The following is a 72,089-nucleotide window of genomic DNA, read 5'->3' as shown; positions in this document are numbered from 1 at the left end:
TAAAAAAATTGTCACTTTTTACGGAGGAATGATAGCACATTATGAGGATACAAAAAGAAATACCTTCTTTAGCCAATTGATAAATATCAATGAAAATGGTTCAATGGTGGAGCATATTGAGGACTTCCAAAAATCGAATATAAGGGTAAAAGATATTCTAGAGGATCATAGGATTGATGTGTTCATAGGGATTTTGGAGGATAACATCCAACATGAGGTTTGCCTTTGGGAACTTGATTCATTGGAGAAGGCATTCAGGTTGGCAAGAAAAATTGAAAGCAACATTATGGCAACAAGGAAGCTTACCACTCACAACTATAAAGATGGAAGTTTTGCTTCCCCTGACCTTCCACAACCTACAAAGTTGACACCAAAACAATTGGAAGAAAAAGGAGAAAAAGGGCTTTGTTACAGTTGTGATAGAAAATACACTAAAGGTCCTAAGCGTGTTGAGAAGAAATTATTTTACATAGATTGTGAAGAGGAGGAAGAAAAGGAACAAGAAACGTCAAAAGAAGAGGATATACACCAAGAACCAACCCTAGAGAAAGAAGAAATGAATCTGACCATATCTTGTAATGCATTGGCAGGAATCACCACTCCTCAAACCCTCAAGATATAAGGACATATCAAGAATAAAAAGGTAACAATGTTGATTGATTCGGGTAGTACCCATAATTTTATTCATTGTAAGATAGCCAAGGAATTGAATTTCTTCCTATATCCAACACCAGAGTGTCAAGTGATGGTTGCAAATGGAGGAACCATAAATTTCTTTGGAAAGTGCCATATTATCAAGCTATCCATGGGAGAATATGTATTGAATAGTTCAATTATTTCCATTCCAATGGGTAGTGTTGATGTTGTAATAGGAGTCCAATGGATACAATCTTTGGGTACGATAGATTTTAATTTTCAAGAACGTTTCTTGAATTTTTTTGGGAAGGAAAGGAAGTTGAATTAAGGGGTATCACAGGGAAACATGGAAAGATAATCAGCTTTAACATCATGAAAAAGCTTCTAAAGAAAGAACAACGTGGTGTAAATGCACAATTATGTTCACTAGAGGTTCCCACATCAAAATCATATATTTCTCCAGATCTTCAAAATGTTTTGGACAATTATTCCAAAGTATTTGAGACTCCCAAAGGCCTTCCACTTATTCGTGGTCATGATCATGTTATTCATTTGATTCTAGGAAGTTTTCCTCAAAAGATCAAGCCCTTCAGATATCTATATGCCCAAAAGAATGAAATTGAATGTATGGTTGAATAAATTCTAGAGGCTGATATAATTCAACCTAGTCAAAGTTCTTTCTATGCTCCAGTAGTATTCGTGCACAATAAGGATGGATCATGGTGCATGTGTCTGGATTATAGGGAGCTCAACAAGATCACTATTAAAGATAAATTTCCCATTCTTTTCATTGATGAATTATTGGATGAATTACATGGAGAAATTTACTTCACCAAGTTGGATCTTGATTCAAGATATCATCAAAGCAGAATGAAGATTGAAGAAATTCATAAAACAACATTTAGAACTCATGAGGGTCATTATGAATTTTTGGTCATGCCTTTTGGCCTTACGAATGCACCTTCTACATTTCAAGGTTTGATGAATTCCATTTTCAAACCCTTCCTTAGAAAACTTATGTTAGTATTTTTTCATGATATACTAATCTACTGTAAGTCTTGGAAGGATCATGTTCATCATGTTGACAGGGTGCTACAATTATATGAAAAAACCTCCAAATATTTCTTGGAGTACAAGAGGTGGAATATCTGGGTCATACTGTATCTCATGAAGGTGTTAAGGTAGACCCTAGAAAAATTAAATCGATTAAGGAGTGGAAAATCCCCACATCCATAAAGAATATGCGAGGATTTTTCGGGTTGACAGGGTGTTATCGCAAGTTTGTTAAGAATTATGGGAGAATAGCAGCACCTCTAACAACATTACTGAAGAAAGATGCATTTTGTTGGACTCCAAAAGCAATGAAGGCCTTTGAAAATATTAAAGAGGCAATGTGCCAAGCACCGGTCTTAGCTATGCCAAACTTCACAAAAACCTTTATTGTGGAATGTGATGCCTCAGGAAATGGAACTGGTATTGTTTAATGCAAGAAGGAAGACCCATTTCTTTCGAATTTTATCCAATCAAAGGAAAGTATTTACACAAAGCTATTTATGAGAATGAAATGTTGCCAATACTACATGCACTTAAGAAATGACGACCTTACCTAATGGGAAGACACTTCAAGGTAAAAACGGATCATGATAGTCTTAAATACCTTTTAGAAAAAATATTATATTCAAAAGAGAAGCAAAAATGGGTCACAAATATGTTCGGTTATAACTTTGAAATCATCTACAAAAAAGCGAAGAAAAATGTTGTTCTAGATGCACTCTCAAGAAAGGATGAAGATGTGAAAGCATTTTTTTGTTGCATTTATATTATCCAACAAGATTGGATAAATGAAGCAAGGGATGAATGGAAGAATGACGAATAAATGTGGGCACTCATTGAAAAGTTGTAGCAAGATCCCAGTACATTTGATACATTTAGCTAGAAAAATGATTCGTTATGATACAAATATTGCTTATACCTCTGTAAGAATTTCCAACTCAAACAAAACATTCTTCTGGAATTGCAAACCTCCCCCTTAAGAGGGCACTCAAGATTTTTAAAAACTTACCACATGGTCAAGAAGGAATTTTTTTGGGATGGTCTTAAATCTAATATTCAAAAGTTTGTGCAGAATGTTTGGTTTGCCAACAAGATAAAGTTGAGACAATTAAGACCCTGGGTCTGTTACAACCTTTATCCATTCCAAGTCAACAATGGGAGGAGGTTTCAATGGATTTTATCACAGGCTTACCCAAGTCCAAAGGAAAGAGTTTCATCATGGTGGTAGTTGATAAACTTACCAAGTATGCACACTTTTATGCATTATCTCATCCATTTAAATCCAGTACAATTGCTACTACATTTATGGAAACAATTCAAAAGCTACATGGAAACCAAAAGATTATTGTAAGAGACAAAGATCCCATTTTCACTTGAATTTTTTGGACAAAATTATTTTCTTATTTGGGTACTCAGTTAGCTCATAGCTCATCTTATCATCCCCAATATGATGGGAAAACTGAGATAGTGAACAAATGTTTGGAAGGATATCTTCATTGCTTTGTATCTGATAAACAAACACAATGGATCAAGTGGTTGCCTCTGGATGGATGGTGGTATAACACTTCATTCCATACTGTAGCAAAAATGATCCCATTTATGGCACTTTATGGATATCATCCACCGTCCGTCACATCATCTTTAAGAGAAAATTTTAGGTTCAAGCAATGGAAGATCACGTCGAGCATCAACAACAAGTTCTTCAACTCTTAAAGGATAAACTCTTAGTTTGTATGGGAATTTCTACACTACAACCATACAAAAAAATTTCCCTCAAGCAAACTAAGAATGATAATAAATTATCACTAAAGTATTATGGTTTGTACAAGGTGTTACAAAATATTGGTACTATGGCATACAAATTGGAGCTTCTTGCATCTTCTTGAGTGCACCCAGCTTTCCATGTGCCATGCTTAAACAATGTTATATGTGACAAGCTCCCAGTTCAAACAATATTACCAAAACTTGATGAGGAAGGAAAAATCATATTGGAACCTAAAGTAGTCACAGAAATAAGAAATCAACAACTACGAAATCGATCAATTTCAGAGTATCTTATCAAGTGGAAGAACTTGTCGACTGAGGATTCCACATGGGAGGATGATAATTTTATACAGAAGCATCCAAAACTACTCAATCTTTGAGGACAACACTTTTTTGAAGGAGAGGGGCATTCTAGGTCCCTATAATATTAGTGTATTCCCTTATTATTATTGTCATTGTAGCCCCTTATTATTATTATTGTGCCCCATAGAAGCCCGCTATTGTTATTGTTGTGCCCTTGCATTATTATTGTTATGTTGGCTCTGATTATATTGTGACCCCTTAGACTCCTATATATAGAAAGGAGGCTTTGTCATTTGAATCATCCAAGAATTGGTCATTTGTGTAATGTAAAGGAGGTTTCGCCCTCGAAGAGGCTGATTTTGAAGTCGTTGACCAATATTTTCTTCTATTTTCTGAGTTTGTTGCATAACAATAACCATGACATAAGAGATGATAGAAGAAGAAGAGACTCCTCAAGAAACCATGACGAATATCATCCTCCTTAAAAGAAGTCAAGGGCTCCCAAGTATGAAAGTAATGTTGTAAATAAATCTGAATACCTTCTTATTTCTTCTCTTACTATTTATTCTCCATTGGATTTGTGGGATAGTTGGTTGATTGATAGTGGGGCCAATCATCATTTATCTAGTTACAACGAATCCCTCTCTAATTTGGTAGAGAGGGAGACTAAGATAAAGATCATTCTTGGAGAAAACTCCACCCATCCTGTGAAAGGATTTGGGTCCATCAAATTTCAGTTGAATTTTGGGGAATTAGTTTTGTTGCATGATGTTATGTATGTACCTGGATTAATGAAGAATCTGGTATCTATATCTGCATTGGAAGATAAAGGGATGATGGTTGTCTTCATCAAAGGTAAAGTTTTAACTTGGCCTACCAATTCACCTATGAGATACGCCTTCACACTAGGATAGAGATTTGAAGGACTCTATAGGGTCACTGGAAGACCTCTCCTAGCATTGGTTCATAAAACTAATCATTTGAGCGAATTATGGAACTGCAGACTGGCTCATCTTAACTATGATGCACTTCTAAAATTGAAGAAATTTGTATATGGTATTCCCGATGTTCAAGCTCATCATGATGGAGTTTGTCTAGGTTGTGCAAGTGGAAAGAAAACAAGGGGACCATTTCCCTCTAGTAAGAACAAGACAATTGACATCCTCCATCTCATTGATTTTGATATATGTGGTTCAATGCCTATACATTATGTTGATGGTCATCTCTACTACATCACCTTTATTGATGAATTCTCAAGAAATACATGGATATATTATCTTAAGCAAAAGGATGAAGCCTTTGAAACATTCAAGGATTTCAAATCCTTGATAAAAAATCAATCAGGAAAGAGAATCAAAGTCTTCAGGCCTGGAAATGGAGGAGAATACATATCAAAATAATTCATATCATTTTGCAAGAAAGATGAAATCAAGAAGGAAACAATTGTGCCATATACTCCTGAACATAATGCTCTAGTTGAAAGGAAGAACATGTCTATATTATAATTTTCACGGGCTATGCTCCATGATCAAAAGGTTCCAAAGTTCCTTTGGTCCAAAGCTACATCTACTACAGTATATGTTCAAAACAAGGTGCCTCATCCAACATTAGAAAACAAGACTCCTAAAGAAATATTCACAGGTATTAAGCCTGATATCAAACATCTTCATGTATTTATATTCTTGGCCAGAGGAAGGTCGAAATTAGTAGGGATGTAACATTTGATGAAGATGCACCTCTTGGAAAATCAAGAGATATTCCTCCACCTCCTCCTCCCAAGGAAGAGAATGATGACTGGGGTATCTGGATGGTTCGTCCATACCTTAGTCCAGATTGGTCGATGATCCCATAGAGCCTATGGATTCGTTAGATCCTCCTCCAAGTGATCCTCCCTCTAAGAATATACCACTTTGGCTTCGAGATACTTTATAGGATACTGAAAGAAATGTCCCCATTCGTAGATCATTCGGAGAAAGGAAGAAACCATGCAGGTATCAGGGATATGTTGTTGCTATGAGGACTATGAATCAAGTCGAACTTTCCTCATTTGAAGAAGCTGTAAAAGAACAAGTTTGGAAGGATGCTATGGTTGAAGAATATGAATAAAATATGTAAAATTATTTATGGGATGTGGTAACTTGACTAAAAGGAAAATATTTTGTGACTTCAAAATGGTTATTCAAAATAAAACATGGAATTGATGGCAGCATTAAGAAATATAAAGTAAGATTCGTAGCTTGAGGCTTTTCTCAGAAAGAGGAAGAATATTATGATGACATGTTTTCTCCCATGGCTCGATATACAACCATCTGTTCTATAGTTTCTCTTTCTACGAGTCAGGGATGGACTCTTCATCAGATGGATGTAAAGAAAACATTCCTTCATGGAATGTTACAGGAAGAGGTATATGTCGAACAACCACATGGATTGGAACTGGAAGATCAAAGAACACATGTTTGCAGGTTAAAGAAGGCATTGTATGGTTTGAAGCAAGCTCCCCGAGCTTGGTATGCACATATTGACAATTACTTAGTGAAGTTGGGATTCACAAGAAGCAATGTTGATCCCAACCTCTACTTCAAGGTAGTCCAAGGTATGCCATTGATTTTGGTTTTATATGTTGACAATCTATTTTTGATAGGTAGTGAGCCTCTGATGATTGAATGTAAGAGGAAGCTAGCCTCTGAATTTGAGATGAAATACCTTCGTCTCATGCACTACTTTTTGGGTCTTGAGGTGTGGAAAAAGGCTAGTGAGATTTTCCTTTCACAAGGAAAATACATTGTAAAGTTGCTAGAAACATTTGGAATGAATGAATGTAAATCCATGGTTACACCGGGAAATGAACTTCAAGAAGTTATGTGGATATGTTGCAGGACCAGACTAAGAAAATCCATCCCAGTATAGCCAAATGATTGGGGCTATGATGTTTCTTGTGGAAACTCATCCAGACATATCCTATGCAGTAAACACATTGATTCAATTCATGATCGAGCCCTGACACACACATTGGATAGATGTCAGACACATATTGAGATATTTGCATGGGTCAATCACACTTGGCCTGAGATATTCTGCAGGAAATGTTTAACTTCATGGATACACTGATTTTGATTGGGCTGAAAACGTTATCGACAAGAAAATTAAATCTAGATGTTGTTTTAGCCTTAAATCTACCATGATATCCTTGATGCGTAGGAAACAAAATTTTGTAGCATTGCACATAGCCGAAGAAAAATACATTGCCACTAAATTCGCTAGCTGCTAAGCAGTATGGTTAAGAAATATATTTGGAGAGATATTTGAGCAGGTCCTGGATACTAAAGTGATATAATGTGCCAACAAGTCCAAGCATATTGATATTCAATATCACTTCATTCGAGACATGGTGTAGAGAGGAGATGTCAAGCTCCATCACATATTGACAGGTAAACAAATTGCATATATTCTCACGAAGGCATTATCAAAGAGAAAGCTTTTGGTTTTTAGAGAACAACTTGGAATGATGAATGTAGCCCCTCCGGATAAGGGGAAAGTCTGATCGAGGACACTGAGAAAACTATTCCTACCCTGATAGATCTCCCAGGTTGAGGAATTGAGATAGATGGATCCTGGGGTTGAGGGAACCCTAGACAATAGGGTGTTACCCCTATCTGTTACCCATAGGGTTGAAGAATGTTTCTCCCCTATCTTCATAGGGTCAGAGAATGCAGTTCCCTTACTTGGTATTTGTAGAGTATACCTTAGTTGGCATCGTACCCACAAGCAAGACAATTGGTTGGCAATATCGCTTCTTGTTTGGCCAACGAGTTGAGAGCGTACTTGGGGCGTACAACCTAAGTCGATTATGACAGAGGTGTTCTGCCACATTACTAGTGAGGGTCATTGTTGGGAAGATCAACAAACAATAAGATTGAGTTGAGGATAAGCTCCTTGATGAGATTCTAGGGTTGAGGATGTGCTCCCCTATATGATATGTTATCTTATTGCTCGGTATGGGTGAAAGCTATTGCTCTTCGATTCTTCTTCTTCTAGATCTGAGAAAGTTTTAGCAGATAGAGTTGAGTAGAGACAATCAAATTATTGCAACTAGGGTCAAATTCCACATTGGACAACTCAGATGACCAAGATGATGCTTGCATTAAATTCATCTTTTTGAAAGGACAAAAATCGATCTAAAGATCACCTAATTTGGTTAATCAGAAGTTAAATTTTGAATTATTTGATTCATACATTCATTATGGAATGGGTTGGCCCTAACCACGTAGGTAACTTCTTGGGTCAATATTCGTTCACTAGGTAAACTACCAAGAAAGCCTATAAATACAAGTGACCTAAATTTCATTTCAACACATGGATCAAGTTATTTTCTATTCTTCTATTTTGTCTTGGTTCACACAGGTTCGATGGAAAGAGTTCACACAGGGTCCAAAATCACAGGTGAAAGGTTCACTCTAAGTTAGGGTTTTATGGATCTTGGGTGCTGGCACAAAAGAGGGAATTTTGGTCCTTGGTTAGTGTTATAGAGTGGGAAAGATAGTGATTAAGGCTCTTTGGATGCTAGGAGATAGTCTTGTGAGAGCGACTCTAGGTTTAGAAGCAGATCGGAAGGTTGAGGTCCCCAGATGCTTGCACATAGTAGTCCTGAGAGAGTCCAGGACATCTTGGTCACTCGCACAACAACTGTAAGGGAGTGACCCTAGGTTTTTGGTGTATTACACCTCAGTCTCATGCATGAAGACTTTCTGAGAGTGACTGTGTGATCACACTCACCCTCCTAAAATGTCTAAGAGAGCGACCAGGGAGTTTCGGTCGCACACAAACAATTTTGATGAGGGAAACCATAGTTCAGATCTAGGGTTTGACATCTTGGCTTCAGTCAACTTCAGTGATTTGGTAGATCTAGTTTTCTCTCTTCTATTATACATATTTGTAGATCTAATTTATTATTATCCTCTGCAATCATATGTATTGGGCTCATTGTACTCTCTGTTGAAATATTTTTATGATGATCTACTAAAGAAGAAGATTTGAAAGGGTTTCCCCATAGTAGGGTTTTTCCTTGGTCTTGGAAAAATATGTTGTCTCTTATGGTTGTGTTGTTGTCTTCTTTGTCAATACATATATTATTATTTCTTCAGTTACATTTATGATTAATTATATTGCTAATAATTAGATGCATTATTACTGAAAAGATAAATTGGGCTAAAGTAACTGATACAACATAGAAGAATAATAAAATTTAACATTAACTATATGGTTTCATATAATTTCCCGCAGGGTATGTTCATCTTACCATAATCCCTATTAATTGTTATTTAATCGCGAACTTGATCATAGTTTCGAGGCACCTCGAATGTTCCCTCCCTGACGTGTACTGACTCCCATCTGGTTAACATGTGGTGATTTCTCCGTCGTGAATTTCCCACCTATTCATCCAATGGTAAGTATTGTTTGAGGTTGGTTAGAGTAATCAATTGACTATGACTCGCAGCACTCGTCCTCCATTCTGTCGCTCCCTCGATGACTCTTTGGTTGGAACTACGTTTCACAGGTTCTAGGTCATGAGGGTTGAGTTATAGGTATATTTCTGTCTACCCACTAAGATTACTAGCTACGTTCTCTTTAGCGTGGTTATAGTTAGGTATTTGGCTCACCCACATATGTATTTTGTACACGATTGGGTTACCCATCAATTCTATATCTTGGCAGTTTTTTGTAATTGCGAGAATCACTGTAGTTGTTACTTATAACTAGTATTTCACATTTGATTGTGGTTCTCTAAGACCTCCTTTGACAAGGAAGTATTGTATCATCTTAGCTTTTCTCTGAGCAAGCTTGCATGTTGGCTTCTCTAAAGGTACAAATTTTACCATTTGTTTTTTTGTTTTGTTTTAAATATCGTTCGTGTTACAAGGTTTTCTTGCTTTCACTGGATATGAGTAAATACTGATTATGTTCTATTGCTCCAAGGTTGTGCAGGTGAGTTTGGAATTGCTCATACTTTGCATTGTTTTGGTTTTTTTCAGAAGATTCTACCGTCAGACTATAGAATAATACCCTTTTTACGAGTTGTTATGTTCCAGGTGTCAGCTCCTTCTGTCCTTGATCTTAGCATGGTTTTTTTCCAGGTAAATCTTGTTGTGTATTAAGTGAGTTAGTGTTACTGTACCTATATAATACTTTGAGGGTTTCCTACCTATTTAGGAACTCTGTACATGGTCTTTATCAATCATATTTAGTTATTACTATTATGTAAACTATTAAATTATGTGTATTAAACGATCTTAATATGTTGGGGACAAATTAAAATAGCCCTTACCCATAATAACCCTATAGTTATTTTTTTCTTTTATTTCTATTCTAGATTTGTAATTAAGGGTTTCTATTTTCAGTTGCAGTAATGGAAGGATTATACTTATTTACTTGCAATCTCTATAAAATATGTTCAGTTGTATTTCATGTGTTTTAATTACTCTCTTGTCCAATACAAAGTATTTTATTTATTAAATGGTAGTTACAAGTGAAATTGATAAAAAAAATGATTCAACACTTTGTGATGTGTTAGAATACTTCCAGTTGTTATGCTGTGCAACTCAACATTTTTGTGTTGATTTTTTTATATGGTACCCAACAGAGGTCTAGTCCTGTACTATGGACCTTCCTTGGCCCATGCAGTACCTCTCATGAACAAATATCAAGCCTTGAAATGGTTCAATGCCCAGTCCTCATGATGGGATAACCAGAACTCAACCAGAGGCTTCAACTACTTGAACCCTTAAAGAAATAACTATATCTAGTGTCGACTAATGCGACATTGTTTTCCATTATTCTGTTATACTCCCCCCTTAAAGTATCAGACAAATTAGGTTTATTTGCTATAAAGAGAGTTTTTCTTATCATAATTTCCACATGCATAGATTATGGTTAAGGGTCTATGTGTTGGTATTTTCCAAGTCACATCTTAATCGATAATCCCATTCACTTGTTCAATATTTACAATACAATAATCTACCACATACCTGTATTCCTCTTTCACTTGTCCTAACTAACAAATTCAGAGTCATAACTACATATTCTTTTTAACATTACCAACATCATTCTTACTTATAGTGTTAACTTCTTTTAACAATAGCAACATCATTCTTACTTACAATGTTAACTCACACAAAAACCTTTATTCTAAGAAAAAAAGGGTCTAGGCACTTATTTGTAGCAGCTAAAATGTGTTTGGAAAACTCATCTAGGAAAAGACCACACCTCCCTTCCAATGAGAATAGTTATTACGTCCAATTCTCCCCTCGAGCTCTTAACCTTCCATACAATATTTTCACAGTTTCTGTTCATATGCATCAATGTCTAGCCCAACCTAGAACACGTAGACTTCAATATGTTATTAGAGTTTCCACTGGCTCAATTCCAGCTGAAGAATACTCCTTAGGTAGTGTCATGCCTTACCTTCCAACATCCTGGACATGTAATTCACATCCCTCTCCCTGTTTATTGCTCATGCTCCAAAATAACCCCCTTGTCTTTTGCCATGAGATCTTTTATTTTCTAGAAGAGATGAGAGGGTGGTAACTGTCATAAATGTCTAGAGGTTTTGAATTCGTTTAGGTATTTTCCTAGGAATTTTCAAGACTTTTCTTAGTTCCTATTAAATAAAAAATAATAATAATTAATCTTTATCATTTAGTGACGATAGGAATCAAAACACTTACCTCATAATACATCTAACATTCTCAATAATAAAAATCAATTAAATTATAAATTTATTTTAAATTATAATTATAAAAGAATTAATATATGAGTTATATATAGGCATCAAAACACTTACCTCATAATACATCTAACATTGTCAATAATAAAAATTAATTAAATTACACATTTATTTTAAATTATAACTATAAAATAATTAATATATGAGTTAAATACATATACGTTTAAAATAAAATTTAATGATATTTTTATCCATGAAGATTTACACCTAATTTATCATGTAGATTATTATGATGTAAATAAGATTTCTTACCATATCATGACTTACTAATACCACATGCCAAAAAAACCATAATCATGTTCATATGTTTATATAACTTTTTTTTAATTAATCTATTTAATTACAAAGGTAGAAATAGCATAACTACTTTTGAGATAAATTTCAACCTTTGATTTGTAATTACTATTAAGAATATTCTTTGAAGGTTAAATCTTTACCATTCATCTAATAATTATTGATAACTAAATTTTGAAAATCTTATTTCTTAATACACACTTTTTTACCTAATTAGAATAAAATGATAACCATAATTCATTTTCACTACTTTCTTTTTAAAATGATGAATAACTAACACCATTTCAAAGAGAAGTAGAGAGGAGAGTTTGATGAAATGCACGTTACTCATTAATTCTGGTAAAGGTTGGAAGTTTAGATTGATTAAAATGCTCAAGCTTAAAACTCTACGACTTTTGAGGGTTATACCAAAATCGTTTTGATTTGGAACCTTACTCTTAATAAAATTAAATATAATTTTAAGTGACAAGACCAAAAATATTTTTTTCTTTAATGCAACAATTCAGGGTGTATATAAGTTTAAAGTTCTTAGGATTAATATATGAAATAAATGTAAAGTTTATTTATAATATTAATTTTTTCAGTAAATTCTACAAATGTATATGTTCTTCATCATGAGGGTGAAGTCAAAATACAGAGGGATACAATAGAGATGATTTAATAGTTGATAAGTTGATGTGACTTTTGGTGTCTATCTTATGGCATGTTGACTATGTGTCTGACTTTGAAAAGTATATATTTCATAAATTGTTTATGGGCCATATCTTAATCCATAAATATAATCAACAAATATAACATCCCAAGCAAAGTGCATAAATAGAAAGTGTAAAGTGCATAAAGTGATAAAATGAGAGGCATCAACCTCTTGTCAACTTTGGGGATTTGTCAATAGAAGGTAGAGGTTCCTTGCATATCCTCCCAAGTATATTGAAACCTCTATATTACATATCCTCTTGAATATATTACAACCACTACGTACAAAAATCAATTTAAATTATCTGTATTTCTTATGTTGTATCAATTATGTGTGTCATGTAAGATTACTAATTATGTGTCACTTATGGTTCAACACTTATGTGCATCAATGGATATGTCATTTTTGTCATGGTTAATTTCTTATGTGCATCGCTTATTCCTTGCTATTTTAGGTGCATCACTTATATGTGACACCTAATATGGTGTATCGTGGCGTCTATGCATTATGTTAGTGCATTTATGCTTATCTATGTCACTTATCATTAGTATCTTGTGGAATGTTGACTATGTGTCTCATTTTCAAGAGTATCACTTATGTACATTGCTTATGTGGCATCACTTTATTATGTCACTTACAAGAATCTTTTATGGTGTGTTGGGTATAAATTAGTGGTATAAACAACAATTCCATTACATCAAATTCCATATTACTGTGGCTTTCAAATTCCACAAAAATACGATTTTCAATTTTCACAAAACTAGAGCTTTCAAATTGCACTTCAATATACATTGATGGGCATTGTCAACTTGCAATGAAATTTCAATATGGTGTGTTTAACTACATTTTCTAATTGTGCACTCAAATTTAAACTCACTATATTTGAGTTTCCACATTCTACATCACTAGGGTTTTCAAATTCCACAAAACTAGGCTTTTCAAATTGTTAAAAACTAGGCGAAAATAATAAGGTTTTCAAATCTCACAATGAGTTTTCCACCTTTATGAAAAATCCCCACACTTATTTTATCATTGATCTTCAAAACGAGCTTGAGAAATCATGGGTAGTGTACTTTGCATGGGATTCAGCCAAACACAAGTTATGGATCTCGCAAAAGCCATTTATGTTGTTGGGTTTTATTTTTGTGACCCCACAAAAAATTCACAATGACCCTAAATGGCTCTTGGAAGCGAGTTGCAACTCATCATAAAATTCAAAATAGGACTCAAATGGGAAAAACATTAATTCCATGAGACTCATGACACTAGGTTATAGCTAGGGACAACCCCCCTAGGAATCCATAGGTAAAAGGTTGATTTATTTGAGGATAATTAGTGTTAGGGTTTTGTTCAGTAAAGATCAGTGCAAAATTTGCACAAGGGTTGAATTTAAAAAAAATTTTGCTTGAGCAATTGTGGGTAGATTGCTCACATGAGCCTTGTCCAAACACCTTGAGCTTACAAAACTCATTTCTACAATTCAATTTTATTTTTATATCCATAGAAAACACTCACAATATGTCGATAAATGGCTCCTAGATGTGAGTTGCAACTCACCATAAAATTAAAACTAGGACTTGGATGGGAAAATCGTTAATTTCATTGGACACCTAGCACTGCGTTACAACTATAGTCACCCCCCCCCCCTCCATGACTCCATAGAGAGAAAATTAATTTATTTAGGATATTAATAGCTAGGTTTTTTTTCAATAATTATTAATGTAAAATTTTCACAAGGAGATGGATTTTGAAAAATACTTGCTTGATTGATCGTGGGTAGTGCGCCCACATGGTCCTTGCTGAAACTCAAATGCTTGAGCTTGAGAAACCCATTTCTGTTGCTTATTTTATTTTTTGTACCCCTAGTAAAAATTCACAATATGTCCCTAAATGGCTCTTTGATGTGAGTTGCAAATCACCATAAAATTCAAACCAAGGCTCATATGGGAAAAATGTCAATTATGTTGAACTCTTGCAACCATGTTACAACTAGGGACACACCCCTCCTTAGAATTCATAGGTCAACTATTGATTTATTTGAGGATATTTGGAGATAGGATTTTGTTTAGTAAATCTCAATGCAAATTTTGCACAAGGGGTTGGATTTTGCAGAATGATCACCCACACAATTTTGGGTAGTTACTTGCATGGAACTTTACTAAACACAATTTCCAAATCTTACGAAACTCATTGTTACAGCTCAGTTTTTTTTTGATACCCATGAACAAAATTCATAATATGTCCCTAAGTAGGTCTAGTAAGAGATATGAAACTAGCGATAAAATACAACTAGGGCTCGCATGGGAGAAATATTGATTTCGTTGGACTCCTGAGATGGGGTTACAACTAGGGGAACCCCCTTCTTAGGATTCCATTAGCTAGAAAATGTTTTATTGAGGATATTTAATGATAGGGTTTTGTGGAATAAAAGCCAATGTAATTTTTTCACTAGGAGTGGATTTTGCAAAGCACTCACTCGAGAAATCATGAATAGTATGCTTTTATGGGCCTTTGTTAAACACACGTTCCAAAGCTTATGGAACTATTTTTTTTATACTTGGTTTGTTTTTTATACCCACTGATAAAATTCAAAATATGTCCCTAAATGGCTCGAGCAGGTGAGATGTAACTTTCCATAAATAGAAATTGGGACTTGGAAGGAAATTGTCAATTCAATTGGGCTCTTGACACTGAGATACATCATTGGGTACCCCCATCATATGATTTCATAGGCAAAAAAATGAGTTATTAAGGATGTTTTGAGCTATGGTTTTGTTTAGTAAAGGCCAATGCACATTTTTCAAAGGGGGGTCGATTTTGCAAAACACTTTCTTGAGTGATTATGTGTACTATGCTTGCATGGACCTTGGCCCAATGCCATTTACAAAGCTTACAAAACTCAATTTCACTACTTGTTTCGTTTTGTATACATGTGAGAAAAAGGTGACAAGGATTAGAGACCAATGAGAGAGGGTGCTTAAGGAACCCATCCAAGTACTAGACATGCTAGTGAGGTCCAACATTTAGGTTAGGTGAAAGTGGTTCAAGGGAGATGTTGCATGACATTACAATAGTAGTATTGTGGTATGATATCATCATTAGATGGGTCATGCATAGATTTCACATATGGGTTGACTGTATAAGACACCTTGCATGGGTAGGCATATGTGAGTACCCAAGTGTAAATTATATATGGTATAAATACCACTAAGAAAAAGTGGGAAATTTATTACACACATAAGACAAAAACAATAAGATCCTTCTTTAAAATGCACAAAATTGTGTAGTATTTTCTAACTTCTTATTGAGTGATTTAAGGAAGTAAATTAATTATCTTATTTGATAATAATAATGAATCCAATATTAGAGAGGAGGGATGACAAATGTAACACTATGCATCTCCAACTCCAAGGATTTCTCTTACATGTATTTGGATAGTTGTTGACAAATATAGTTATTGCATGACAGTATATTTTTATGATGTGAACGGAAATGCAATGTGAAAAGATAAGCATATAATAAAATAATTTAATTTCCCAAACAATGGTGGGCTTCATAATGTGGTCAAGTGTTGTTATAAATCTATCAATCAAATGAAAATAGCATTGTGGACAAGTGACACATATTTAGAGTAGAATCATTTTGCATGAATACACTTGGATAATAAACCATGAAAGAGGAAGATTTGGACTAAAACTTGTTAGAGAGTGCACCATCTTAAAGGAGGGGTGTTGAGACCAAGGAGGATCAGGGTTGAAGGGTGTTTCACTTGTATGTAATTATGTTCTTATTATGTTAGCCTCCCTTACCTATTCCATATATAAGCAACGAGAGAGTTGTTTTATATTTTGTCAGCATTGTACTCTATTTGTTTTATTTTTTGAGGGAAATATTGTAGGGAGAAAGAATTTAGGTTCATGAATAAACACTAGTAGTATGACATCAGGTTACATGAGAAAATCATAGAAATAAGAAAAGGGGAGAAATACATGTCTTGTATGTTTCATTGAGAGATTTATTTTGTGTGAATTTTTTGTTTTCTCATGTAATTCTAGGGTTTATGCTATGCATGTGGACCCTAGACAAGAGAATGGAGTTTTTGTGATCCATGATTATGACTATGATGGATATTGTTGTGCTACTACATTTTCCAACCTAGTAGAAGGCATGGAAAATGGATCTAATACCTTTAATGATTTTAAAAACTTATTCTTATGGGATGTGAGGCTACGGAAAGATCACAGAGATGAAATTGATGAGTCTTGAGCATGGTGTGATGGACTTATTATAAGACAAGTTGGTTATTATATCTTTCACGATGTTTCATGGTGGTGGTGTTGTTTATGTTGATAAAAGAGTTGAAAGCTAAGGAGTTGAGTACACAATCCATACAATGGAAGAGTATGTATGGAGGCTAGGACTTGTGTGATGCATCATGGTTAGGGTTCATAAACCCTATGGAAGAACAAAATGCTAGTGTGAAGAGCATATGTGTAAACGCTTGTTGAAGTCAAGGGAATAATTCTTTTTGTTGATGCTAGATTGTTGTGGATCTTTGATCATGGCTAGGGTTTTCATTATTTTACCTTACTAGAGTTCAGAGAGCTAGATATTGTACTAATTTTGTGATAAATTTATTAACGTGTATTTCATTTATTCTATATATGTATAAAGCGTCTTTCGATCCAAAATTGTGTGATTGCAAACTTTGATATTTTGTGTTGCATTATCTTCATGATTAAGTAATTTCCAAGATTTATCATTCATGTTGATTTGATATAACATAGGGTTGAAATTATTAAGTTATTTAATATAAAACTTGAAAATAAAAAACATATTTCTATTACATAAATTATTGTAATAAAGTGATTTTCAGATTTGGTATACTCTTGGAGAAGTGTGCCCTAATGGATAAAAAATGTTGCATTTTGTTTGGTATCATCAACTACATGTATCACCAGGATGCCTAATGACATGTTTTTAAAAACTAAATCCAAACACCTTCAACAATACAATATGTTAGAATGTTCACTTCACCATAGATGATATTGCATAATCACCACATAGATGCAAATTCACTCTATAAACCTAACACTTTAACATGAAAAAAAAAAAACTTAAATTCATAGAACACGTGCCATGAAATACACACACACATACATGTGTGTGTGTGTGTACAGACACACATACATGTGTGTGCGTGTACATACACACACACTCAAAATTTTCTCATTTAATGTTCATTTTTAACCAAATGAGATAACTTGCTCAATATACAAATTGAAACCTCATTTGTAAACATCGAAGTATTGCATATGTTGATCTATATATAAGAAAAATCTAATATACAAATGACATCTCATGCCTAAACATGATAGTATCACATATGATATATATATATATATATATATATATATATATATAATGAGTACCATTGGTCACTCGTTAACCACTTCCACTCCGACCACCATCATTTGCATCTTGGAAGCTGATCTTTCTCCTCTTACTAGAAGAAGGAGCTTGACTTTTTTATTTTGGTGTGCAGTTCATCTCTTTAGGGACTAAAAAAAGAAACAACATTCTCATTGTATTTTTTTTCCACTGTAAATTACACACTTACAAACTAATAATTTATAATTTAAGACTTGAAAAGTCACCAAAAATGATATATATAGTCATAAGGGTGTCATACTCCTTTATGCTCCCAACGTCTTTTCTATATTGGTCATCAATAGTTACAAGAGTCATAACATATAATTTAAAAAATAAATACCTAGAATCAATTCAATTCGTCATAAATAAAAAAAACCATAAATGAATGATGTCATCGCGAAGCCTCACCCAATGATGGATATTCACTAGTAGGTGGAACAATAGGCTGGAAAACCTACGTAGGGAAACATCTACCATTGTTTCTACTAACATTTTATCATAGGTTGATGGAAAAGGGACTACATGAAGGTTATCTAGAGAAACCATTGGGGATGGAACAATGGTATTGATAATGGTTGGTGAGGGTGTCAGATGGTCTATAGATGTAGCCTCTATGGGTGGATGGGATGGCGAAGGTGGCAGAGGTGATTGGTGATCAACACCCATGGGTCGAAGTAATGATAAAAGTTCCCTAGTTAAGGTAACATGGATACTAAACATCGGGGAAATGTAGAAATAATTATTGATAAGTGATGAGTGAACAATGGATGGTGATGAATGATATGTAGGGGTAAGAGTGTAAAACTAATGTTGTAGGGAAAAGTATCCAATACGGAATGACCCTATCCCACTCTAAGGGTGATAGTACCTCAGCAACAATCAAAGCAAAGCTATCTAAGATTTCTTCTTTATGAAAGTAAAATAGGGGAGAAAGGGATCCACTAACCGATGTCTTTCGCTAATGGTTGATCCAATCTTCTCTCCTTGCTGCTTGCTCCCAGCTCCTTGCTCTTTCACTGGCCCAGCAACACCAAGATCCTGCAAAATGTCAAGAGAGGGAAACTACAAGAAGCATACATTCATAATTGATTCAAGGATTAGAATAAATCAAATATACAAGTATAACAATACACCATTGAGACACATGCATATAGAAGAACCTCAAATGCTTTATTAATGGAAGAAGTAAAGTTCAGGAAGTGATACAACCATAAAAGGCCCAATCCAGCATCACCTCCCAGCAGAAAGAAATCTCCTCTTCACCTCCTTCAAAGCAAATCACCCAATAGCTCTAAACTCAAACCAACAGCACTTCCTTACATTCACAAGATTCCAGCCTCCCTAGACCTCATGAGAGAGCTCTGTATATAGGATTTTTGGAGAAAGGATGAGTCAGCTTGAGAGTTGACTAGTGTCCTCTCTCACTTCAGTTATTCTTCAGTTCTTGAGTCCACTTGGAGGTTCTTGCTTCCACTTGGAGATCTAGACCCTCTTACTCATCACAAGTCGAATTCCCTGATCCAAGTGTCATTTTGGAAGCTTCCTGGGCATTGACACCTTGAGGAATGATTGTGCCACATGTCCCAACTCGCCCAGCGCAGGTAGCCTTCTTTGCAGTTGACATTCAGCGCAGGTAGACAGTGGAGCAGTTGACATTCAGCGCAGATGCTCAGTGGAGCAGTTGACATGATCCAAAATTGCCTTGTTTTTGAGTGTTTTCAGGTGGAGAACTGATATTCAGTGCTGTGGTTTGCTGACCTTGTTCCTCTAGGGGTAGGAACAACATGTTTAGGGACTTTGGATCCCTTAGATTATGGACATTTCATGCTTCATGCTGTAAGGCACAAAAATGTCTATAACAGTTGCCCCCTAAAGTATGAGGTCGTTTATCGGGTGAAATGCTTTATCAGGAGGATCCGATGTTCATTCAATCGCTAATTGGTGACATGTAATAAAATACAATATAATACATTATGATTCATTCTGCTTTCATGATCTAGCTGAGGCGGGCATTCCCATGCTCAGCTTTATAAATTCATTTTGGTACATAGAACAGACGATCGTCTGATGGTAGACTGATAATTCTCTGCTGAAATTATCATCCTTTGAGTAGGATGATCATCTGCTGCAATGATGTACATGCCAAATGTCTTTATATTTCCTGAATGTATATCGCAGCCCGGATGGATGAAACTAGATTCGGGGTCTTCAAACTCGTTCGATCTTCACTCTAAGTACAAGTCGATCCATGTGAGAATTGCGTTGAAGTCGAACATGGAAAGACATCGCTTGATTACCGGTCAATGATGTAAACCGTTAACAAGCGCGAGAGGAATCACCGATAATGATAATGACCCTCAAGGTACTGCAGTACGATTCACGTGGTGTGAATAAAGGACTTGGCGTCGAACACCACGCAAAATCTTCTGGTCGAAGGTCATTGATGTATACCTGTCGCCGAAAGTGAGAAACTTGCCATTGAGGCATGCAAGCTTCAAAGTACTGAGGGGGTTGTTCCTAGATCAACTTCTTGGATAATGAGCTGAAGTCGACAAGAAGCGATCCGTCAAAAGAGGGCCTTAATGAATCCCACATCAGTGACACGGAATGGAGCTAATGATTTTAATGGAGGTGAAAACAATCTGTGACATATGATCCAGGGTGGCGATCATGGATGGATGAAGGATAATGTATGGCAGTGGATGGGACACGGTTGACTCTTTCTGAACAACATCTCTTGAACATATAACGACACTGATGCGATGGATTGGTAGCATTACCCCAAATGTGGATGGTTTGGCGAGACCATGGTGGTGAGACCGGTGAATGAAACAACCCAACCCGATGTGATACGGAGGAAAAGTGTCATGTTCAAGAGCGACTTGCTACCATTAAAGCTTTGAGGTTCTCCCAATTTTTCCCCAGTAATTTCTGACCAGTACCTCTTTTATTTTTGTCAAGCTTGAGGAGGATAACATATGCTTGTTCTATAACCTGCCCTTCGGGCAAGCCCATCGCTATGTTTTAACGAGCCTAGCGATAGGGAAACTCGTTCTCGTCTAAAGACAAGTTTGTCGCTATTTAATCATTTTAACGAGTCTAACGACAAGGAAAACTCGGTCCTTTTCATTTTTAGAGAGTCTGAAAAGGTACAGAAAGTTAACTCCAAAATTCCTTTTTCGTCATCTAATCCCTTAAGTCCAAAAAAGTATAAAACAATACAGAAGGGATGAGTTTTCGATAACTTTAACGAGCCGAATAAAACAAGCGCTCGACCTTTTTGTGTAATAATCCCTCAGGTCCAAAAAGATTAAAATCTAGAGGCGGGATAGCTCTTCCGGTCACTTTAACGAGATGGAAGGCCAAAACTCGGCAATCTTTTCATATTTTACGAGTCAGTTGAAAAGAGCTCAAAGAAGACTCGTCTTTTGAGGAACGAGTGATAAACAGGGATAGCAGCAGATTCCAGGTATAGGTTGGAATTTTCCAATCACGGCAGTGTCACAAGGATGGCTAGGTGAAATCACTCTTCACAGCTGTTCCTCAAAATGGGTAAACAATCATATGGAGGTGAACGATCGGCCAAATGACGGTGGAGGTGGCAGGTGCAAACACGACCAAGGCTTTTATGGCTGATCAATTTACGATCACAACGGTTATTTACCGGGATAGGTTCATTTTTTGTTTAAAAATGAGCTTAAACTCTGGAAGAAACATTGCTCACTACTTTTAATTATTTTTTAACGAGCATGAAGACCGCGTTAAAACTGCTCGGATCTTGCGTTTATTTTTTAACGAGCATGAACTTTATGCTAAAACTGCTCGAATATATGGTCAAATTTTGATTTTTTACCATTACTAGCTTTTCTCTTTTCAAGGATAGTACTGCATTCTCAATTGCTGCAACAAACTTTGTTAGAAATACATAATCATGAGATGAAAACCCTAATATTTTGCTTTGAACTACGTAAAAAGCTATTAAAAAGTGTTTTTACCTCTCATTTTACCATTTCATTTGCATTTGGTTTGTTGGAGCTCTGGAGGTGCCTCTTCCCCCTTGATTTTCACCAGCTGATTCCGGGAGATTCTGCGGATGATTTTCAGCGCCGTCTGGACCAGGTAGGAGCTAAACCCTAGCTCTTTCTTTTCATGGTTTCCTTTTTTCAGTTTTATGCCTGTTTTTCAGTCTTTCTGAGCCTCAGGGGTTTTTCCAGGCGCCCTAACTTCAGCGCAGGTTCCCCATTCGAAACCTGCGCTGAATGTCAAGCTGCCTTAAGGCAGCCTGACCTTCAGCGCAGGTGGGGCACTCTCTGCTTGCGTTGGGCTCAGAAAACTGAGTTTTTGGCTCATTTTTTGATGAATTTTCGCCAGTTTTTCACCAAATTCAGGAACTTACTCCTTCTTTTGTTTGCTTTGCAGGGAACTTTTAACAAAATGTCCCTTACATGGCGAGAACGAGAACATGAAGAGGAGGACATGATTGCCCTCCATGACCCTGTCACGGTGAACGCGCTGCGGAACTGTGGCTTGCTGAAGTTTTTCCGTATCTCTAGCATGAGAGCACAGATCACTTTGCTGCAGTATATGCTTGATGCTTGGGATCCTATTAACCAAGTATTCCAGATTAGGGGAAAGTCCATCCCCTTGACCATAGAGGACATGTACTTCTTGACTGAATTGTCAAGGCGAGGTGCCCCCATTTCCTTGTCAGGTACGGCCGGGGGGACCGATTCCGTGAGAGATTATGTCCGCCAGTATTGCAGGGAAGGTTCCCAGCCGAGCAGAGACGGCAAGGTTGTTATCCGTGAGATTACTGACAGGTCTCTCAGGTCCATTCTGTATACCATTGGTAGGATGGCCGGTAGCGCAGCTCTACATGTTGCCAACAGATCTTATGTGCAACACGCCTTGGAGTGTCTCCAACCGAAAGTATTCAACTGGTGTGATGCAGTACTTTGTTCAGATGAAAAGTCAATTGACCAAGGTAAAGGACGGGAAGCTGAAGAACTTTGGATTTGGTTCTATTCTGACTGCCTTCACCTTGGAGAAAATCCCACTGATGCAGCCTCAGTATATTATACTTGACTTGCCTTCTCCGACCGAGCCACGCATGCAGAGGTGGGTCGATCACATGTCTAGGCATGCTGGTCAACCTCAGATCACATTCACTGATGCCTTCTTCAGGTGGTTCGAGCGCCAGGAGATGGTCTTTTCCGAGTATCCATATGTGGGTATGGATTTCCGAGGTGATCCAGATTTGGTGTTACCGGATGGCGAACAGTGGGGCGCTATTGGTAAATTCTTTGACCATATCACTGTTTACTGTTTTATTCATAATGTCGCTGTGCTTTATTCTATCAAGACTTTTAATCATACTCTTGGGTGCATGCAGATGTTGGTCCTGTTCGTCCAGCATTTCGTCCGAGACCGCCAGTTGCTACCCCGGCAGTGGAGCCTGCTAGGAGAGCTATTCTTCGCGACCTTGACGATACTGAGATCCTTACAGCTGTGCAGGAGCAGGTTGAGAGCCTTACTCTCGGCATTCCCGATGTTAGGATTGATGAGTTACCTTTACAGCTGCAGCGGCATACTACTGGCGTGCCTAGACGATGGACTCGTCTCTTGTGCATGATTGCACAGGCCGTGACGTGCTATCATGAGCACCACTAGGCTAGGGTGCCCCCTAGCACTTTTTGAGTTTTAGGTCATATGACCAATTTTGTCTTGGTTACAGAACATTATGTATGAACTATAAACAGCTTATATATATTTTGATTTTTCGAGTTTTATTCTGGTTGAGTTATATGATCCATATGTACAATCTTTGATGATGTGTCCTTTTTATAAATGTTGCAAGTGTCTATCTAACACATAGTTTGCTAATGAGTGTTGGCATTATATGGCTATATGTTACAGATGTTGTACTTGATGGCAACTCCTGTGGCAAGGCTCTCAATATGTTGAAAATTAAGAAGTACGCAGGAAATCAGTTCAGAAGGTGCGTACCTGCAGGTACACCATGCAGGGACCGCGTCCAGATACGCAGGCCAGCCGTTCAGGAGGTGCGTACCCCCAGTGCACACATTTCAAGGCAGAGAAAAGCACACGTGGGGTTTCTTATGATTTACTCTTGGTATTTAGCCGACGGTATTTGTGTTATTACGGTTTTGGCTCGTGGTATTGTTCCATGATTTTAGGAGGAGCTTGCCTATATAAAGCAAAGGAGATCACTTGGCTAAGTATCTTCTGCAATTGAATATCTTTAGATCTGAAATATTGGGTTATGGTCTTAAAAGCTTGATCTATATGAAAGGGAAGTTGAAGGCAAATCTGTGAAGGGTGATTTCTCGAGTGCATGATCAGATCTGAGCAACTGTGCCACTCTGGTGGACTGCCTATTCGGCCCTAATCAGAAGTACGCAGGTGTTTAACAGAAGAGCTGCGTGGGTATGCAGAGCAGAAACAGGAGATCTGCGTGGGTACGAAGAGCAGAAACAGGAGACCTGCGTGGGTACGCAGAGCAGAAGAAGGAGAGCTGCGTGGGTACGCAGAGCGACTAAGGTTCAGGTGCGTACGTATAGTAAAAGTACGCGGCGCGATAGTATTTCTGGGTGCGTACCTGCAGTAACAGTACGCGGCGCGATAATGTCTCTGGGTGCGTACCTGCAGTAATAGTACGCAGTGTGGTTGAAGGAACGGTGCGTGGGCACGCAGTGCGGCAGAAGGATCTCTGCGGGTATACGGAGGAAAGCAGAAGGTGAACTGCGTAGCGATGCAGGCCACAGAAGGGAAAACTGCGTATCTGTCTTAAGATGTTCTGTTGATTGAATTTTTCTGTTTATGAGGTGTTCTGGGTTAGTTTTGTTATTGCTGATATGATAACTGCAGTGGACTGTAACTTTTATGTACTTGATGATCATTTGATGCTTTATGAAAAGAAGTAGGGGGTTGTAGCTCCCTTCCAGGAGAGACCGGAAAACGAGAAAGAGAGAGAGTTGTAGCTCTCTGCAGGTTGCAGCCTGCGTACTGGTAAAGGACTGCACCAGTACAAAACCATTGTAAAAGAAGTTTCTAATTTGAAAGAAGATAGAGACATATTGCAGCAGGTGGTTTTCACCCACATTGGGTTTCCACCTTACATCTTGTGTTCTTTGGTGTGACTATCTGTTTTTCTTTGTTCATGCTCATTATTTTATGGTACTGACATGCAAAAATAATTCAAAAAACAAATAAGGAAGATTTATTAAAAGAATTAGATAATACTGATTCACCCCCCCCCTCTCAGTATTATTTTCAACAATTGGTATCAGAGCAGGTCCTTCAGAGAAGCTTGATCGCTTGAAGGTAGATCGTTCATCATGAGCAACTACGAGAGAGAAGCATCAATCAGGCCACCGGTTTTTGATGGGACAAACTTCAATTATTGGAAGGTAAGAGTTACTGCCTATCTTCAATCTCTTGGTACAGAAGTTTGGGACATCGTAGAGACAGGCTATGCTTTTCCTTCAGCTACTCTTACAGATGCAGCCGAGAAAAAGAAGTATGAAACAAATGCGAAAGCAGTCAGTACTCTATTAGGATGTATATCTCAATCAGAATTCATGAAGGTAATGCACTATAAATCCGCAAAAGAGATATGGGACAAAATTGTCACGAGCTATGAAGGAGACGAACAGGTAAAGCGTGCTAAACTTCAAACTCTCAGAATTCAGTATGAGACTCTCAAAATGTATAATGATGAAAGTGTGGCTAACTATTTTCTTCGGGTAGATGAGGTTGTTAATTGTATGAAGAATTTGGGTGAAGAAATAAAAGAGGCTATTGTGGTTGAAAAGGTCCTAAGATCATTGTCCCCCAAGTTTGAATCTAAAGTATCTGCAATAGAAGAAAAGGAAAATCTTCAAATTCTTACTATGTCTCAGCTACATGGAATTCTAACTGCTTATGAAATGAGAAAGGGAGGTCCATCAGACAGAAGAGAAGCTGCTTTCAAAGCATCAGGCAAAGGAGATTATTATGAAGCAAGCCACGTCCCGGAAGAAGAGGAAGAAGAATCAAATTTTGTCAGAAATCTTCAAAGGGGTTCTGGAAGGTTTAGAGGTAAGTTACCTTTTAAATGCTTTGCTTGTGGAAGAGTAGGTCATTATGCTGCAAAATGTCCTTATAAGGATAAAGGAAAGGAACCTGCTAGATGGAACAAGAAACAGAACGCAAATAAGAAAAGCTACTACACTCATGAAGATAGTGATGGTCTATCAAACAGTGATGAAGATGAACAAGGTAATGAATATAAGTTGTTAATGGCATTTGAAGATGATGATTATATGGATGCTATAGATGTGGATAAGCTTTATGATGAAATTACTAGACTCAAGAGATGTATAGAAGAAAAGAACATGATCATTGATACTCTACAATTTCAAATTGATGAAAAAGAAAAACATCTTGAAAATTTAGAAGGTGAAATTGTTGGTCTTAGAAAAGAGATTGAGAAAACAAAAGCTATTAATCTCAAGTTTGCCAAAGGATCTGAAACTTTGGATGAGATTATCAATGTGCAGCGGTCTCCACTAAACAAGATAGGTCTGGGCTATAATGGAGAAACTTCTCAAGCATCCACCTCAAAAAGTTATCTTGATGCAGCAAGAAGAAATGAGCAAAAGAACAATGAATATCATCAGGTAAAGCAGGGACGAATTACAAACAGAAACTATCAGGGGCAATCCATCTTAAGGGTGAACAAAAGCTATAGCCAACCACAGGTAAAATCTTCTCAATTTGGTTCAAGATTAGATGAAAATAGAAATTACAATCAGTTGGCTGGTAGATTCGATAACCGCAGAAGTTTCTTCAATGGACAATGCTTTTCTTGCCATAACTTTGGTCACAAAGCAGCTCAATGTGTTGCATATAAAACGATCATGACTAGGGAAGCTCAAAAACAAAGAAGTATGACAGGGATTACAAAAAGGACCTATAACAACTTTTCGGTTCTTGAAAATGAAGCTGAATGTTCTATTTGCAATAACTTTGGTCATGAAGACTCTGAATGCAGGAGCAGGTTTCAGCAGAAAAAGGAACAAGCCTCAAGCACCAAAACATGGAGAATAAAGGAACCTCAAACAGAAAGATGTGGGATAGCATTTTATGCAGAAGGACAGGAAAATCTATGGTACATTGACAGTGGATGTTCGAAGCATATGACAGGTGATAAAGAAAAACTTGAGTCCTATTCTGCTCTAGAAAAGGGAAAGAAAGTCTCTTTTGGAAATGATACTCCTGCAACTATAAAAGGAAAGGGCATTTCTCAGTTAAAAGAAAAGGTCAAGGCTGGAAATGTTTTTTATGTTGATGGATTGAAGCATAATCTTCTAAGTGTCAGCCAGATGTGTGATCAAAGAACCGAGGTTATATTCAGATCAAATGGATGTCTTGTTCGTGATCTTGATACAGGTAAAACAGTGATCAAAGGCAAAAGAACTCCAAATAATCTGTACATATTTGAAGAAGGACAACAACAATGCTATCTGAGCAAGGATGATGAGCATTGGCTATGGCATCGGAGGTTGGGGCATCTAAGCTTTTCACAAATAAGGAAAGCATGCAAATATCAGGCAGTTCGCGATCTTCTAGATATCAAAATTCCTGACAAAACCATATGCAAATCATGTCAGTTTGGAAAACAAACCAGAACTAACTTTCCAGAGAAGGAAGGATCAGCTAGCATGCCTCTTGAGCTAGTACATACAGATACATGCGGTCCATTCAGGAAAAGAACACCTAGAGGAGAAGAATACTTGATATTATTCATTGACGATTTCTCCAGGTTTGTCTGGCTAGGACTTATGAAGCACAAAGATGAAGCATTCGAAAAATTCAAATCCTTCAAAGCTTTGGTTGAAAATGAATCAGGTCACAAAATTAAGTGCCTCAGATCCGACAGAGGTGGGGAGTTTACCTCAAATGAATTTTTCGATTTCTATGAAGAACATGGGATAAGAATAGAATTCTCTACAGCTAGAACTCCTCAGCAAAATGGAGTTGTGGAAAGAATGAACAGAACAGTCCAAGAAATGGCTCGTGCTATGCTTGATGAATCAGGAACTCCCGCAACTTTCTGGGGTGAAGCTGCACATGCTGCGGTTGTTATTCTCAACAAAACAAATGTCAGGGTGAACAACACTCAAACTCCTCATGAGCTCTGGAGTGGTAAGACTCCTTCGGTAAAGCACTTCAAAATCTTTGGGAGAAAATGCTATATCAAGAATACTGATGAGCAGCTTGGCAAACTTGAACCTAGAGCAGATGAAGGCATTCTTCTTGGTTACTCTCCACATAGCAAAGCATACAAATGCTACAATAAAAGACTTGGCAGAATTGTTGACAGCATTGATGTAGTGGTTGATGAGAAGGGATACATTCCTAGGCAAGTTCATCATGAAGACATCGGAGAAGATGAAGGCTACCCTCAAAGACAGAATGATGAAGAAGAAGAACCTCAAGAAGAACCTCAAGAAGAACCAGAGGAGCAGACAAGAATAGAAGAGAAAACCCCATCCAGATACGTTCAGAAGAATCATCCAGAATCTCAGATTGTGGGGCAGAAAGAAGCAGGTGTACAAACAAGAAGAACAGTTGCAGAAGCCTCAAGCTATTTGGCATTACTCTCCTCCACTGAACCACAAAATGTGAAAGAGGCATGCAAAGATGAATGTTGGGTGAAATCAATGGATGAAGAACTTGAGCAAATCGAAAAGAACAACACTTGGGAGCTGGTTCCTAGACCAAAGGATAAGAATGTTATTGGAACAAAATGGGTCTTCAAAAACAAATTGAATGAAAATGGAGAAGTAATTAGAAACAAGGCCAGACTTGTTTGTAAAGGGTATGCGCAGCAAGAAGGAATAGACTTTGAAGAAACCTTTGCTCCTGTTGCAAGACTTGAGGCCATCCGAATGTTCCTTGCTCTCTCAAGTTTTTCAAAACTTCAAAGTATTTCAAATGGACGTGAAATCAGCTTTTCTAAATGGAGACTTGGAAGAAGAAGTATACATTGAACAACTAGATGGGTTCATTCTTGGAAATGATCCAAATCTTGTATGCAGATTGAAAAAGGCTCTCTATGGTCTCAAGCAAGCTCCAAGGGCTTGGTACTATCGTTTGGACAAATATCTTCATCAACAAGGTTTTTCAAAAGGATCAGCAGATAGCAATCTTTATATAAAAATTGAAAATGACAAATTGCTAATACTTGTTGTGTATGTAGATGCCATTATTTTTGGGAGCAATGAAGAAGCTATGAGTCAAAGCTTTGCTTTGGTCATGCAGAAAGAATTTGAAATGTCCTTGCTAGGAGAACTGACATATTTCCTTGGTTTGCAAATCCAACAAAAAGAAGGAGGAATCTTTTTATCTCAAACCAAGTATCTCAAACAGATTTTGAAGAAATATGGTATGGAAGATGCAAAACCAGTATGTACACCCATGGTCACAGGATGTAGCCTCAGTGCAAATGATGAATCTGCAGTAGTACATCAACCAACCTACAGATCTATGATTGGAAGTTTACTTTATTTGACAGGTACCCGACCGGACATCATGCATGCAGTTGGAATAGTTGGAAGATTTCAGGCAAATTCGAAGGAGACTCATCTTCAGGCAGTGAAGAGAATTTTCAAATATCTTCAAGGGACTCAAAATTATGGCTTATGGTATCCTAGAGATACAGATCTTACACTTCATGCTTATACAGATGCAGATTGGGCCGGAAGCGTGGATGATAGGAAAAGCACAAGTGGTGGTGCGTTCTTTATGGGTTCCAGACTGGTATCTTGGTTCAGCAAGAAACAGAGTTCAATTGCCTTGTCTACAGCTGAAGCGGAATATGTTGCTGCTGCATCTTGTTGCACCCAACTCCTTTGGATGACGCAGACTCTGCAGGATTTTCAAATCACTTGTACACCACCAATCCCCATCTTATGTGATAACACAAGTGCAATCAGCATCTCAAAGAATCCTGTTATGCATTCAAAAACCAAGCACATACCAATCAAGTACCATTTTCTCCGGGAACAAGTACTTGAACAGAAGGTCAAGTTGGAGTATGTTCCTTCTAAGGAACAAGTTGCTGATATTCTCACCAAACCATTGCCCAGGGACACTTTTGAATACCTCAGGCAAAAGCTGGGGGTTGTTGATGCATCATCTTATTGTTGAACCTTTTCTGATTGATGGTACAGGTTCAGGGGGAGCATATAATGCATTGTTGGCATTATGGAGGATGGTCAGAAAAAGATCTTGGAAATAGCTGCAATATGTCTCTATCTCTTTCATGGTGGATTATGGTTCTTTGTTGCAGATTTGGTTCATATTCAGGGGGAGAATGTCCTTAGGGGGAGCATACCCCTTTGCCCTTGATGTCAAAGGGGGAGAATGAAGCTGAAGATTGTGAGGTTGCCATCAAGTCCAAAGGGGGAGATTGTTGGCATTATATGGCTATATGTTACATATGTTGTACTTGATGGCAACTCCTGTGGCAAGGCTCTCAATATGTTGAAAATTAAGAAGTACGCAGGAAATCAGTTCAGAAGGTGCGTACCTGCAGGTACACCATGCAGGGACCGCGTCCAGATACGCAGGCCAGCCATTCAGGAGGTGCGTACCCCCAGTGCACACATTTCAAGGCAGAGAAAAGCACACGTGGGGTTTCTTATGATTTACTCTTGGTATTTAGCCGACGGTATTTGTGTTATTACGATTTTGGCTCGTGGTATTGTTCCATGATTTTAGGAGGAGCTTGCCTATATAAAGCAAAGGAGATCACTTGGCTAAGTATCTTCTGCAATTGAATATCTTTAGATCTGAAATATTGGGTTATGGTCTTAAAAGCTTGATCTATATGAAAGGGAAGTTGAAGGCGAATCTGTGAAGGGTGATTTCTCGAGCACATGATCAGATCTGAGCAACTGTGCCACTCTAGTGGACTGCCTATTCGGCCCTAATCAGAAGTACGCAGGTGTTTAACAGAAGAGCTGCGTGGGTACGCAGAGCAGAAACAGGAGATCTGCGTGGGTACGCAGAGCAGAAACAGGAGACCTGCGTGGGTACGCAGAGCAGAAGAAGGAGAGCTGCGTGGGTACGCAGAGCGACTAAGGTTCAGGTGCGTACGCATAGTAAAAGTACGCGGCGCGATAGTATTTCTGGGTGCGTACCTGCAGTAACAGTACGCGGCGCGATAATGTCTCTGGGTGCGTACCTACAGTAATAGTACGCAGTGCGGTTGAAGGAACGGTGCGTGGGCACGCAGTGCGGCAGAAGGATCTCTGCGGGTATACGCAGGAAAGCAGAAGGTGAACTGCGTAGCGACGCAAGCCACAGAAGGGAAAACTGCGTATCTGTCTTAAGATGTTCTGTTGATTGAATTTTTCTGTTTATGAGGTGTTCTGGGTTAGTTTTGTTATTGCTGATATGATAACTGCAGTGGACTGTAACTTTTATGTACTTGATGATCATTTGATGCTTTATGAAAAGAAGTAGGGGGTTGTAGCTCCCTTCCAGGAGAGACTGGAAAACGAGAAAGAGAGAGAGTTGTAGCTCTCTGCAGGTTGCAGCCTGCGTACTGGTAAAGGACTGCACCAGTACAAAACCATTGTAAAAGAAGTTTCTAATTTGAAAGAAGATAGAGACATATTGCAGCAGGTGGTTTTCACCCACATTGGGTTTCCACCTTACATCTTGTGTTCTTTGGTGTGACTATCTGTTTTTCTTTGTTCATGCTCATTATTTTATGGTACTGACATGCAAAAATAATTCAAAGAACAAATAAGGAAGATTTATTAAAAGAATTAGATAATACTGATTCACCCCCCCCCTCTCAGTATTATTTTCAACAATGAGTCAGTTAATGTGTTTAAGTTTCTGGAAATATGCTGATATTGAATTGAATCAAATTGTCTTTCCAAAATCTTAACCCTTAGGAACATGCGATAAATAGCTGGATTGCGAACAGAATATATACCATTGAGTTGTAGTATTACGAGTTGTGAGTCTAGCCTGACAATTAGTCGGCATATGCCACGTGTGATGGCATCAAAGAGTAGTTCTATCAACGCGCTATACTCAGCGATGTTATTCGTTGATTGCCCAATACACACTCCTCTGAAACTTACTAACTCGCCGCTTGGATCAAAATTGGCCTAGGCTGCGGAGGATAGGTTCCGCGAACTACGACTCGCTCCGTCGGCATATCCAACACATGTCTCCAGAAGGTTCGACATCTGCCACAAAAAAAGGTGGATCACTCGACCAGAACAAATACTTTAGCGAAAACAAAATACAACAAAAGCATGCAGGTTACTATTTAAGCATAGTAATGCTTGAGGTACAACCCGTTGCGGGGCTGCGCCAGTGGAATTCCATCATAATCCATTAACTCGTAGGCTCCTTTTGCTAACACCCTTTTAACAATGTAGGGGCCCCTCCATAAGGACTTGAATTTACCTGCTCCCAATTTATCAGATTCTTGGTCATAAAGCAAGACCAAATCACCTTCTGAGAAGACACGGGGTTTGACACTTTTGTCGAACTAAGCCTTGACTCATTTCTTATGGGCTTCGTTAGCCAAAGCGGCATCACGACGGGTTTCATCCAATTGGATTAATTCCAAGAAACGAGCCTCTTCTTCTGAAGTTCCGGGGAGAAGATCAATTGCGAATTTAAGTGACGAAATTTCACACTGGATCGGTAAGACTGCTTCCAGGCCATACACCAGTTGAAAAGGTGTGAACCCGGTTGCGTTCTTTACCGACGTTCGGTAAGCCCACAAAGCTGAGTATAGGATTAGGTGCCACCTTCTTTTATGAACTCCGATCATCCTTTGCAACATACGCTTCAGGACTTTGTTGATTGCTTCAACTTGTCCATTGGCTTGCGGATAATACGGGGTAGAGCTGTCGTGAGATAGCCCTAGCTTGGCAGCTAATTCGACCATCATGTGATTGCGGAAATGCGATCCATGATCTGTAACTATAGCCTGTGGTACGCCGAACCTGGCGACTACATGATTGAAAAAGAAAAGGGCAGCTGTTTCACCAGTGTTATCCAATGTAGGCATCGCCTCGGCCCATTTGGTAAAATAGTCAACAACGACTATAATATAGCCATGCCCCCCGGTCGAGGTGGGGTTACATTGCATGAAATCGATGCCCCACTTGGCGAAGGGCCCAACAACAACTATTGGCTGTAAAGGTGCGGGTGGTCTTCTGGTTTTGCTATCAAAAATTTGACAAGCATGGCAACTTCTGACTGCGGTTATGCAATCTTTGAACATGGTTGGCCAGAAGTATCCTGCTCGTAAGATTTTTTGTGCTGTTGCATATCCAGATTGATGCCCCCCACACGCGCCTGAATGACATTCATTCAGGGCTTTTTCGGCCTCCTCATGGGTAAGGCACCTCCTCAGAACTGTATCGATACCTCGACGGTAAAGTGTATCACCGACGATCATGTAGTCTTTTCCTTGATATCGTATACGTTTTTGTTCGGAGTGAGAGGTGTTTGGCCTAAATTTTTGGGTTTGGAGATAAACTATGATATCTCCATACCACTCATCGCTTGTAGATATCAGAAACAAACTTTCGTCCACGATTGACTCTTCTGATGTTTCATCGTTGGACGACGATGGGAGATCGCACAATAATTCTGCGAAAACTAGAGCTTTCTTTGATTTGGACTTTACAAATTCCAGATCAAACTCTTGAAGGATCGCTATCCATTTTGAATATTTTCCCCCCAGCAACTGTCGCGACAGTATATAAGTCATGGGGTTGCAATCTGACAAGATGGTAGTTTTCCGAAAGAGGACATAATGTCGAAACCTTTGAATCGCTTGAACAACTACAAGCGCTAGTTTTTCAACATAAGAATATTTACTTTCTGTATCATTTAAGTTTTTACTCAAATAATATATAGGATGTTCAATTCCATCGACTTCTTGAACTAAAACCATCGCAATGGTCGTATCTGCTGCAGCCAGATACAGGTTAAAATCTCTTTGATAGTCCGGGGCGTACATTAATGATGCTTTTACTAGACAATCTTTCAGAGCATCAAAGGAAGCTTGCGCCACCTGGTCCCAGACGAAAGGTATATCCTTTTTCAAAAGACGAGTAAAACCTTTAGCAAGTTCTGCGTAATTTGGAATGAACCTCCTCAGAAAGTTCGCTTTCCCTTGGAGTTTCAGAATCTGAAGCAAATTTGAAGGTGGAGGCAAATTAATGATTGCCTGAACCTTACAGGGGTCGAGACGAATCCCATCCTTAGAGACTACAAAGCCAAGTAAACGACCAAAACCGACGCAAAACACACATTTGTGCAGATTGAGTCTTATCTTGTAGTGTCGGCAACGTAGAAATATCGCTCTTAAATGCTGCGGATGATCAGTCCGCTTTCGCGAATGAGCTGGAAGATTGTCGAGATAAGGTTGAACAATGTTCTTGATGTCATGGAAGGCATAATTCATTGCCCTCTGAAACGTCGCCCCTGCGTTCTTTAAACCAAAGGGTAATTTTCGATAAGTGAATGTGCCCCACGGACAAATAAATGCAGTCTTTGACTGGTCCTGTGGGCGGATATTTATTTGATTATACCCGGAAAATCCATCCATAAATGAAAAGATTTCACATCCGGCGCATTCATCAATTATCTGGTCGATGAAGGGTGTAGGGTAGTTGTCCTTCGGACAAGCTTGGTTTACATCCCTATAATCAACACACACTCTAATCGTCCCTTGTTTCTTCATAACAGGGACAATATTCGATACCCAATCGGTTAGAGGAACCGGGTAGATGAATCCAGCATGGAGAAGTTTCTCAACTTCCGCCTTAATGGCAGCGGCTTTCTTGGGGTGCACCTGCCGAAGCCATTGTCTTACTGGTTTGACATCAGGATACATTTTAATTTCATGTTCAACGATACTCGAGTCAATGCCTGGCATTTCATCATATGACCAAGCAAAGACATCTCTAAATTCGCGAAAAATAGCGTTATATATTTCCAGTTCTGAAGGGGAACAATCTTTGTCGACATAAATATTCTCTACAACATCTGTTTTAGTCGAGATATTTATGGCTATAGTCTCTTCAATATTGGATAGGTTTCGCTCGGAATCCACCGTGTTTACAGTATTTGTTAGGAATTCAAAAACTGAAGGGTGATAAAGGTCACTTTGAGTATCTTCTTCATATTCCGGAAGAAGGGAACGATGGTGGTGATCATTCCATGGTGCCCCCTCAATCAACATTGATTGTAAGATCCCTTCGTCAGTCCCATGTACTTTCGACCAAGGATCTAATGGGGTTCCATATTCTCTAGACCTATCTACCCAAACGCTTGACGAGCGTTGATTTGGGTCCGCCTCCCATGCTTGAAACATTGATTGTTACAATATTTCTAAAGGGCTTGGGGGCAAAACCATTGTATGATCCATGTTGACATTGTCTCTCGCGACCTTCGTGGAAGATATCATGTTGCAGGTTGCTACAAACGGTATATTTCCTATGTTAATAGGAGGTGGTAGCGCGAAAGTTCCCATCAATGTGGGGTCTTTCAATAATCCTACTCCGATATCTTGAAGCGAATGGTTGCTCTCATGGATCATGGGAAGGCTTCCTGTAACTTGTGAACCATTAGGGAGGAAGTTTTGTTGGTCGACGACCGTAATCCCTCCTTCAAATGGGAATGCGATCTTCCTAAAATAAGTCGACACAACAGACGCCATGGCATAAATCCATGGTCTACCCAGTAGGATGTTATAGTCAAGATTTCCATCGATGACCTCCACATCAATTTCTACTGTTTTTCCTCCTAGTTCAACTTTCAAGTTATTAAGGATACCGTATGGGGTATAAGTCCTTCCGTCGAAAGCCTTTAATTTCGTCGAAGATCTCGACAAGGTTGGAGATCCTAAAGTTTTCCAGCAACTCATCGACATAATACATGTTGATGCTCCTTCATCAATAATTGTTCTGTGAACAGTTTTGTTGAGGGCTTTCACTTGAATAAGGAAAGCTAGTTGAGCTGGTAACTGAGGATCATATCCTTTGTGATCAAAGGATACAAGATTGGAATCCTTAGGATCAACCCCACCAATTGCTGATAACAACGCCTGCCTTTGGGATGGACAATTTTGTAGTACCTCAAGAGTCGACATAGCGATGGCGATTGTGCCAAATCTTCCACTATGTTATAATGCTGCGCCGCTCTGGCGCGAGGATTAAATGTCGACTTGTATACTACACCCTTTGGCGGTTTTATTGTTAATTCAGGAATGATGGGTGGTACAACTTCTGTCGAAGTTGTTGTCGAACTACTCGGTTGATCTTTACCTTTTTCGTTCGACAGCTGAGGATTCCCATAATCTTTGTTCCTTGTCGAAATCAAAGCATCATTCTGCTGTTTTGAAACCGACAACATAAGTACTTGCGACGGGGAAGCATTTCCACTATCAACCAGATTTTGACCTGGGTTGGGAAATGGATCAGTTAACACCACCGAGGTTTGGGAACTTTTAAAGAACCTCTTTAACTCGGCTTTGAATGGGCAATTCTTTCTGTAATGATCCTCATCATCGCATATTTGACATGGATAATTTTGTTTCCCTTTCTCAGGAGGGTTTGAAGAATTTTTCCGAGGAGATGATTCACCTTGTTTCTTCTTCTTCCCTTTGTTTTGTTTCTTCTTACTTCCTGGTTGATTGGTTTCTTTGCCCTTATCTGCTGATACGGCATTTACTTCCGAAGCAAGAATTTCTTCTTTTGCATTTTGATCTGAATTCTTACGGGCTTTCTTTGACGAAGCCTTTATCGATTTCGTGTTTGCCGTGCCAATCACGCCATCACCGGCATGAGAGTCACTATTGGATTTAGGAGGGGGAGGAATTGAAAATTCCGGTCTAGGGGCGTCAGGTATTTTGTCGTAGAGCGTGCCGGACTGAGTATAAACTAAGTCCAAATACTGTGCACGAGCGATAACTTGCTCCTCTGTTACGACTCCCCCCTTGGCCACATCTTCCGTTATAGCAGGAAGTAACGACTTTATAAACCATTCAGCTAACAGCTGATCGGGAACATATGTTTTCACCATCCTACGACGACGACGCCACTCATGTATATGATCAGATATATGGGTGGCAGTTGTCTGCTTGGAGTTGGTTAATATTTCTGTTCCTGTTTCATACCTTATCGGTAATTGAAAATGGGTTAAGAAAGTCGTGGCTAGGGAACTAAAATTGTCGAAAGAGGCTCTAGGTAATTCAATATACCATTTAGCCGCTGGACCTGTCAATGTCCTCTGAAAAAGGCGAAGCCTTATCGAATCGTCGTTTAGGGTGTTCGACGAACACCACAGATGAAAAGTCATCACGTGATTCGATGGATCTTCACCTGGATTTCCATTGAATTTAGGAATGTCAGATGGAAGTTTATGAGGAATCGCTGGCCACCAAGGGGCATAAGCAATCGGATCGTTGGTTAACCGGTGTAAATCGGGTAACTCTAAAATTGCCACGAATGGTAACTGTTGATTCAGGTTAGGCGAAGCATAACCAGGATACGATGGAATCGCTTGAGCAGTGGGTCTTTGCATACCAGCATAATGTAATTGATGTTGGTATGATTGATACGGTTGGTGGACTTGACCACTGTAAAGTGGTTGGTTTTGACCGTTTTGAATATACGGTTGTCCACTGTTCGCAAAGATCTGCTGCTCAGATCCTTGGTATACTTGCTGGAATTGTGGTTGTTGGTATTGCACTAGCCATGGTTGTGAAGCCATATTCTGTTGTGCTATGCTAACCGTTGGACCGAGGTGTGGGGTAATTGTACCCGTTTGGACCTGTGTTTCCCCACCAGTTGGCGATTGTGGTTGTGACCCAAGGTCAAGGGGCTGTTGCATTACAACCTGAGGTTGACACGCAACAGGTATCGCTTGAACTTGTGACACTGTTACAATAGCCAGTGTGGTTGGGATGTTCGTCATAGGTACACACTGTTGCATAGAATATACAACCCTTGGTTGTTGAGGCAGCATAGGTACCCAACTACTTGATGCAATTCCAGTATAACCTGAATACTGTTGTGAACTCACGTATGGGTACCCTCCCGAAGGGGGTAATGAAAGGGCATACTGCCCCCCATACGGTAGCAATCCGGAACTCAAGGGGATTGATTGTCCTTGGGGACTGGATTGCCCAAATTGACCTCCAAATGGATCAATTTGGCGAGTCTCAACATAAGAGTTGCAGGGTATTACTCCGGATGAACAAACTGGAACAGACCATACTGTCGAAATAGTCCCTTGGTGGACTCCTTCTAGCTGTTGTGAGCTAGTCGGGACAGCTGGTATGCCGGCAAACATTGTCGGAGTGACGGCAGGTACTTCTGCAGTTGCTGTGTCATTTGACACAGTCCTAGATGATGACGGTTGTTCAGACATTTTAAGTCTATCCAATAGATTGCCTAGCGATTCTACAGGAACTTCCACTTGTGGTGGATTAACTTCTGATGAAGGAAATAGAGTGACCCCGACTCCAAAATGAGTTGGAGTACTTGCTTGCGGATCCTCTGCAATTTCCTCTATCGCAATCAAACCGGGTGGAAGAGGAAGACCGTCAGGTCCGTAAAATATTTCTGGTGCCGAAGAAGTGGTTGTTTCGACATTGGCAGTTGTTTGAGGAACAAAACTCTCTGGACCGGTTACAGATGGAACTGGTTCAGTTATACAAGTATTTGCCCCCAGACTAGGATCAGTATTACTGTCCTTCTGTGGCTGTTGAAATTCCTCTATAGAGGCAGGGTTTCCAGAAATGTTTGGAGTAACCGGAACCTCAGATGTAGTTGGAACACTTGTTCTAACTTTTATGGGAGATTTTGAACCGGTTAAACGAGTTCGCTTTGTCCGTACTATTTTCGATTTCGGAGACAAAGACGGTTGACTCGTAAGCCTCCGCGAACGACGGGGTTTCAATTGACTTTCTTCCACGATTGCGGATTACTCGATCAACCAAAATATTAAAAGGGGAAATTTGTGTTTCCGAATTGAATGAATTTTATTAGACGCTTTTAGACACAACTTGCTTTTTCACTTTTTAAGAGTCGAGAAAAAGCTAAAGATGACTCTAGTCTCCTTCGATGTTTTAACGAGCCCGAAGTGACAAATGCTCGGATGGAATTTTTCAGTTATAGAGTTTGAAAAAGGCCAAAAGAAACTGCTCTGGAGATCTAGGCAGAGGGTGTGCCAAACCTTTCGCAAAACCACAGAATACGTTTTACGGTACGGGTGGTCGATCTTCGTGAATGCTGTGTTCACTGCATTGCGATCAGTTGGGCGGCCGACACGGCTTCCTATGGATAAAGGCTTTGTTCCTATAGGGGTCTCCCAATATATATGCGATGGTACGTGGGAGAACAAGTCCGTATTAGTGCCACCGACTCTCAGGAGGAATCACCCACCTTCTTCGAGATCGACAGTCACTACGTTTAACGACGCCGGAACACGTCTCTAGCTTAGACCTCTATGTGTTTGCGTTATGTTTCAAAGCGTTGTTAGGTTCATTCAATATATTTTAAGTTGATCTTTTTAAAGTTTGCCTTTCAAGGTTCACCACGAGATGTATGATACAAATTCCTAAATGCAGTCTAAGATGAGAAGCAAGCTTTTTCAATCTTTCAACTTTGAAAATCTTAACTACTGAGGGAAAAGAAAGACATCATCTTTTCACACAGATCATAGAGCACACACTAATGCACTTTTTCCTAAATCAACATACAAGCTGTCAAAATGCACATGCACAATGCAGGTATTTCTTTTCTCTCTCTTAATGTTGATGTACTACAAAAAGAAAGCTGTTGTATAACTTTGAATTCAATTTCAAGTGAAAGCAAACAAGCTTTTGTCCAAAATCAAAAGACACCTTAAGATTTACTTGTTTTCGACACTAGAAATACATAAATTCAAACCATATAACGAAAGCAAAAGCTCAATCAGCTATGAACAGCAAACAAACTAACTCTTAAGATCAAAACGACACTTATCACAGGTCTAGATCTAAGAGGCCACAGCAAGACTAGTTCACTTTCGTTATGGGAAACTGCAAATGATATATAAGAAATACACAAAGAACAACCACAGTTTCTTTATACAACCGAGGTGGAATAGTGGTAAAGAAAGGTGGTTTCAGATAGGTACATTGACTGATAACAGGCTGCAAAAACAGGGATGAAAACAGGGCAACAAACAGCAGGGAACCCCAGTTGCACAAGGCAAAACTGGTTCAGCGCAGGTAGTACACTGTCAGTTTGAAATTCAGCGCAGGTAGCCCCTTCGGGACCTGCGATGAAATGCAGACTGCCTTCACAGTGCCTGCAATGAACAGAGAAACTCTCGTTTCTCTTGGTTTCCGGGTTACAGATTGCTCAAAAATTCACAGTTTTTGGCCAAATCAAAAGCTATCAATCAAGTACACACTAAAGGGTAATTAGGAGGATGAAAAGCTATCACTAAGAGCTATTCAGAGTCCTTGTGGATCATCTCTTAAAATCATAAACATGCCCAGAAACTGAGCTAGAGTAGCTGCCCTCTACTTTGCATTTGAAAGATCCAAATGCAGTTCGATTCGGTACTCCTTGTGTTTATGAAATGAATAGCAAAAAACACAAACAACCAACAAGATACGGTCCCCAGCGGAGTCGCCAATTTGTTGTAGGGAAAAGTATCCAATACGGAATGACCCTATCCCACTCTAAGGGTGATAGTACCTCAGCAACAATCGAAGCAAAGCTATCTAAGATTTCTTCTTTATGAAAGTAAAATAGGGGAGAAAGGGATCCACTAACCGATGTCTTTCGCTAATGGTTGATCCAATCTTCTCTCCTTGCTGCTTGCTCCAAGCTCCTTGCTCTTTCACTGGCCCAACAACACCAAGATCCTGCAAAATGGCAAGAGAGGGAAACTACAAGAAGCATACATTCATAATTGATTCAAGGATTAGAATAAATCAAATATACAAGTATAAAAATACACCATTGAGACACATGCATATAGAAGAACCTCAAATGCTTTATTAATGGAAGAAGTAAAGTTCAGGAAGTGATACAACCATAAAAGGCCCAATCCAGCATCACCTCCCAGCAGAAAGAAATCTCCTCTTCACCTCCTTCAAAGCAAATCACCCAATAGCTCTAAACTCAAACCAACAGCACTTCCTTACATTCACAAGATTCCAGCCTCCCTAGACCTCATGAGAGAGCTCTATATATAGGAGTTTTGGAGAAAGGATGAGTCAGCTTGAGAGCTGACTAGTGTCCTCTCTCACTTCAGTTATTCTTCAGTTCTTGAGTCCACTTGGAGGTTCTTGCTTCCACTTGGAGATCTAGACCCTCTTACTCATCACCAGTCGAATTCCCTGATCCAAGTGTCATTTTGGAAGCTTCCTGGGCATTGACACCTTGAGGAATGATTGTGCCACATGTCCCAACTCGCCCAGCGCAGGTAGCCTTCTTTGCAGTTGACATTCAGCGCAGGTAGACAGTGGAGCAGTTGACATTCAGCGCAGATGCTCAGTGGAGCAGTTGACATGATCCAAAATTGCCTTGTTTTTGAGTGTTTTCAGGTGGAGAACTGATATTCAGTGCCGTGGTTTGCTGACCTTGTTCCTCTAGGGGTAGGAACAACATGTTTAGGGACTTTGGATCCCTTAGATTATGGACATTTCATGCTTCATGCTGTAAGGCACAAAAATGTCTATAACAACTAAGTAAATGAAGGAAATTTCATAGACATTTCTAATATTTCAATTAGTAAACCATAATAAGATAATAAAATCATCATTTAAAACAAATCTAATTTGACACATGCTACTTGGGAAGGGGAACTTATGTTTGTCCCAAGTGGGCCTAGCTCTTCACCTGGTGTACTCACAATCTGTACAAATATTAAATGAATACTAAAATTAAACTCAAACTAAAAGTATCTATATTATGGAATAAGAACATATGAAATGTTTTTTAAGGAGTGGTATTTTTAGTTCACCATGCGTGACTATGAAGTACACCAAATGAGCAAGAACAATCCTTTGTAACATCTGTGGCTGAAATTAACATTGGTGCATTTGTAGGGGTAGGGCGAGTGCCATCAAGATGTAGAAATGGCAAACAATATATATATATATATATATATATAAAGAAAACACACATCAAACTTTATGTATATATAAAATAAAGAATGTAACGATGGTCAAGTTAATAACCTCCTCCATAAAAATCTATTTCCTACTACCCTCCATCTTCCCATGGCAAGTTAGTTGTATATCTATGAGCCTCAATTGAACCTCTATGTGGCCTGTGTTGGTTAAACTATGTTGCAATGCCAAATGGTCCAACCACTCCCATAACATGGGTTGTCGGTGGCTCATGGCGTGAGGATGCTACCAAGTTGCCATGTTACACTAGGGTGGAAGTTGATGTGGCTATTTTTGTCTAGGATTCTATAATGCTATCTATTACAAAAGGATGGTGGGTATGGGGTTTAGGCCTTCATCTAGGTGGACAAGGACCTAAAGTTGGGTTACACCTAACATTTTATCTGTCTTGTAGAAACCTATGAATGGAAAATTTTAAGGATGGAAGTTTATCTTAAAGTTTAGAGACCTTGGTGAATCTTACTAGTCCCTAATATGCAAATTGTAAAATGTTTGTAAATATTTTCGTAAAAATATTTAGATTTCTAATGATTTTGTATTATTCTATATAAAATTTTGGTGAGTTTTTAGGTAAAATAATTTTATACTATAAAATGTGGGCAAATAATTTTTAGAAAAAATGGAAATTGACGAATCTTTTTTTTTTTAACATGGAAAATTAGCCCACCTACGAATATTAGCCCCTAAAATTTTCCCTTCCTATGATCCACCCCCTGGAATTCTCCTATGCCAAAGCAGTTGTCATGGAGTCCTAGCTAACACTTTTCCCATAATCTACTTAATAAATATAAAGGTACCTCCCTATTATTACAAGGATGTTGATTAATTACCATAACTACCTATCCATCCAATTGTCTCAAAATGGTTGGTAGGTGTATCGATCCATACAAATGCATGTTTTGTTAATCGGTAAATGTTCCCTGGTTCCACAGTTAGTGAAAAAAGACAACAAATCTTGCTTAATAATGTTGAGGTCACTAATGTGGTATTTATTTATACTAGGTCTACAATGTTCATATATTCTAGTCCTATAATTACAAATATTGGTTAACTAGCTTTCAACACTAAAGATGTATGATACAATTGAGTTTAATGAACTCACAAGAGATAATCATGATGTCTTCTCGGTGTTTTAGATATTTTATATCAATGAACTCAAACCATCCAAGGATGCATCAATTCCATCATTTAAAATTCTTGGTTCTTGGTTTGGGTTGGGTTGTTCTAAATTTTGTTTTGTCATGGTGGTTTTGGGTTTTGGTTACATTCCATATTATCTAATTTCCCTAAAATTCAATGTAGTAATTGTATTTAGAATATTAGTTAGGTAGTTTTTTTTCAATTTCAAACCAAAATTTAAAAATAATATAATATTTAACTAAAATCCACCATTAGGGGAATTTTGAGATCTAAAAGGAGCTTCCTAAGGAAAATTATAAAATAATAGTTAGAGTAATAAAATAAAGTTATGATTTTTTAAAGAAAAAAAAAAGGAATTTTTTTAATTTTTTAATTTTTTTAAATTTATTATTATTATTATTTTTTAATTTTTAATTTTTATTTTTTTATATTGTACTTTTGGATTATCTCCTTATATGTTTGCTCAAATGTCAAGTGAAAAACCCCATTGGATGCACAATTAAGTTCCACATCCAACGAGTACCGAATTTTCTTGCATCTGAGTAGACCCACATCAAAAAGATTAAAAATACATGAAAAAATCCAGTAAACATGAAAATTGAACACACTTTTTTTTTATTATGTATTTTCAAAATTTTCAATGTGGATCTACTCAGATGTATGAAAATTGGGTACACGTTGGACGTGGAATTCAATTCCGCATCCAATGAGTATCTACACTTGACATGTGAGTAAACCTATAAGGAGGTAAGACACAAATACAATTAAAAAACATAGTTTTCTCCTTTCCCCTCCAAAATGTTGACCTCTCAGGATGAAATCATCATCTTGAATCCTATTGGTTCTTTTAAAGTTTATTTTGTTAATACATTTTTTAAGGCCTATATTTGACCTCAAAATTCCCCTAATGATATGCAATATTGTGTTGATTTGGCACTTGACATAGATTTGGAATCAACAGATTTTCCTAATATCTCCTAAAAACACATTAGATCATCTTAGTATGGTAAAATATGAGGCCATGTGCACATAAATTTAAAATGTCACCATGGATGTGTTTTTGTTCCTTGAATAGAGGCACATTCTTGGAATGTGTGTGCATTCTCTGAATGCATGTTCATACTTGGAACATGTGCATGTTCATATGAATGTGTGTGCATTCTTGATCCATGACTAGTTTGCGACCTAGCTACCATCATGGTTGGTAGTTCGGGCCTTAATGATCCTATACACTAAGGAACATGTGCACATATGCATGAAAATTCCTAGGTCTGTGCACATGTTCCTGTAATAGCCAAATTTCCACTTTTGGGGCCATCATTGTCATGCACTTTGCTATGGCCTAAATCTACCTCAGGCTGTGAAAGGAAGGTCTAGGGTAACATCAAACCACGCTTAACCTGGTAGCTAGCCCTACCAGGTCGGGAGAGGGATCTCTCCTTGTCAATATTATGAAATGTGGCAAATAATGCAAGAGATGACTGATGTAAATAATAATTTTAGGCTAGGTATATGCTCAAAGGAGTTTGATTGAGTTTTATGGTGTTTTGTTGGATCAGATGTGAAAGGCAGTTTTGGGTCTGTGGAATGAGATCAGTTTTGTAGAGGGTTCTGTGGGGCGAGGTAGGCAAGTGCTTTAGTACCTTGAATTAAGTGAAATGGAGAGCTTCGAGACTGGTGAGGAGTTGGAGAGGGCATGGAAGTGTCATGAGTCCTCTTCAAATAGTAGAAAACATGTAAAGCTAAACAAACCCTAAGGTAGAGCACTGTAATATCAATGAATTCCACCTTTATACTTGATTCATTTAGTTAAGCTGAAAAGAGAGAGATAATGGCACACATAAACACATGATAACTTGAATCACAAAAGGAAAAACAATATTAAGTCACCTTGCCACAAGAATCCCACAAAATGTTGCAAACCTTGGTCTATTTTCTTGCCAAATTGCAGAGATGATGTACAATAGTGCTCAAAGCATTCAAAAGAGTCCAACCCTTTCAAATGACTGAAAAAACACATGATATAGACCTCCAAACCACCTGTTCTATCCATCAGGGGTCGAATCCATGAGAAGATGGGTGGTTTCAACCATATCTAAACTAGGAACACAAAAATAGGCAGTAGAATAGCTTGCCTCTAAAACCTAGGAAACTGATTCATTCAACTAAAACCACCTACAACTGATGTATCTACCTTATCAAGTCAATTTTTATCATTTTTACATCATATTACATCAATTTACATCATGTCACATCATGAATTTGACCATAAGAGAGAAAAAGTCAAACTAGAAGAAAACTAGGCAAAAAACAAAGTTTTTGAGCAAAATTGGCACTTTTTCATCGTGTGCATAGCTCTTTTTCCAAGATGCTTTTGGAGGGCTTTCTGAGGTCCAAGTTAGGTGCAGGATAGCTCATTGGAAATCCCTGTGAGTCTAATTTTTGGAAAAACTTTAATTTTTTGATTTGGAGTCCATTTGCCCCTCCAAAATTGCGATCTCCCAAGACTGCTTCTTGTGTGGCCAAAAAGTGGCAGAGAGGGCATTTTTCGGTGTTTTTGACCCTTTTGGAGGTCCAAAACTTGTCAAACTTTCCTAGTAATTTTTGATCATGCATAACTTTTCATAAGGAATCCAAAAATTCCAAGTTTTATTCAAATGGAGGTCCCCATCAAAAGCGAGCGCCAGGTGGCGCTACGCACCTGCTGAAAAAACCTGTTTTTCCTTGAAAAATTCAAAAATGACAAACATTTCTCCAAATTTCTTGAAATTTGGCATGAGTGATCCTTGTTAAGTGCTTTGATGGGCCAATGATGTTTCTGCCAAGATCTTGAGTTTATATTTCTCTTTCTTGTTTCTCGAGACTCTTCTTAGTTTGGCTTTTAACCTCTTTATCCTTGCATTACAAATCTTCTTCTGGGTTAGGTAGTGGTAGGATAAGTGATAAAGCATTTTCTTCTCTTCGTTTGCCTTCTCCAACAACCTCTCCAAGTGCATGTTCATCTTCTTCAACCAAGACTCCTTGTCATTCTCTATCTCTTGTTCAATGGAAGTCAAAGTGACATGGTTCTCTTTGTCATTTTGCCTCTTCAGTTTCAACATTTTTAGCTCCATTAGGCTTTGCTTATCCTCCAACTGTTTGTTCTCTTTCTTGTTCATCATCTATATTATCCTCGTGCATCTTCTCTTTGCCTTTTATTTGCTACTTATCATAGTCATATTAACTGTCTTTTTCCATTGTTTCCCATTGGTTTTGAAAAATGTTATTATATATGAATGGTTTATGGATAATAGTATGGAATAGGATGAAGGAATGGAAATGGGCAGAGTGTATGGGGGAGGGAGTGTGGAAATGTATGTGTGAACAAGGTTTAGGGATGTGAGTAGGGTTTAGGGAGTCAATAGGATAAGTGTGTAGGGTTTTACGAAGAGTGTGTAGGGTTTGGGAAATTTGTATGTGAAAGTGGGATTTAGGGATAATATATGAGGGAATGATGTTTGGGGAATTTATATAAGGGAATTGAGTTTAGGGAACAACAAATGGATGAGGGAACTTTAGAAGTTATGAGACAGTTTAGTGAAATCTAGGGTTTGACTTCATGAGTAAAAGAGTCACCAAAGATTGATGCAAAACCATTTTCAACAAGAAGGATTGATTTACTTACTTGCCAAGAGATAACTTGAGAGATTTGAAGAAAATTGAGAGATTTTGGAGTGATTTTGGGCTTGGCTGCCAGGTGCATAGCGCCAGTGCAAATTAACAAAGGAGAACCTTGCCAGGTGCGTAGCGCCTTTTTGCAGGACACTTTTGAAGGCCTTCCTAGTGTCCAAATTGGGTGCACGATAGCTTGTTGGAGAGCTTATTGGGTGTAATTTCCAAAACAACTTGAATTTTTCACTTTGGAGTTCATCTTCCCTGTCAAAGGTAAAATCTCCCAAGAATGGTCAAAATGGTCAAAATGTGGCTGCCTAAAGGTAGAGTGCTGTTGCAGTTAACGTTTGAAGGTCTTCCGCAACTCCAAATTGAGCTCATGATAGCTCATTGGAAAGCTCTGTGTGTCTAGTTATCATTTGAAACATCAAGAAAGTCATTTGGCCAGCCACGCTAGGAGAAATATGGAGTTTCCCAAGGTCACTCCAGAGGTGCAGCGACTCTCCTGAGGCAACTTTATTTTTTAAATTTCTCTACAACCATGACACCTATGTAAAAATTGAAGGAGTTTTTCTTCCTTGGCCTATTTTGGACAAAAACCTCTCTCACTTTTTCCAAATTCATCTTTTCTTTCTCAGAAACATCATTTTAGTAAAACTATCCCGATGTGTGGAACAGGGGATTTGTCGAAATGAAGTGAAATGAAGGGGATAAGGGGCTTCTAAATTCTTGAGAAAATTTTGTGAAGTAGGGAGGGATGTTAGGAAATAGGGGAAAGTTGAATTTCAAAGATTGATTGAGGGGAAGGGGTCCAAAAGGGCAAAACACAGGCCTAGCTTAGAAACTTGTCAAATTGTAGCAAGAAACTAGGGTTTGTGTGAAAATGAGGAATTTGAGCGATATCAGTGATGGGAAGAGTTTAATAAAGTACATTAAGGATAGGGGAAGGTGTATGAACATCGGGATACAAGTTTTTTGATGATTTGACCATCCAAGAGAAATTACCTTCAAAACCCTAGGAGAGGGAAATGAACCTTACCTAGGCACAACTGAAGCATGAACAAGGTGTAAAATGACCCATTGGAACATGACATGATGATGAAAACCCCATAAATGATGGTACACTCAGCTGAATGGTGACATGTACTGACATTTGGAAAAATTTGAAAGGAGTGAAAACAAACCCTAGACCTAATAACTAGTGACCAAATTTTACTTGAAGACTCACTGAAATGACAAAATTTGACGTTGACACCTTAAAATAACTTTGTAAGAGTATGTTTGATCACTGGAGGAAGGCTGCAAAGACTGACACTAACACACTTCTCCAAAAAAAGTGTCTTTTTATTCCTCCAATACATGGAATTTATGATTGATGTCTGTACGTTTGTTATAAGTGTATGTAGACTTTTATTCTTATATATTGAACAATTTTTTTTTATTTCTCTCACACATATATATCCAGTAAATATATGTATATCTATATATATATATATATATAATGCATAAATATGGATTTGTCTATTTAGAAGATAATAAAATAACCATTAAGTCATAACATGCTTTGAAGGAGCCACCATAAAAATCTTGCAAGAGGTACATGTTAAAATCTATAATCAACAATTTAAGATTATACAAATACCTCTCTTTGAGAGTAATAAAAGTGAAGAGGCAATCATAAAATAGAGCCATACATTAGAATTTCCATAAAACCTTCAAATCAATGACTATCGAAAATGATATTGTATAGGAGTGTCATCATCTCTTACTAATATAAAATAATTTAATTGATTTTATTGAAGAAGATAAATTGCCATGTATTCCAAATATACTCTCAAGCATTATTAAAAACCCTTCATCTCAAAATAAGTGAAGATCAGCCCTAGGTTTACCAAAATATTCAAAAACATTGAATTCTTAATTGTATATATAAAGTCACTCCTCAGGGTCAATTCCTAAAAGCCTAAGAGCTAAGAAACGTTTGTCATCCTAAAAGGAATTCTACTAAATTAGACAATATGAAGGTGATTCACCCATTTATCATTTGCATTTGGCATTTCTAATACTCATTCAATGTATCCTACAAAGATATGAAGAGTATATGTACTAATAAAAACGGTGGGACCTATAAAACTAGGTGTATGTAGTGTATCTTTATAAATAATCTCTCCCATTAGTCCACATACAATAAGTAAAAGTGTGTATTATACATTGTTAAAGCAGTGGGGCTTAATATATATTGTAAATTGGGTGACACCTAATCCTCTAAGGGTTGGTGTGGACGCTGAATAGCCAAAGGGAGTCCAAGGGACCACTTGGAATATGAAACCAAGGGTTACTCCTATGTATTATAAATATGTATCATTGTGAATAAGAAAACCAGTCTAATTTCTTTTTTCTCCTATTGCCTCCACTATGTATGTGTTTAACATGGTATCGGAGCGGGCATACTCCTGCCCTACTCCAATTTGAGGCATTGGTATTGTGGCCTTTCTTTGCATGTCAATTTTGTCTGTCCGAACTGCACCTAAGTGCTCTGCCATTCCTCCAAAGAAAATTTTGGACAACACAGACCTGGGCATTTTTAGCGTGTCGTCTCTGCCTCATTGCTAAATCCTGTCAGTGCTACATCTTCGATCTCTCCTGCTCTTATTTCAGAGATTCGTCTTGTTTTTATACAAATTCAAGGCATCATCAGCATGATTATTTCTCTTACCTAAACTCATCATGCCCTGCAAGATTATTCACACTTGTGATCATGGATGTTACTCTACCTGTTATTCTCTAGTATGAAAATTAAATTTTGTGCCAGTTTTCTACCATTTCGCCTGCTCATCAAAATCACAATCTTCCTACATTTCCTTGCTATACGTAACCATGGCATGTCTATGCTGGATTCATTCTTTACTGTTTTAAGTTATGTGGATTTGGTGATGCCATTATTTTGGTTGAATGGGTCATTCTTAGCAGCATTCGACATTTTGAGGATTAGAAATCCTTGCGAGGCATAGCAGAGAAGTGAAGGATACCACTTCATCCTTGAGATCATGGACATCAGCAGTGGATTCACCCTCTGGAGATCATTAGAAAAAAATAGTTGAATATTTCTCTGGCATGGGTATGAGGAACTATGATATTGTGGAGGACTTGAAGTCTTGATATTAATTGACTCATTCTTCTAGTGGTAAATTGCAATAAGAGAAAAAAAAACTGCGATGAATCCATTAGTAGCCCGTACGCTACCTAAACATTAGATTATGCACGCATTCCATTATTGAGCCCCATGGTTTATTCTTTGTGTGCCGATTCATAGTCTCCATGACTCTGGTGCATTGTTAAAGTTGGATTGGCTGAGAGGGAAGTATTAGCTTATGAAAAACTGGTATATATATTTTCAAAAGAAAAAACAAAATACCTATAGTGAAAGTTTGCATTCTGATTTCTTGGCTATGGTGCGGTGAGCATGGAAAAGCTACAAATCATATTTAGTAATTCATTGTCCTATTCTTTGTCTTGGTTTTATTACATATGTTGTGTGTATGGTACTTCTGAGGCATTCAAACTCAACGTTGTTATGAGATTCGTGGTATGGAACTGTTAAATTGAACGTTGGTCGAAACTCTGCGTTGAACCAATGCTTCAATGCATTAAATAGGGCATTGAGATATGTTATTCATTGTTGTTGTAAGTGGTGTGTTAAACCATGAACTTCCCTTTCATTCCTGCCTTGAATCAAAGACTGATATGCATTGAATCTTCTTGACTTATGTTTGTGCATTGATTTGAGTGCGAGCCTATGACTAATTGAGCTCCACGTTAAAGGTTTTATGGACTCACATTGAAGACCATATATGTGTAGGTTTTAACCCTGTACAGAAATTACCTGCATAAAAATTCTAAAACACAGAAAATAAACAATGCGAGAGCATAACACATAAAACACATATATACAAAGATTTTCCCCTGGATCCCAAAACCGGGACTACCAGCTTGATTTTTCATTATTATTCCTTTCAATGTTACAATACATATTTATACATGCCGAAGCATCCAATACCATGGACCGAAAACCTTCGCGTCCAAAACCATGGACCGAAAACCATAGGTAGGTTCGCCCAACCTAATATAGGGTCCAAATTGTTTTTTTCCCGGGGCGCTGCCCCGGACCCCGTAGAGGGGGACTACCTGCCCCCCTTAAACCCCCCAGACAAGGGGGGTTGCCACCCCCCCTATGACCCCACCACTGCGCAATCGGCACAACGAAGGGGGGGCTCTACCCCCCCTCTAAATCCCCGGTTCACTATGTGGGTTAGTCGTGGAAAGAATATAACACAACCCAAAAATCTCCCACTTGTTGTTTTCTTTCCACAAGGGGCCACAGGAGAGATTAGTCATTTTTCCAGCCCTAAAATGCCCATTATTTCTCTACACCAAGAGAACTTCTCAGAGCTCACAAATTTTGTCAATGCATCTACAATATTCTTCAAAGTGTCCACCTTTACCAGCAACACCTTTTTGTCTTCTATCATATCCCTCACAAAGTAATACTGAACATCAATGTGCTTTGTCTTTGAATGATAAGCAGGGTTCTTTGCCAATAAAATTGCACTTTGGCTGTCACAGTCTATTCTTATAGCTCCCTGTACTAACCCCATACTTGAACACAATCTCTGCAACCAAACTGCTTCCTTGCTTGCATGAGTGGCTGCCATGTATTCTACCTTTGTAGTTGATAGTGCCACTACAGATTGTTTCTTACTCATCCAAATGACTGCACCTCCAAATAGGTTAAACACATAGCCACTTGTAGATCTTCTCTGATCCAGATCTCCAGTCGAGTCTGCATCAACAAAGCCACGAATATCCAACACTCTGTCCAATCCTGGTCTTCCTTGGTAGCACAAACCATAATCACTAGTGCCACACAAATACCTGAAAACCTGCTTCACTGCTGTCCAGTGCTCCTTCCTTGGTTTTGACATAAACCTGCTCAATACTCCCAGTGCATGTGCAATGTTTGGTCTAGTACAGACCATTGCATACATCATGCTACTGACTGCACTCGCATATGGAACACGGGGCATGCCCTCTTCCTCTTCTTGTGTCTTGGGACACTGTTCAGCATATAACCTCACACCTATAGGAATAGGAACCTTCACCGGTTTACTATCCTGCATATTAAACCTCTGCAGTATTGTCTCAACATACTTCCTCTGGTTTAACCAGAGCTTCCTCTTTGCCCGATCTCTTTTAATTTCCATTCCCAAAATATAGTTTGCAGCACCAAGATATTTCATGTCGAATTTGGAGGACAATTGAGTCTTCAATCTTGGATAATTTCTTTGTCATTTCCAACCAGCAACATATCATCCACATACAAGACCAGATAAATAACACGGTCACCAATTAATTTAAAATACACACAATGATCTGCTTTGCTTCTGGTGAAGCCAAGTCCCCGTATAAATGTATCAAATTTCTAATACCACATCCTTGGTGACTCTTTTAACACGTACAGAGACTTCTTTAACTTGCATACCAGTTCTTTCTTACCCTTCAACGCAAAGCCTTCAGGTTGCTTCATGTAGATTTCCTCTTCCAAATCCCCGTGAAGAAATGTTGTCTTCACATCCATCTGTTCTACCTAAAAATCAAAAGCAACAGCAACAGATAAAAGTAATCTAATAGAAGTTACCTTGGAAACAGTAGAAAAAATATCACCAAAGTCAATTCCCGGCACTTGGGAATATCCTTTTGCTACCAACCGAGCTTTGTATTTCTCCACCTTCCCTTCTGCATTTGTCTTCTTTTTAAACACCCATTTTCTGCCAATGGGTTTCCTTCTAGCCGGCAACTCCACCAAATCTCAAGCCTCATTTTTGTGCAAAGATGCCATTTCATCAACCATGGCCTCTTTCCAGAGTTTTCCATCCTCTAAATCTACTGCTTCCTTCACAGTTCTGGGACCATCATCAGTAATAGACAAAACAAAATTTGAACAGAAAGCAGAAGCACTATACCTTTCTGGCTGCCTTCTTTCTCGAACTGATCTTCTCATAGCCAGAGTTTGTGGCTCTTCATCTTTTGATTCCTCCTCTGCTGCAGAGTCTGATTCTTCCTCCTTTAGCTCAAACTCTATCTTCTCAGGTTCCTTTGGTTGGAATTCATGTTTAATAACATCTTTTACCTCTATGAACACCACATCTCAGTTGTACACAACCTTCCGTGTGACTGGGTTCCAAAGCTTATAACCCTTTAAACCATCCTTATACCCAATAAAGATGCACTTTTCAGATTTACTATCCAACTTGGTTCGTTTCTCCTTTGGAACATGTACATATGCATCACATCCAAATACCCTCAGATGTGAAAGAGAGGGTTTCTTACCAGTCCATACTTCTTGTGGAGTCTTATCCTCCAACGTTGATGAAGGTGACCTGTTGACCAAGTAACATGCAGTATCCACCGCCTCTACCCAGAATTCCTGTCCTAACCCGACACCACTGAGAATGCTTCTTGCCCTTTCCATCAACGTCTTGTTCATTCTTTCTGCGACTCCATTTTGCTGAGGTGTATATGGAGTAGTCTTTTGCCATTCTATACCACACTTCTTACAGAATTCTTCAAATTCCTTGCTACAAAACTCTCCACCATTATTTGTCCTCAACACCTTTATCTTCTTCTCTGTCTAATTTTCCAACAGAGCCTTAAATTCTTTAAACCTGTCAAAGACTTCAGATTTCTTCTTAAGGAAATATATCCATGTATTCCTTGAGAATTCATCTATAAATGATACATAGTACACATACTTACCCAGTGAAGGAACCTTCACAGGTCCAAACAAATCACTGTGCACAAGCTCTAATATCTGTTTCGCCCTCTTAGCACCAGAGGGGAAACTCACCCGATTCTACTTCCCATATACACAATTTTCATAGAAATCAAAATCTAGAGAGCTATTACTCATACCTTCTACCATACCTTTACCATGAAGTATTCTAAGGCCCTTCTCTCCAATATGTCCAAGCCTTTGATGCCACAACATGGTCTTCTCTCCAGAGACCACTAGATTTTCAGCTCCACTTTCAGGAACCGCAGAACTGTTGCACCCATCAACAACAGTGCTACCTTGTAGCTTGTACATAGTTCCAGTCCGAACTCCCCACATCAATACTAGTTGTCCCCGAACCATCTTGCAGGTATCCTTCTCGAACACTATTTTTACACCTGCATCATCCAACTTGCTTACAGAAATCAGATTTCTGGCCAATGCAGGAATATGCAGAACACCCGAAAGTGTTCTAACCCTTCCACCTTGCAACTTCAACTTTACTTTTCTGCGACCAATGATTCTAGCCTTCCTATCATCTCCTAAGAAGACATCACCACCATCGTATTTCTCATACTCGTAGAACCACTCTCTATGGGGAGTGAAGTGAAAGGATGCACCTGATTCAATCAACCATGCCTCATGTTCTACATGTGTACTTGAAGAAGCCAAGTACACATCCCCACCTTCATCTGAGGTGGTTTTCGCCTCTGCAGAAGGAGCATCATCTGATCCCTTTCCTTTATCAGGAGCTTTAGATTTACAGTCCCTTTTGAAGTGCCCTTCCTTTCCGCATTTCCAGCACACCACCTTTACAGGTTTTCCTGGAGATTTAGATCTCCCTCTAGATTTAGATCTACCACTCGATGACTATATTTTGTTTCTATTCTGGGACCGTCCTCGTACAGACAAGGCATCACCATTCTAGATCTCCATATTTTTCCATCTCATCTCCTTCGTCAGCAAGGCTAAGACTATTTCATCAAACTGCAAAGCAGTTGCATTGCTACCTATTTCAATAACCAGACTATCCCATGAATCTGGTAGATAACACAACAAACTGATGCACTTATCTTCATCTGAAATTTTAATATCAACAGACACTAACTAACTTACCACAATATGAAATGCGTTCAGATGCTCTGTCATCGAGTCTCCATCTTTCATCCTCAGGTTATACAGCTTTTTTCGCAGGAACAATTTATTCACCAGAGACTTAGATTGGTACAAAGTCCTTAACTTGTCCCACAAAGCCTTCGTCGTAGCTTCCCCTGATACATTCAACAATACTGAATTTGAGACACACAATCGTATTGTGCTTTTTGCCTTCCGATCCAACTTCTTCCATTCTTCATCAGTCACTCCCGTTAGTTTAGTACTTGGATCTACCGCGATCCACTGATCTTTATCCACCAACAGATCCTCCATCTTGAGTTTCCACAACTCAAAACTCTGACAATTGAACTTCTCGATCTCTATCTTTCCGCTACTCGCCATCTTCTTTCACCACCAGAATCGATCTCGCAGATCTCCCATTGAACAGGGTCTACCACAGACTCGAGCGAAACCCCTCAGCAACAAAGGCGTCCCCTTGAAGCCAAAATAGCTCTGATACCAAATGTAGGTTTTAACCCTGTACAGAAATTACCTGCATACGAATTCTAAAACACAGAAAATAAACAATGTGAGAGCATAACACATAAAACACATATACACAGAGATTTTACCCTGGATTCCAAAACCGGGACTACCAGCTTGATTTTTCATTATTATTCCTTTCAATGTTACAATACATATTTATACATGTCGAAGCATCCAATACCATGGACCGAAAACCATTGCGTCCAAAACCATGGACCGAAAACAATAGGTAGGTTCGCCCAACCTAATATAGGGTCCAAAAAAAATAAATTCCTGGGGCCCTGCCCCGGACCCCGTAGAGGGGGGCTACTCGCCCCCCTCAAACCCCCCGGACAGGGGGGCCTGCCGCCCCCCCTGTGACCCCCCCACTGCGCAATCGGTGCAACAAAGGGGGGGCTCCGCCCCCCCTCTAAACCCCAGGTTCACTACATGGGTTAGTCGTGGAAAGAATATAACACAACCCAACAGTATGGTGTATGGTGATGCCACAAATCCGATACCACGGCAGTAATCCACAGTCCACTACACCCCTCGGCCTCAGTCCATACATTGAATATCACTATTTGAGTCCACTCCAAACCATCTGTGTAAAACCACTCTCCTCCCACCGCTCATACCATTTCATAAACCACTTATGTGACATATAGGGGTCTGAATCCCCATAATTAACAAATATACTAGTCATACATTGACCCTCCTCGCACTAGTTTCTCCATCACATATAACGCAACTCTAGCATTGAAGCCTAGTTTGAAGGACCAAGGGAAGAGATGAATTTAAAAGTTTGTTTGTAGAAGTTGCCCTTTTGGAGGACAAAATACCTCATTGTCTTCAACTGAATCAAAGCCTTCTCATTCTATGACCATAGGAGGTCGTAAATACACCCAAAGAGGCTGAGTGTTTGAAGATCTCTGAGCACAAGTTTAACTTTCCTTGCTGCACAAGTTTTTCGCTATCTGGACAAGTTTTTTGGAAGGGAAATCGTACAAGTTATCCGATACATGGTTTTTGTTTCGTTTGTTGGTAATCTGAGTCAACTTCTACGATACTAGGATGAGTTTTCCTCAGTCTATATGCCACTACAATTGCTAAGTGTATGGTTGTATACTCTTTTTATTAGGCCGAGTTTGTAAATCCATTTGTGGGCCATGGGAAGTGTGAATTACAGTTGGTGTAAAATCAGTTAAGGGAACTACTGATAAAGGGTCATAGGTTCTTCCTATATTGACCCACGAGCCATCTGAAGCAGGGTACCTCTGGTAGTAGCGTACACCACCACAAAAAATATCGAAGCAGTTATCCCCGAATTAATCTCTTTCTCTACAAGGAGCAGATTTGGGCAAAGATATTTGTTGGACAAGAAAACCATTTTGCAAAAGGGAGTAAGATTTTGATGAAGAATTTTTGGTCTTTGAAAAGTCTATAAATTATGTTCTTTAGTGAGTTGTCATCTAAGTTGTAACTAGAATTTTTTTTCGAGTTTGGAGTAGTTTTCTAAGGAGTGGTTGACAGGTTTCTTCAAGAAACTTGATAGATTTTTCCAATAAGCTTGTTTTATAGAAGTAAACTGATCTAGTTAGATTTTTGGGGACTCAAAATATCATCAACACACTGCATTAAAAAATGGCTCAAATTGGTGAAGTTTTATATTTCCTAAAAACTTTGATACATTCCATTGACCATGATATGGTGAAAATTGACAAAGCCTCTCTCCTTAATATTCAAATCTATTTAGAAGATGCACAGGAGAAAATTGAGTTTTTTCAACTCGAGTCAAAGCTACAATAAGAAGAATTACAGAAGTATAGTCATCATTTTGAACTTGCTTCTGTTCAAAACATTGAAACAACTCCCATAAGCAATAAGTTGATCCAGTGCCCAATGAAGCAACAAAGTCACATGCAGGTGCAGAAGTTCAGTTTGCACTTCCCAAGTCCATCATCAGACCTTGGGAAGAGATTGTCCACAACAAGCACATAACTGGTCTTGGATATGACAAGGACGTGTCCTTTCATATTCTAGATTACTCAAAGCCCATCGAGCTTCAAAGTGCTGGATTTCGTCATGACAATTCACCTTCAGCTGTTTCAGATTCTGTTCATTTTCCACATAGCAACAATAGAATGTTAAATGCCAACATTGTGACCAAGTTGGCCATGTGAAAGATCATTGTTTTGATCTTAATCCATGTAAGCATTGTCATAAAACCAGTCATTCTTCAAACAAATGCTTCAGAAACAAACCTCCTACAAGAACAAAGATTCATTTTTGATGGATCGCTTCTTGGTAATGGGCTCCAACAACCAAGAAGATATTTTTCTCATACGACAGGATTTGTTCTTGAATATTGACCAGTATTGCAATTGATGTTTCTCCATCATCTCACCTTGTATCTGACAAGGGGGGAAGTGATGGTCATCTACAAGCTTCAAAGCCACATCAAGCAAGCCTAAGCCACAACCTGCCATACCAGATTCAGAGTTGTAGCCAAAAGCAAAGATTCCCTTGAGCATGCCTTCAGATGGTGATGCCTCTTCAAAGAATTGGCGACACTTCCTCTAGCAGAAGACTTCAACATCTTTCCTGTTTTGGAAGAGTTCCAGGAATTGCATTAAGAATTCCAGAGTTGGTGTTAATCCTTAAATCATCACAGGCTGATACCTCCCTTTTCAGGTTTAGGTTCTCCCTTTTATGCGGGGTGAGACCTCCCTTTCATTGTTGAAGGTTTCCCTCTCCAAAAAATCAAGAGCACTTCCTCTAGCAGAAGACCTTAGCTTCTTTCCAGACCTGGAAGAGTTCTAGGAACTGCACTAAGCATTCCAGTGTTGGTGGTCATCCTTAAAGAACCTCCCTTGATACAAACATTTCAGAGAGCACATTCAACCTAGTGCTGCGGTGCATTTTTTGCACATTTTGTATTACAACTCTCTTCTTGGAATCATACATAACCCTTCAGATTAAGGGGGGAATGTTGGACACCTAATCCTCTAAAGGTTGGTGTGGAAGCTGAACAACCAAAGGGAGTCCAAAGGACCATTTGGAATATGAATCCAAAAATCACTCCTATGTATTATAAATATGTATCATTGTAAATAAAAAAATAAATCTAATGTTTATCTTTCCTATTACCTCTACCATGTATATGTTTAACATAAATCATAAGTGTATGTTGGATATTTTGAAAGTATTAGTGTGTATTACTAATTAATCAACCATGGGTATGTCATATATCTGTGTACTATGAAGTCTTGGTAATCATAATGATAGCGTTAAGGACAATCGCTATAGTCCTATTACTGTAATTTCAAGTAGTAGTGCTTATAATGCACCAATATATTATCAACGCATGATAATTATTAGAAAGCATCGACTTGTATTTATATATTAAAGCAATGCCATAATTGTTTAATAATATGGGCCACCCAATGTTACGTTTTAATGTCGAATTTCTCCATGCCGCCACTACTGAAATGTAGATTTTATATTTAAAATAAAATTTCAATTAATAATTAGAAAATCAATTGTTTTAGGATAATATTTAATTTTTATTTTAGTTAGTGGTTTAAAGAAATGTAGATTTTATTTTTTAAATAAAATTTGAATTAACAATTATAAAATAAAATGTTTTATTACCGTATTTAATTTTTACTTTTATTTATATGTTTTAATTTAATCATGGTAATAGTGTATTATATTACTCGAATAACTATAGTAATTAATCACACCTTGTTCATTATAACATTATCAATTATCTTAATGTAAATAATTGCAACGTAATTTTCAATAACAAAGATTGTGATAGAATAAATACCTCTTTTTAATACGTGAATAAATGAAACTTTCTCATAAAAAATGGTACAACATAAATATCCGTGATAATTAAAATGTTAATAAGTTAGTATTATAATTATTGGTGACTCGCCATCATCTACATTAAAACATTATGTTAATATTAAACAAAATTCTGATTTTGACAAACAAACATTCTTAAATATAAAATTTGCATAATTTCAATTATATTGATCATCATTTTCTCTTCAACTCTTGTCATTTCTCAATCAATATTATTATATGCCTCATATCTAGATCACTTGCCAGGAATATTGTACTTGAGTTCTTTGCAATTTTGGTTAAGTAATTTGATTATGTTCCTCCCTTCCATGTACCATTTACAAATATAGAAATAAAATGTAATTAAAATATTTATGTTTACAGTATAATATGCATGATTGTGTATATAAAATTTTTCACCATAGTGTCTTGTGATTCGTACACAATATACATTCTTTCAAAGCTATGCTTCATACCATCTCTCAACAAATGTTTTTTGGTCTCCACTACATACTTGGTTTTTGCAAGTTTCATAAGGCATGACAAAATGTAAATATAATTAAAAATTTCTTGTGCTCCATTAATTATAAATTAAGGAAAGTAAATTAACATAAATTCTTACAAATTATTTGATTAATCATTGTTACCCCACTATCACTCATAAAACCTATATAATCTAATGTATATCAAATGCTTATATGAATCTTGTTTGTACATGAGCACTTGGTAGAAACAATCATGGATGATTTCAAATTAAGTAAAATGTAATCACTACAACATATAGGAAATGTTAAGGAAAAGGAAAGCACTCAAAAAAATTGTTATTAATATTTTTTTGTATTGCCATCTCATCTTATCTGGTGGGGAATTCGTCTAATCTTGTTTTATTTTCTACAACATCAAAACAATTGAAAATTACCACTTCATGAGATAATTAAATTCTCTAGTTACTGATAAGATATCAATGATTACATACATTTGATGCACACTATTGTTCATATAACTCCTAAAAATGACAAACACAATAAGAAATTGATTAATATTTATATGAAAGTAAATATAACACAAATAGTAACTTGTAATTTTTTGGATGGTATAAATGTACTTTGGAAATTATGTTTAGAAATAGAACTTCCTATATAATTCTTTACACAATTTTTTTATTTAAGCATCATGGGTGTCATTGACCATTCCTTTGGAAAATGTTTTCTGTAGTTTCAATCAAATTCAATTGTTGCATTAATGGGATTGATTTTTGTACATAACTGAAAGAAATGTCTCTATATTCTTTCCACTATATTCCTCATAGTTTTATAATAGATTTACCCTTGTCATTAACTTCCAATGGCACTCTAGTTGAATGAATGACGAATTCATCATATTTATATAATTTGTATCTTTTTCTTCATAGGAGGGCCTTCTTTTCTCTCATTGCCACTCCTTTCAGAACACTCAACATAAGGAAAATCAAATGCTTCAAGCATCTTATCTATTATTATCAAGTTGTACATTATTACTGAAAATACAAAGGAAAACTTCATAACAATCATCTTTCTATCCAGCTAATTCCGTTGTCTATGACATTTCTAGAAAGAATTATCCGGATGGCTTGTTATCCAATCTCATTGCACCCCCGATTTGCAGGACTTGTTCTTTTCCACTTAGACTACAAATATTATTATTGATATTTTTCAATATTTTCCTTTACATAACATGCATTAACTAATACTCATCATTTAAAGCTATAAATAAATCAAATATATTATTTTTATATAAAAAATTTAAATAAATTGTCATGTTTCTTTGTTGAATGTGATTCCCTCATGCTCATTGATATTTTTTTTCCTTCATCCTCTATTATCCATCTCTTATCAATAAAAACATATATGTAAAGAAATATACAGATATACAAAATATGTTTTACAAACCAAGTAAAAAATTCTAGCCTAGAATTATTTTCAAGCTAGTCAATGTGTAATATGTATTATATAGTAATATACACTAGTGCACAATATGCAAATATACACACATATGCACATATATTGAACATTGCACCATGAAAATCCAACTTTAAAAAAAAAAAAAGTGTCTACTTCATATTAATAAGCACACCAACATATTTATTGTCCAATGTGCACTATGGAACCTAACTATAGGGATACGACTTCAAAAACAATGCAACCCAATTCATTAAAATATTCTTTATATTCAAGGAAATTATCAACCCGAAGGGGATTATTCAATTAACTTATGAATGGAGTAGAGATGGGTTGGGGGATAAAGAGGGAAAGTTTGAAAGATAAAGACGATGATGATTAGTTGACACATAGAGAGAGGGAGAGAGAGAAATTATAGAGGGAGGGATAAAGTTACAAAGACATGCACATGTTCTATAATGCGTGCATGGTCCTACAATCACTGAGGAAATGAGAAGGCGAGAGAGAAAGGTAGGTAGTGTAGTTTATGCAGTGGAAATTAGTCTCAAGACTGCACACACATTGCTGAGAATATCTCTATGTTACCAAGAATGCATGTGCATTTCTAAAGAACAAATGTGTAATTTTTCTACTAGACTTAACCATGCATGCTTTCCACTCATCCAACATCCAAACACAAATCTAGCAAATAAACATAGAATTGAAATGACTATGTTAACACTTGGTATGAGTTTTAGTATAATTCGGAAGAAGATTTTCGTCCGCTTATGATATTGCCAATCAATTTTTTCTCTTATTGTGTAAGTAGAAAACATTTTTTATGTAATTGGAAGACCATTTAAGTAGTTTGAATATAATTATTGTTTTGTTTCAGGATTGGAAAACAATTTTTATCTTCCAGTCTAATTGGAATGCAAATTTTTTTTTCTTATTGTGAAGTTGGAAGATAATTTTTGTCCCTTTTTATAAGATTGGGAGATAAACTCTATTTTCTTTTATAATTGGAAGAAAATTTACATGTTTATTTGTGATCAGAAGAAAATTGTTCTCTCCTTCTAATTATGACCCATTTAGACATATGGAACAATCATATTTGGAAAATAAAGTCATCGAGGAGAAAAAAACCCATAGAAAAGATAATTGAGGCAAGAGAAAAGGCCAAGGTAGGTATGGAAAAACAAAAATTTTAGAAAATCAAAATACAACTTCTAACAAAATATATGAACCTATAATAAATATTCCATTACAAAAATCTATTCCGAATCATCATATGATAATGGATTTTCCTGGAGTTAATTATAGTATGGATGAAATCAGAGAGGTGACTAGTATAAAACTTCTTAATGAAGAAGTTATTGTGATGCAACCTCTTATTCAATAATGCAACATTTCAAACTATATCCCTAAGCACATCTATTCCCCTTCAAGGAATGTAAGTCCACAACAAATAGGTCAAGAGTTCCATATACATGTTCATCACCGCTACCCAAAATGCCTTCAAGTGGATGAAAGTGGGTTCTTATTACTTGAAGGTAATATAACTAAATGAACTATTTGTCACCAATCCTATATTAGTTTAGCATTATAAATTCACATTTATTACACCCATATTCTAATGGATCATAGGGCTAGATCTACGGGGAAATAAATCATTGTCTCTTATTGGTGACTTTACTAGAGATTTCATACTTATCTCCAAACTCAATTTTTTCTACGTGAATTGTCTCCCAATGAACGTCGTGGTATACTCAATCAAACTAGGAAATATATCATTATCATTGATATGTTGTATCATCACAGAGTTAGTAAAATGTTACATTGATGTCTCACTCATGAAGAAGCCAAATTCATCTTGAATTATTTTCATGCTAGAGCATGTGGCTGTCATTTATCTGGGTATTCTATTGCTCAAAAAAATCTTACATGTTGGTGACTTTTGGCCTTTAATCTCTAGCAATTGTATTATTGCATTCCAAGAGTGCCATCCCCTCAGCTTGCGCTGCTTCACCTTATGGTTTCCATTAGACCCTTTGCTAAATGTGGAATTGACTTTAGGTAGCAAAACCCAACCTCAGCCAAAGGACATCACTACATTGTTGTAGTAGTGGACTATTTTACAAAATGGGTTGAGGCTATGCCTATCTTCTCTTATGATGGCACCACTACAACATAATTTTTAATCAACCACATTATTTCTAGGTTCATTGTACTCAAAACGATTGTGACTAATCATGGTTCCCATTTTTGTAATCATATGATGATAGATTAATAATCAAGTTGGGTTTTCATCAAGAAAATATGACCCCCTATTATCCCCAATCTAAAAGACAAGTAGAGGTTGATAATGATGTAGTGAAAGCCATGCTCTGAAGGGTGGTAGGCAATCATAATTCAAATTGGCATCTTATGATTTTTTCCATGTTATGGGCCTATCAAACCTCTGTAAAAAACTTCCATCAGTTTCACTCCTTTCCAGTTGGTTTATGGGGTGGAGGTTGTACTTCTGGTTGAGTGTGAGATCCCATCTCTGAAAGTGGTTGTTGAATGGATCCCAAACAATTTTGTTAAGAAAGAGGGTCTCTTACACTAGGCACGTCCTGAAAACAACATATTTACACTGTAATAGCCAATGAAAAAGTGTGTTAAGGCTCAATATGATAAATCTATTTGACCTCGTCTCTTTGTGGCAAGTGAGTTGGTTTTGGTCTATGATCAAGATCATGATAAGATAGGTCTAGATAAGTTGTAAACTCTTCGGTACGATCCCTATATTGTTAAACATTTTCTCAAAAATGAGGCCTACAAGATAGTAGCTTATGATTGAAATCCTTTATTGAATCCTTGTAATGGTTTCTACAAAAAAAAATACTATGCATGTGTTCCAACTACATGGTTCTTATACATATTGTATATATGTGTGTGTTTGTGTGATGTGTTTTTTCTATCATGATTTTGTGAGCATCATTGGTTCCTTTATGTGTTCTCTTATGCATGGTTCTTGATTAAAAGATGTCAAGTCCCTTTGTGATTTAAATATACTTTTCTAATAGCGCCAACCATAGTACTCGACATGTAGCTTCCATTGCTTGGGTCCTATTTTCACCCACCAATGAACTCATGAGTTCAAGTGGAATTTGTATTTGCCTAGAAACCAACAAAATGGAAGAATATATCATCATTATTGAGCTCTTGTTTGAGGATATTATCCTTGGAATATGCCACTTGGTTGTCGAACTTGACTCATAACTTGTAATGTCTCAGCTAAAATGAAGTTATGCAGTGAGGAATCCTATGTTATTTTGTTACTATTTGAGGGTACACCTCTTGGAATGACCATTACAAGAAATGTCAACGTAAAAGTGCCCATGAAATTTTCACGTACATAATATGTAAACCAATAACAAACCTTTAAATTTAAAAAGAGGTATATTTAAATATTTTGGAGGGGAAAAAAAAAAACTACTTTTTTAAATTGTAATTTTGGCTTAGATCCTTATAGGTTTATTCAAATTTAAAGTGTAGACACTCATTGGATGCATAATTAAATTATTGATCCAACGAGTACCCATTATGCATACTTTTTAGAAGACCCACATTGATAAAAATTGAAGATACATTAAAAAATGTGTTTGAATACGCTTTTTTAATGTAACTTCAATTATTATCAGTGTGTTTTCTCAAAAGTATGCATAATGGGTACTCGTTGAATCTACACTTGAAATTTGAGTAAAATTATAAGTATATAAGCCAAAAATACAATTAAAAAAGTAGTTTTTCTTCTTTTCCCTCCAAAATATTTACATGTACCTCTTTTTAAATTTAAAGGATTTTGATTGGTTTACATATTATGACATGGAAATTGCATGGAAATTTCATGGGAAGTTTTAGGCTGAACTTTCCTCTAATGTGTTTCCACTCTCTTCTTCTAAATTTGTGGCTGCTCCACAACTTCCTGAGGCACCTCCTTTGGAGCTAAAATCTCTTCTTCTGGTGGGATCTAAAACTCCCTCTCAAGAGAGCACCACATCGCTTTATCTTAATCAAATTTTACATCCCTTTGCACAATTTTGATTTGGGATGGAAAGTACACATGGTAGTTGTGGGGAGTTTCTGTGTAACCCATAAAGACACCCAATTCTGCTATCGACTCTAGCTTCTTCCTTGATTCTTTGAAGATGTGGTAGAAAACAGAGGCTCCAAAAATCCTGAAGTGTGACACATTCGGATTTCTCCCCACGAAAGCATCCTATGGTGTAATCATGCCTAGAATCCAATGAGGACTTTGATTCTCGAAATAGACTACTGTGTTGCATGCCTTAGCCGACAAATGCAAAGGTAGGCCTTGGTCATGCAACATCGCCCACACTGCTCCCACAATTCTACAATTGTTTATCATAGCCACCCCATTCTATGATGGGTTGTGGGGTCTTATCAACTATTCTTGAATGCCTTATTTTTCACATAAATTTTTAAATTCATTCAACATATACACACCTCCATTATCGCTCCTGAGAGATTTCACCTTCTTTCCTGTTTCTTTATCAAACAATGCGTTGAATTCTATAAACTTGGAGAATGTCTCATCTTTCTTCCACATGAAGAAGATCCACTGCTTCTGTGAGAATCATAAATAAAAATGACAAAATATTATTGCCTGGTAGTAGAGGCTATTGAGAAAGGTCCACATACATTAGAGTGGATCCTTTCTAGGACTGCATGTGCTTTGTTGTCCTGATCATGGAGTTTGCATTTTTTGTACTTCCCTAAAGTATATCATTTGCATACATCATGTTTCTCAAGTGCTCCTTCGGGAAGGCCTGTGGTTATCTACTGCATGATCTTCAAAGTGCCATAATGAAAATGACCAAGTCTTTTATGCCAAAGTTCACCAACATCATGACTCTACACCTTCTTTGCCTTTGTGCTCAATGCAACACAATCCTCCACATCTAGCTTGTATAGGTTCTCCACACAAACCCTGATATGCTTCACCTGTCCCGTGGCTATGTGCCTCAAGAATTCCTTTCCTTTGTTGAAGATAACATAATAACCACGTTCTTCCAAAAATGCAATAGAGATGAGATATTTCTTTAGGCCTGGAAGGAACATGACATCCTTGAGCTTGTGGGGGGAGCCTAAATCCCTCTAAAAGGTGATTGTACCAATCCTAGTCACACTATACCTTCCTTTGCCCCCCATATTCATGTGCATCTGCAAATATTTTTCTTCCAAGTCACTGGAAAAATCTCTACACAATGTCATGTGGAACGATGCACCTGAGTCCAAGTACCATACGCTCCCCATCATTGTGCTGGTCATGCATACAATAAGGGTAAATTCAAGCTCGAACTGTGAAGCCAAAGCTTCACGTGCTTCTCCTCCTGAGGTATTCTTGCTTGTCTTCTTGTGTGGACACTTCGTGGCATAATGCCTAAATTCATGACAACAAAAGCATTTAAGTTTTGAAAAGTATTTCTTCTTGCCCCCTTGACTGGATTCTGGATTGGGTTTGGATCTCTTCCCTTTTCCCTACTTTTCCTTTCTAGCCAATGAAAATGTTTCTTCATCCTTGGCCTTGGATGAAGTCCCATCTCCAGTATTTCACCTTATTTCCTTATGTACCAAATCAGACCATAAGCACTACGAATTCAGTAGTTTCTCCCTCACATTTATTGAATCTTGATAGTTATGCTAGCTCTTAGGAAGGCCCAAAAGGGCTAGGCTTACCAAGTAATCTTCAGGGACAGTAGCACCAATCCCACCTAGTTCATCACAATTTTGTGTGAACCTACTTGAATATTGTGGTATAGTGTGATTCCTCTGCATCTTGATGCTTCAAAGTTTATCCTTGAGCGTGAGATTCCTATGGTCACTACTATTCACAAACAATTCTTTCAATTATTTCCACATCGTGAACGAAGTTTCTTTTCTGTGGAGATTTGAGACAATATGGTCCCGTACTCCCTCCAAGATTATTCTCCTCACCTTGGCTACATATTTGTTCCACTATTCAAGGTCCTAGACATTAGTTTTTGGTGGTCTTGGAATATTTCTATTGACATATTCAAGAAATCAATTGTCATCCAATATTGCCTCCATGCGTTCCTCCCATGCAACAAAATTTGACGTGCCTTCCAAGGCATAATCTAGCCTTATTACATTGAAGGCCATATTCCAGGCTCTAAAGAAATCTTGCTACACTGATCTTCATATTCGAATCTCTAAGAAACAACTTTGAATTTCCTGCTCTAATGTGAATCTAGCTCTGATACCATGTAGAAATTAGGCTATAGATTTGCAACTTCTCATGAAGTTTTAATCAAGATCATAAGACACAAACCTACTCCATTGCTCTGCAGACATTAATTCACAATTTAGAACAAAAAATCAAACATGCAAGAAGAAATAACACACATGCAACAATTATTTTTATCTACGGAAAGAAATCTGTGAAAAACCCCAATGCTTGCTTGCATTAATTAAATGAATAGATATGTATTACAATTGCTTTGCTCAGCTGAGGACATTGTGCAAGTGCATAACCTATCTCTCTTCTCACTAAAGGCCTCTGACTCAGACTTGGTCAAATTTTGCCTTGGATTGAGCTCCTATTTCCTTGCGTTGTTCCTTAAGGAATTAGGCCTCTATTATTTAGGAAATTCCTCAAATTAAATTTCGCAATTCCATAGGTTTATCACCTGACTATATGTAACACCTGTACACTCAAGACTAGTCTACAACTAATGTTACACTACCTTGGAATCTCTACCAAGCCTTGTGAACTCAAATTCTCTACATGCACTAGCTATTTTGGGTTGATTGGTCAATTAATTGGATGATCACTTAGCTTGACTGAAGTCCCACTGCTTAACTGACCTTCCATAAGTTCCTCCAAAAGTTGGAACTAGTTTAAATGAAAACAACCTGAGATAATTGACCTTGATTGCTACAAATTAGTATTCACACATGCCATACTGAATTTTAACTACTCCAACTCGAATTTAATGAGTAAAATGTGTGACACAATACATGTCACAATTAACATCATCCAAGTTGTCTGCGGATGTGGAAATTCGATTTTTCCCAGTTTAATCAAGGCAAAATCAAATTGATAATTTCTTGAATTTTTCAACATATATCATACAAAGAAATTGAAAAAAATAAGTTTTATGTTTAAAAAGTTTGAATTAGTCTCACTATTTTACATATTGATCCTCTTTTAGGTATATTTTTAATCAATTTTCCCTGAAATCCAATATTTTTTGGACTTACAAGTTTAAGTTATGTACTCTATATAGCATTAAAAAATACAATTTAAACAATGAAAAATTAAACATTGTGCGTGTGTGTGTGTAGAGAGAGAGAGAGAGAGAGAGAGAGAGAGAGAGAGAGAGAGAGAGAGAGAGAAGCACTACATATTCATCGAGATCTATCAAGAGATGAGAGAGATGCAATTTGTTTTCAAATTCTGCACTCTAAAAGAGTTTTGCACCTTAAGAGTTTTGTCACACTTGGGGCATACCAGATCCATGGTTAAGTTGGATCTATGCTGGTTTAAATTGATTATGATGATGGTGTTTAATTCCAATTAATATTGAAATTGTTTATAGAATGTTATTAGTCTAAATTATTTAACAATTTTTTCCTTTTTTTGAAAAGAATTAAGAGAATCTTTCAAAGATCACCATAGTTTTGTCGACTTCAAATCTCAGGAAGGTTGATAATGTAACCAGTAATTTGAAATTTTATCTTTAATATGAGTATAAGAAAGAGAAAGTGATATAATGCAATCTATCTTCAACCGAGTTAGTGTTGCAAAGATGATAGACTCTTTCGCCTCATGGTGTTTTTGGGATTGGCCAATGTCTAGTGTCACTATGAAGCTCATGAGAATTTGTTCTTATTTTAGCAACTTTTATTTTCTTCTTTATAGTAGTGAAGATAGACATATATTTTTTATTTTCAAGATTTGGGTTAAGTAAAACCTTATAATATCTTAGTTTTTCTCTTTCCTTTAATTTTTTATAACACCAAAATTTCTCTTTAAATTTTGATGTAATATCATTTTTAATATTATTCTTGTTTTGCATAACAATCTTCTCTTTCATCTCTCAATGGTATACCCAAGATTATGCATGCATTTGTATGTCATCCTGCTTATGTTGAAGGTGGTGGTTTTGGCTAGAATTAGAAACAATTTTAAGAAACCTATAATTTTTCATGTTGTTTAACATCTTTGTATACATAAGATACCTAGTCATAGCCATGCTTTCAATGGGGGAAATGTGTGCTTCACTAAGGAAGTAGGATAAGGTGTATTTCCTTTAATTTTGAGATTGTACATTATAAACTACTTTGATATGTTTAATCATTCTCCATGACTCTTTCAAGACACTGCAACCCAAACATCACATACATATAAAATAACAAGAGTAGCAAGAGTCTGAAAGAGGAGTTTTTTTTAATCCCATATCCGAAGATCTATGGCCTTACAATTGTTTTCAAAGGCATAATAATCTTTCCATCGTCCATTTATCCTTTCATCAATGTTATAGTTCTAGTTGAGCTTGTAATGGAAACTAATTCCATGATACCTGTAAGAAGAAATTTGCTCAAAGTTGTTGTCATGTATGAAAGTATCACATGATACTTCTAAATTTAAGTATCATGATTTTTTTTTGTCCATATTAATAGTCATGTGCATATTGGAAGAAAAGTATTTAAGGATTTTTAGTTTCTTTAAAAGTTTGTAGTGATTTATAATTAAAAGAACAATATTATCAACATAAAAAACAAGATTTATGACTATACCAATGAGCATAGGGTCAACACAACTTGCATGTTCCAAACATTGTTTTAGCTTATCAATATATATGCCAAAAAGCATAGGAAACAAGGCACACACTTACCTAACTCTAATATTACAACTAATTTTTATCGACAATCAGCAGAACCTTGTCACAACAACCTCAACTTGAGAAAAACTATTATCTTTTTCGTTATTATTTAAAAACAATTTTTTCTAAGAAGAGATAGAATATCAAGGTTGACTCAAACACATTGTATTTCAGAGCGAATTTATTTTAATTTTGATCAACAATATATCTAGTTTTAGGTAATTTTTCAATTACCTTTTGAGTCATATACTTGGGGTGAGATTTATTCTCTCATCACAAAGACATTGGTGAGTCTTTGCACAAGCTCAAAGGTAAATAAGTCTCTGGAAAAGCTTTCCAGATTACCAGATAAAAAGTCCATTTGCAGCAAGTATGGACTTACAGCAGATGACCCCTTAGTAAAAAGAAGAAGGGCAAAGAAAAGAGCTAAAAGAGAATTCAAAGAAATTTTTTATAAGAACAGAAGAAATTATCCAAAAGAAAGGAGAAAATATCCCAGACAAAGTAAGGGCCAAACTTCCAGAAAGAAAAAGGGATACTACAGATATGTTCCAAAAACACATTACTACAATCCCTCAGATATTCATCTGCATTCTCATAAGCAAGAACAATGGAACAATATCACTTGTTGGCTTTGTGGGCAGAATGGACATACAACCTCTAGATGTCCTCAGGGTGAAGAATCAAAACTTGGTAGAGGAAAGAAATCTGAAGCCTATGCTAAGAAAGCCAAGAAAGTTAAGCAAGAAGGTAGAGAATCAATGCTTTGCTTAAAATGTGGTTCTCGATCACATAGGACAGAAGGATGTCCAAATGTGACTATTAGAAATATTGCCCAGCAGCACCAGCTTGAAGAATCTTCTTATGATTCTTTTAGTTCTTCCTCTGCAGAAGAAATACATGCATATATGAAACAATGTTCAGGATCTAGTTCTTCAGAATGCTTATGTTCAGACCCTGAAGAATGTGCTTGTCATGTCCAATATGATTCTGACTCTGAATATTTCAGTGAAACTAGCGCAGAAGAAGAGGGAATGAGGCCCAAGCCTCAGAAGGAAAAGGTCCTCATGGCAGCCACAGAAGAAGATGAACTGAAAATATTGTCTCAGATAAGAGCCATGGAGGAAGGAGATATGAAAGCACGCCTGATCGAAGCATTTACATACTAGCTCAAATCTAAAGCTTCCAAAGAATCAGGTAAGAAACCCTTATTTATTGATGCATCTTATGAAAATAATACAAAATCATTTCAAATGCATCATCAGAAACCAGGCAGAGTAAGATCACTTACTCTGGGAGAAGTCAGTCGAGAGATCCACAATCTCAAGATAGACATTTCTGCAATGAAAGCACAAATTGCATAAATAAAAAAAAGGAAGAATGTAGAAAAAGAAGATGACTATGCATGGGATACTAGTCATCATCAAAAAGATTCAGAAGTACTAGTTGCTAAAGGAATGAAAGATACAAATTTTGGCTTTAGAGATATGAGATTGCTCACTATCCCTTATCAGCAACACCATGTCAAGATTAATGTCTGCATAAAAGGCCAAATGTCTAAACTGATTGCACATTTAGATTCTGGAGCATATATTAACATTCTTAACATGAAAAATATTCCAGCAAGATATTGGACTACTGCAGAAAGAACAGTTGTTGGCTTGGGAAATAAAAGACTGCAATATGAAGTACCAGAAGCCTCAGTATGTTTTGATACACATTGTGTTTATCTAAAGTTTGCAGTTGCAGATATTCTAGTAGATTGCATACTGGGGAACGTTTTCCTAGCAGAAGTAGAGCCGCATGGATCTCTCAGGCTCAAAAATGGAAAGGCCGGATATTTCATCTCTGTTCCCACATCAAAAGGTCCCAGAAATAAAATTGAGCTCCCTTATATTTCACATCCCAGAATTTCTACAATGGTCCAAATAGTTCAAAATTTGGACAAAGCAG

The sequence above is a fragment of the Pinus tabuliformis genome, chromosome 9, assembly GCF_031772625.1.
Source record: "Pinus tabuliformis cultivar Carrire ecotype Pingquan chromosome 9, CPIR1, whole genome shotgun sequence".
Classification (NCBI taxonomy): domain Eukaryota; kingdom Viridiplantae; phylum Streptophyta; class Pinopsida; order Pinales; family Pinaceae; genus Pinus; species Pinus tabuliformis.
Note: the sequence above shows the minus strand (reverse complement) of the source record.